The sequence below is a fragment of the Gossypium raimondii genome, chromosome 9 (assembly GCF_025698545.1).
Source record: "Gossypium raimondii isolate GPD5lz chromosome 9, ASM2569854v1, whole genome shotgun sequence".
NCBI classification, from domain to species: Eukaryota; Viridiplantae; Streptophyta; class Magnoliopsida; order Malvales; family Malvaceae; genus Gossypium; species Gossypium raimondii.
The window spans coordinates 28,380,769-28,452,857 of NC_068573.1; the positions used below are offsets into that span (position 1 = coordinate 28,380,769).

At 31.5% G+C, this 72,089-nt stretch overlaps 3 protein-coding genes across 5 annotated transcripts; 1 reads left to right on the forward strand and 2 right to left on the reverse strand.

Annotated features, from left to right (window-relative positions):
• Positions 1-5,835: 5,835 nt before the first annotated feature.
• Positions 5,836-7,282, reverse strand: LOC105798835 (uncharacterized). Its single transcript, XM_012629038.2, has one exon. The coding sequence runs from the start codon at positions 7,042-7,044 to the stop codon at positions 6,460-6,462; it is 585 nt and encodes a 194-aa protein (XP_012484492.1). The 5' UTR covers positions 7,045-7,282; the 3' UTR covers positions 5,836-6,459.
• A 21,036-nt stretch (positions 7,283-28,318) lies between these two features.
• On the forward strand, positions 28,319-34,864 carry LOC105798836 (receptor-like cytosolic serine/threonine-protein kinase RBK2; the record flags this gene model as incomplete). The annotated part of the gene is made up of 7 exons (XM_012629039.2): positions 28,319-29,012; positions 30,089-30,340; positions 32,647-32,801; positions 33,495-33,574; positions 33,680-33,815; positions 34,096-34,245; positions 34,506-34,864. Coding segments are annotated over 7 exons (1,653 nt in total), but the record flags the coding sequence as incomplete, so codon positions are not given.
• Positions 34,865-56,238: 21,374 nt separating this feature from the next.
• LOC105798838 (uncharacterized) lies at positions 56,239-59,298 on the reverse strand. Of its 3 annotated transcripts, none has more exons than XM_052620676.1 (3): positions 59,186-59,298; positions 56,921-57,124; positions 56,239-56,568 (listed from the first exon to the last, which is right to left on the reverse strand). In XM_052620676.1, exons 1-3 carry the CDS (start codon positions 59,263-59,265, stop codon positions 56,520-56,522), a joined length of 333 nt encoding a protein of 110 aa, XP_052476636.1. In that variant the 5' UTR covers positions 59,266-59,298; the 3' UTR covers positions 56,239-56,519. The 3 variants fall into 3 exon arrangements, with proteins under 3 accessions (XP_052476636.1, XP_052476637.1, XP_012484496.1); XM_052620677.1 differs by lacking the exon at positions 59,186-59,298 and adding an exon at positions 57,237-57,292; XM_012629042.2 differs by lacking the exon at positions 59,186-59,298 and having other exon boundaries at positions 56,921-57,195.
• Positions 59,299-72,089: the final 12,791 nt, after the last annotated feature.

Here is a 72,089-nt window from a genome sequence, read left to right on the forward strand (position 1 = left end):
TTTTTGAAGTTCTTGGTTGAGAAATGTGGTATTTCTTAAAGAATCTCAACCTTAGTCTCCTGATTGGTGCCTCTGTTTGCCAGCTATGAAGGTTTTGGTCATTTTGGGTTTTCTTTTTTCGTGGGGTTTGAAAGATGTTTCTTGATGATTTTGTGTCTAGTTTTCCTGAGTTTTGTTTTTTTTTCTACCTGATTTTGTTGTTGCTGATTTTGTTTTTAGACAGTTGTTTTGCTTTGGTTTCGTTTGTTTTGGACTTCCAGCCCATGTTTTAATCAAAACGGATCGTTTATTTCAAAAAATTTTACACATTTACTAATGTTATATGATAAAATAATATCTTATTATATGCTCCTTAAGAACTAATTAATATTGCATTAGATTGTAAAAGCTCTTGAAGAGCTAATTTTGCACCTTCTTATTATGCAAAATTTTGTAAAACATAATATTACTTTTAAGATAAGAAGATATATGTTCAAGGTAATCTTTGTGTGTTTTACATTAAAACCATGGATAGAAATGATATGAGATACTCGTGTTTTTGTATGATAAATATTCCCCGAAGGAATACATTACACGTATATGATTGACAATGAGATAGTGAAAAGAAGTTCGTAGTGTTGGTATGACCAGTTAGATCATCCTGAGTCAATGATGATGCAAAATAATTTGATGAAAATTTATATGATTTTATTGAAGAATTATAAGTTGTATTTTAATAATTGTCATCAATACTAATTATTTTGACAACATATTGACCTAACACCAGCTAAAGTTAGAAGCCGGTTGCATTTTTGGATGATAACCAAATAATATATAAGCTCATGTATCACAAGTGTGCAACTTGAAGTTTGCGGCATTATTTCTTGAAATAATTTGATTGTGACAATCTCTATAGTATGCAATTTGTGTTAACAACGCTGGTGCACTATATCCAAACCTTGATTTCCGCAGTTTTAGCTGGGATAATATTAAGTTGTCTATGCTTATATATTTTATACTAAATGGTTGGCAAAATTATGCCTACATTTAATTACTTAACCATTAATATAAGAATAGTTTTACAATAAGCATTTAATTTTATTTGCATTAAGGCTAACATGTAAGAAATATTTTATCTTATGAGAATTGACTTCCATTTATAAACTAATAGATTTCATTTAAGAATATTTGGGTGTGCAATATCTATTTTATGTTCCACCAAAATGCACTAAAATTGATCATTAAGTTGAAGGAGAATTTTGAAATTCAGAATTTTCATTAGATGTGAAAAAGTTGAAGGAGATATATTTATAATTTTGAAAAATATTGTCATGTTACAAATTTTCTTAGTATTAAAGGGAGACAAATTGATTAAATAATTTTGTCATCATTTTTTTGTGTGTGATCCTCACTAATATTATGTGTACAAAGTTTGAATGATAAAATTATTTGTCAGACATGTTTAGTGATGATATTTAGAGATTGCATAAACTAGTTGATACATATATCAGCTAAAATACTCCAAACAATTATATGTCCTAGAAGGACAATGTGATAAAAATAAGTCTTGGGCATGCTAGAAGCATGACAAGCTAGTCGATTCCATAAAATGAACAAGTTCTTAAAAGAAAGGAGAAAGAAATGAAGATGATCATAAGTTAAAGGAGGCATGTACTCATGAAGAGACCCAAGACATAACTTTTGATAAAACCCAAGAAGAGGTTTAGGTACTGAAATTATGAATATAATAAGATATCCCAATCAGTTATGTCATAACTAAATATGATGGAGCTGACAAAAGGAAATTGTTGTCGACAATGATAGTATACGTAGAATACTTCAATATTATGGAAAAGTAGGAATCTTGAATGAAAATATATTTGAAAGCATTGAGATGAGAATAAGTCATCAAAATAAATAAATGCTTCTATTATAACTTATGAAATGCATCTCGGACAAGAAGCCCAAACACCCGGAAGGTGTAAAGCCAAGGGGAGTACATAATAGAATAATAGCGAAAAAAAATACAAGTCATAATATATAGAATTAACTTGTAACAAGAACATTCACAAGACACTTAGTTTTGGTTATGAAAAATGATTAATTTGTGGTGAATGCAAAAACCAAATAAAGTTATTTATTTACGTCTAGTGAATTTGTATTTAACTTATATAAATGATTTGATAATATTGAATGTCGAAGCATAAAACTCGAGTTTCATGAGAAAATCATTGGAGTTCCTAAAGAATTTCCAAGAGAAATATTTATTCGATAAATAAAATTTATAATGAAAATATATCTAAAAATGAAATTTTGTTTGAAATGAAGATCAAGTGTTCAATATGGACAAATTGTTACACAATGATATTATATATTCAAAATTACTCAAGCTAATTTTTCATGTAGATTGGATATATTGAAAAGGAATACAAACGGTCAAACAATAATGTTATAAAACGATGGTCTTGAAGTACCATTTCTTTATGTGTTCAATGCACTCATTGTATTGATAATAGTGAATGATACAATAGATCATGCTTTATAAAATTGTTAGTGACATCTAAAGCATGAGAATGCAATTGAATTTTATTGCTATATTGATACGCATCAACAAAATTTGTTGTATATGTTGATAATTTACTATTGATAAAAAATATTGATGTTTAAATAAGGGGAGCAAAATATGCGCTGTTGTAACACCCCTTCACTCGATGCGATGAATAATCGAGAATTCAATTAGGCACTCTCTACCCTACATTTGAGAAGTTAATTTTCAGCATTGGATTGCATCATTTCAAAAATCTTAAGTGATGCTTACATGAGGTGGAGTAAAATAGCATTACATTTTTCTTTTAAAGTTGTGACATTGTGTATCGAAGAATTATGTACTCTTTTTTTTTTGTAATATGTTAAACTTTGCATTTAAATTGTTGATTTAGAAACCAACAATTTAGCAAATTATATTGAATCCTTCACTAGGTTTTTGTTATAATAAAGTTTTTAATGAGGCATATCATTTATACAATAAGCATTTAAGGGTGAGTGTTAAAATGTTATCAAGTGAAATGTTCATTATAATCAACCTTTCACTTTTCTTTTCCTTGTAATCTCTTTTCTATTTATGTATTAGAAAATGAGGAATCTAATCTTCTTATATATAGAGCGAGAGGAGTATACTACTTGTAATGATTATAGAAAAAATTGTAATAAAATTATCTATTATTCTTGCGTTCTTTACATTAATATTATTTTATAACATTTTTAAAAATTAATTTTAAAAAATCAAATCGACATCTATCCATGGACAATTTGTTGCACACCACAAAATTATAATATAAATTTATTTTTAGTCATTTTATAAGATTTTATTTATATTTTAACCTTTAAACTATACCCATTTTATCATATTGGTAATACCTATCAACTTTGCTTCTATTAACATTTTTAATTCAAAAAATGAAGATTGATCTGGTAATTGTTCATCCTCAACTACTTCTTCAACACCAAAAAATTGAAACCCATTAATTCCATTAAATAACTAAATGTTTTAAATAAAAAAATCAAAAAAAAATTATGGGTTCATCTTCTGCTTCTTCATCATAACATAACCATCATAAACTCATTACTTCATCCCTCATCACCATTATCACTAACAGCAACCCCCTCCCCCGCTTTTTTTTCGAACGAACAGCAAATCCCTTACCACCCCTTCAAGTTCAACATCTACAGCAAACCCAAGCAAAACCAACACTAACCCATATAATTCCAAACCCAGGCAAAAACAACATTTAAAATGGGTTTAGTTTCAGATTCTTTTAAGGCAGTTTGGAGTTTGGTTGGACGATCCAAAAAGTGGAATGGATATTTTAGGGTGGACGACCAATATACTGAAAATGGGGGTTGATCCCATGGTGGAAGAGGGAGATCGGAGAAAGTTAGCTTGCAAATTTTATTTTAGATCTAGGAAAATCAGGCTTGATTTTGATGAAACCGAGTTCAGATTCAGAAAGAACATGAAAAAAGGTGCTCGGAAATAAGTTTTGGGCTTCGTTGGTCACCGATGACGGTGGCTGCCATGGCAGTAGGCGCGGCGGCCCGGTACCGGACCTGACAATCTGGGTTCTAGTTTTAGAGAGAATAGAAGAAATGAATAAAAAATATTTTTTTATTTGTTCCTTAAAAGTTTATTTATCAAAAACTCAAAAACGTGTGTCTGAATCTGATTGGGTTTTAAACTTTTTAAACGCCATTTGGCATTTGGAACCAATATGAGATAAAAAAAGTTGTAAGTATCAATGTGGAAAAATAGACATAATTTGGGGTTAAAACGTAAATAGAACTTTTATAATGATTCCAAAGAACCGACTTTTTAAAGTTACTTTTCCTTTTCTCTACTTTTCACATATAAATAAAAATAAATTTAAATTATTATGTCTCACAAGAATAAAATTTTAATTATTATGTCAATAATTGATCTTAAAATATTTTAATCATGTTATTTTTATATGCTTTGTGTGTTAAAGACAAAACCCTTCATCCAAAGTTATTCTCCTTTAAATATATATTATCAATATTTTAATGAAATCAATTAATGGAGATATTTATAAATATATATATATATATATCAATATTCATTGTGGTGATATTTAAGAATGAAGGACAAAATCAAAAATATTATAAAAGAGGTAGGATTAAAATTTAAGGACTATACTATTGATGTATAAAAGAGGAAGGAGGTGGAAGATTGTCGTTCACATAATAGTAAATGTTAAAAGGAAAAAGGTGTATTAAGGTAAAGAGATGGAGAAGAGGAAGAACCTCTTAAACCTCAAGTCGAGTGCGTATAGATGAGGGTGACTTCTCTTTAGCCTTAAACTTTGACATATGACCTGCATCTATCATATCATAGTTGGCCATTAATGAGCATATCAGTCTTCTAGATAAGTAAAGATATGATTGATATTGATTAAATAAGATCTCATGTGTGATCTATGCAGAAAAAAAAAACTTTAACACTTATTATTGACAAGGTAGATTTAAAGAACTCCATGGACTGTGAATGTATATGCCTACAAGGTCCATATTTGGCTGGCAAAGTTATGATGGACGAAGGGTGAGTTTGGATGGGCGGTGCGTTTACTTGCGGTTAGTGTAAAAATAGCAGTGGCGGTGAGATTAGATACTGTAGCGATACTGTAGCGTGAGGCAAAAAGTGAACTAAACGCACCGCACAGCACACAATCGCCCATCCAAACCCACCCGAAGTCATGATTAGGTTAAGTGAGGGTGGACAAAGCTTGATCTTATGAGCCTCTAATTGAGAAAAGATTATAAAATGGCCTACGCTGAGAAGTTACCTTCTTGTTTGTTGAGTAAGGAAATGCAATGCGAGATGCACATTTGAAGATGAGGAAGTGTGTTTCGTGCACGTAAGAGGCTGTACAGACACTTTTAATATAAATTTAAGGGAAGTGTGACGTTCACTCATAACTTGTCAGACATGAGTTAACATAGTATTTAAAAACTTGGGAGACTTGGAAGACCTTGTTGTTAGGAGCTTTGAAGTTCTAAGGAGTGATTCCAATAAATCCTTATTATTTATTAAGGAATGCCCAAAGTAATTGTGTGAGATAATAATCAAATCAATTTTAAACAAAAGAAATTAATTGAAATACTTTATGATTATCTTGACAATCATTCTATCAAATGTAATTAAAAACATACCCACAACAAATTTAATGAAAATGGTTTTTCTTTTCTGAAAAAACCCCTAAACTTTTAAGCATTTTTTCCAACCAACAAAATATAATTGCAGAAATAAAACTTAAAATCTAAAGATCTACTAACAAAGGGAAATTTCAAGAATACCCTTTACTTTGCAAACTATAACAAAAGAGGCATCTGATAAAATTAATCTGCTCAATTTGCTCCCTAGTTTTTATCTTCTTCTTTTTTTACTTTACAACAAGGGACAAGATTGCAAATCTCTTACAAACTTTCTTTTTTCACAACAGAGCAGAAAACATTTCATAGCTCGACATTTAAAAACTCAACCCCACACCTAATTCTCCCCCTAATATTATATATCATCCCCGTTAATTGTCCCTTCTTTTCATAATCATCCCCATAAATTAAAGCACCGCATTTTAGTTTCTTTTTAATTTTCACAACAGAGTAGAAAACATTTCCAAGCCCCCATACCTAATATTCCCCTAATATTTTTATATCAACCCCCTGATTTGCCTTCCATCCCCATAATTAAAACGCAGCTTTTTAGCTCCGTACTACCCATAACAACATCAACATGGAATATTTCCCTAATCGCCCCTAATGTTATCTCGATTTTCAAATCCGCCCTCCGTTTTTGAAAAAATATTACGGAGGTAATCGGATCTTGAAACTACCGGAGAGTTCTAAATAGAGACGAAACGATCTTATTCTGGATCCAAATATATCTACTCGGATGAACATATTCAGATCTCAGATGTCAAGTCGGAGTATACGCCTGAGATCCCTAGTGGCCGAATCATCGATCGGAACATGCTTCTTCTTCGAGAAAGAAGGCAAAGGAAGAGAACTCGGTTCCGGAGAGACAGCGAAAGCCGATCCAGCGTACACGTCGGATTTTCCGGTCACCGGAGACTTGATATCCACAAATCTGATCTGTTTCGAAACCATTTCTGGATCTGGACCTAACCTATCCGTACCCGTGGCGACCAACCCGTCTTCCTTTCCACCGCCGTTGTTGCTCTTGATCTTCGAATCCAACGACTCTCCGCGCCTCAAAATCGTAACCTTCTCCATCTTGAAATTGTTCGCCACCGTATTCAAGTCATCGACGGAGCCAGATCTCTTCGAAACCCGCTGCTCCGACCCGACTCGCTTCCTCTGGACCGGTTTCCTGGTAAATCTAACGTTCCCGTTGCTGTTATTGCTATTACTATTATTATAATTATAGGTAGGATTAAAGCTACCATTTCCATATCTCCGACGAGAACAAGCCGTCGAAGAAACACGGATCTGTTCAATCAAACAATCCTGAGGCCGTAAAATTTCAGTCCCCATGATAATTTATCCCAAAAAAAGAACTCGAGAAAAATAAATAGAAAAGAAAACTGAGAATTAGATGAAAAAAATTTAAGAAAAACGGGATTCGAGCAATTTCAAGACCTCATAAGGGGAAAATCAAAGGAGGAAAAAAGGAAGGTTTCTAGAGTTTTTTTCCTTCAAATTATAATAATCCCTTCCTTTTTTTTTATATATTTTATAACTCTGTTGTGATATAATCTGTCCACACGAAAGAGATAAGGGAAGAGGGAATATATATAGAAGGGGAAAAAGGATAGGAAAGGAAAGGACGACGAAAAAGATGGAGACGGGTACGGGTCGGATATCGGGTTTAATTTCGGGCTGGGCTAATTTGGTCTTTGGAGTTTGCGTTGACGAGCGCGTCATGTGGGTCCTCTGTAGGACCGGGCAGCTCGGGGAGGTGGGACCCATCACTAAAAAACGAGGAATGTGTGATGACGGCAATCGTTTGTTTTGTTTGGTTGTCGTTAGCCGATGTTCGGACGGAATAACGGAGGTTTGATGTCGGAACGGTTAGTTGTCGGGGTGTGAGGTTCTATTTTTTTTTAAAAAGGAGATTTATTAATTACTATTAGTGAGTGGGGCCCACATCGAATAAGGACTTTGCTTTATTTATTTATTATTATTTAAATAATGACATTGTCTCTTTATTTTTGTGTTGAACATGGAAACAAGTTAAATATGGGTGTTGATTTTAATTGTAATTTTGTTTGATTGGGTGTGGTTATAATTATGTAAATATATTTATTGGTAAAAGTATGTTTATATTAGGAGTTGGATTATATTTTAATTTTTGTATACTAGATTAAAGAGTAAATTGATAATTTTTGTAAAAATTTATCCATTTCTATTATTAAAATTATTGTGATTAATGAATAACTAAATAATTACATGTGGTGTGTCACACGTAACTGATTTTGACGTACATGAATCAATTTTTAATAGTAGAAATACGTGAAATTTTTAATAGAAATACTAGTTTACTTTTTGATCTAACTCATCTTTTAAGTAGAGGAAGCAAAATGCAATCCAACTCTTAGTACAAGGGTCTCTATGCTACTTTGATATTGTATTATTTTTAAATAGGAAGAATGATTTTTAAAGATTTCTTTTAATTCTTAAAATATATGTGCACTAATGTTATCTTTCTATTTTAATCATTGGTTTCTACTTTTAATCATATTAAACCAAAAAAGTAAAAGTAAAATCAATTATACAAAGTGACATGGAATAAAAGGTTACAAATTTCTCAAATTAAAAAAAATAAGGAAAGAAAAAAAAATTAAAGTGAGTTTGGTTGAAGAATGAAGAAAAGATGTAAATTATTATTCCCTAAAATTGTAAATGACTTGTTGTATAATAAAGTGACCTAAATTTCCTTCTTCTCAAATGCCACAACTATAATCTTCCTACTTGTTTTTCTTAAAAAGAAGTTATCCACAATTAATTAAGTTTATTTTTAATAATAACTTTCCTAATCACATCTCAAATGAAAACTTGTTTACAACCTTATCTTCTTATCCTAATTAAATTTTCTAAATTTCGACCAATTTTATTTCAAATATTTTAGTTAATTAGATTTTACAATATATATATATATATATATTAAGAAAATAGGAAATTCTTGTTAACAAAATTATTCTCTACAAAAAAAGGAAATTATTATTCATGGTTGTGTTTAGTTGTAATGTCTAGGAAGCCTTAAAATGTAAACAATTGACAATTTGTACACCAAAATAAAATATATTTGACAAATTCTATGCCTCAAATAGTCAAATATTTATAAATAATGAGACTCCATATGTTAAACATATTTTATTTTATTTTTAAACTTAAAATTTGGGGTGAATCTTCCTGAGTAAAACCGAATTATTGAGTATATTTATTTCCAGTACTTTTGATTAATATAATAAATAAATATATATATATATATATATATATATATATATATATATATATATATATATAAATGGGTGGACATTGATTGGGTAGAGAGGGCCCATGTAAGTCCCAATAATGTTCCACTAAAAGAAAGGAAGAAAATGACATATATAAAAGAAAAGAAGAAACTTGGAAAAGCATTTAAAGAATTGTTAAGACTTGAGAGTTTTCGGTTTTGATAAATGAAGGTGTAAGAAAGTAATAATGCATTATTTTCGACACACCATGGTGAAATTCTTTTAATGTAATAGCTATATTTATTACAAAATTTTTATTATTCGAAACTTTATTGTGTCTTAAGTTAAAATATTATACTATATAAATTTTATCCATTTTATATAAAAATAAAAGAAAAAATGCATTTATAATTTATTTATTTTGTATATAAAACTATTCAAATATTTTTTAAAAATTCTTTAATTGAATTATATTCCATTAATTCATAATACTAATTCAATTAAAAGCTAAATAAAGAAGATAAGAATAAAAAATAAAATGATTAAAGCATTAAAGAAAAAGTATGTGCGCATCATGGGGAACTTTATAAAGGTTTGTGCCCTTCAGAAAACTAAATATGTGGTCACCATTTGAATATTTTTGCCTTTATTAGTCAGTCAATGAGAGTTGACTTTTTCGAATATTGTAATATGAAAATAAAGAAAAATGTTAAATTTTGAAATTTAAATTTACCTAATGACATTCAATATTTTTTTTATAGATTGTATGAACTAATTAAATTAAACTTGAGTTATGATATAGTAGTAATCATAATCTGATCCGTTTTGTGACCCAGAATCCGATCCGCTCTGTAATTTGGAATTTAATCCCCAAATAGCCTTTTTTGTATGCACTTTTAAGGACCCTCTTTAAAGGGGTCGGCTCTCTTAAGATTCTCCACTTTTGCTTCTATCTCCTGTAAACATCTATATTAGGAGGAAGATGGACTGGCCAACGGAGCTACCAACTAAATCATGTATCAACAATGATGCGGTGAGTGTGGATCAAACACAACTCCACAATCTCTCTCTCATTCTTTTTCATGAAAAATTAAGCAACAAACACATAAAAGAGATTTAGGGAGTTGTCCAAAGCTCTCTGCCTTTTTTCTTTATAAGTTGTTTCCTTCCATTTTCTTGCAAATCTTCTTCTTTCAACTTCTGCTACCACTTATATTTTTGTTCCCCAAAGATTCGATTATCAATTTGGAATAATTTTTTGGGTTTTGGGATTTGAGATCAGCCGCTTTTTTATTAAATTTCTACCTACATTTTTTGTCAAATGATTTAGAGATTTGTGCTTCTTTTCCATGATATTATGATTTAGAAATCTATCAAATTTTCTTCCATTCTATTATTTCTATCGACTTCTTTGATTAAAGATATAAAATCAATACATTTTGGGTGGAACTCTTTCTATTTGATTTTAGGTTTCTTCTAGTTACCCATTTCTGTTCCAAAAAATTGTCTTTCTTTGCATGTAAAGTTTTTTTTGGTTTTTTGCAAGTAAATTAGTCTTAGAATGACAAAACGCGTCAGAATAGTTGGATGTATGGTTCTACAAGTTGTATTAATAATGGAATTATTAATAGTAACAGTGTTGGTTTTGTTTTTGAAGTCCGGATACAACTTATGTAACTTTCTGACTTGGGTCACACGGCCAAGCCACACGCCCGTGTGCTAGGCCGTGTGAACTTAATAAATTGTATTAAATAGGTGTAAGGGTCACACGGCCATGCCACACGCTTGTGTGCCAGGCCATGTGATCAATTTTGAGCATTCTATTTTGAAATTTTTAATATGCAAGGGACACACAGCCAAACTACACGCCCATGCGGCTGAGACACACGCTCGTGTCTTTGCCTGTGTGAGCAAAAATAGGCCATTACCAAGGCCACTTTTCTCACCCAAATTGTCCTTCACCTACATTAACCCTTTAACACATTCACATGGCAATACCAATAATTTAAATCAAGCCAAAACCAAGTTTAATACATATCATAACACCCCATATGTCCAAGTATTCAATCTTACCTAATTGACCCAATTCACATATATGTATATTTTACCAATTATGCTAACTCAAATCAATTAACAATGAGCCTACATGATTTCCATCACTTAACCAATTCAAAGACTCATCAAACACATTAAGACCATATATAACACATCAAAATATGTCCATCACAAGCCATTCTAATAGCTAGTTACAACCAAACATTACATTGCCATTATTAGTCTTATCTAGCCTATACATGCCATTATAACCAAAATTAGTTTGCTATATATATACAGAAAAGTCTGGAGGATAGTGTGATGTGGCTCCGACTTACTTTCATCCTTTACGAGCTTTCGAGTACTATAAAATAGAAGGAATAAAACAAAGTAAGCATTTAATGCTTAGTAAGTTCGTATAATGGAAATTTAACTTACCATACATTTGTATTTAAGGTAAGTATACATAATACAATTATAGCAATTTGGCTAATAACCTAAACACATAGTCTCATCAAACATGTTAGTCATGTGTTTCACATGAATACCAAGAACTATATATGAGCTCATCAAATATCAAATTCCATGTATGTCGTGCATATACAGATATTGTTTCAATTCAATCTCTCATTTTCTCATGTTTGGATTTTGCCCGTTGAATTATTTAAAATATCGATGGATACACAGGTAGTACACACGAAGTGTAGAAATATGAAATCCGTCAATTCATATTCGAGAATGCTCATATGAGCACATAAACGGGAATCTCTTTCGAGCCATATAACGGGAAGCTCATATGAGCCATGTAGCGGGAAGCTCCGAAAAGCCATTAACAAGAAGCTCATACGAGCCAATATTGGGAAGGTTCAAGCCAGCTAATATCAGGAAGCTTCAGAGAGCCATTAATTAGGAAGCTCATGAAAGAGCCTTTATTTGGAAAGCTCCGAAGAGCCATATAACGGGATACTCATAAGAGATGCGGTGTGTCCACAACACATGTAGGATCACAACCAGTCGGGATGCTCCGAATAGCTATAACGGAAAGCTCGCAAGAACCATATAACGGGAAACTCGTGAGAGCCAAATATCAGGGTGCTCATGAGAGCTAATAACGTGACGCTCTTTCAAGCTGTGGTGTATCTGCAACACATGCAGGACCACTACCAATTCGGGAACCCTGTATCCATCGAATCTCATTTATCCAAATGAGACTTAATATTTATCGAGCATTGTCGGATATGTGATCAATTTCATATATATGATATTTATACAATTCACATATACAACATTCAATTCAAACATATAAATATACATAATTTAGTTACACGAACTTAACTTGACAATGTTCGTGTTTGTAAAATCTACTAATTCGACACTTTTTTTCCTCAATTTAACTCCGTATTTGGTCTATCCGGATCTAATTGAACCAAATAAGTTTTGTCTTTCTTCAATTCTCCATGGCTAGGGTTTCCATCTTTTTGATTTAGGAAAGATGATAATATGATGATATTTTATGTTATTTTATTATTTTATCATCTTTTTATCTTTTACTTTCCAATTTAGTCATTTTCTTTATTTATTTTCCATTAATGAATCATCATACTTATCTACTAACTCCTCTTAATGGTCTATTTACCATATAAGGACATCAAATTTTGAATTCCATAGCTATTTGATACATATACCTATTAGAACTCAACTTTTGCATTTTATGCAATTTGGTCCTTTCCATCTAATTAGACATGTAATCGGTAAAATTTTCTTAACGAAATTTTCATAAGACATTCCTAACATAATGCAGACCATGCAATAATATTAAAATAATTTTTCTTCCTGACTTGGATTTGTGGTCTCAAAATCACTGTTCCGGTTTCACTAAAAACAGGCTGTTACACTTTTCTACATGCTTCTTGATCAAATCTCCAAGTTGAAAGATTCCCTTCCCCCCCTCCCCTTTCAACTCTCTTTCTAGGTAAAAATAGTTGTCCTTCGCTAGTGTCAACGATATTACTAGGATTTTTCTTACATGAACCATTATTATATTTCAATGACCTCGTACAATTGTTTTTCATATCACAACAAAATTCCTTTTCACAATAATTACATTTAGCCTTACTTGCACCCTCACTATTAATAATCTTAGTGAAGTGAGACTAAACTTCTGACCTGTGAGGAGTGTCTTCTCTTTTCCCAGTAGTCTCCTTTGTTTGTCTTGAAGCTTCAACTTCTGAATTTTCAGAATCTATTGAAGTAGGAGGTGTAACACTACCCTCAATAGATGTTGGTTCGGTGAACATTCTGCAAGAAAAAAATTATATAATAAATTAAAATACATTTATAATATTTAACATATTTTGATGTTGAGTTTTAGAGAAATAAAATATTGTTTGTCTTTTGATGTTAAGTTCAGCATATACTATTACATATTTTGTTTGGTTTATTTTCCATGATTTAATTTGGCTTGTTTATGCATAAAATCATACATAAATAAATTTTAATTGGATTAACACTATTTATAGATGAGTGTGAAATTTATGTGGGCGAGGAAAAAATCCTTAAAATCACATTCTCTTACGAGATTTGGTACATTCAATTTCTTTTCTTCAAGCTTATGAAAAAATAAAATCTTAGTTATTATTATTGAAAGAAAGTATGTTCTTTCCTTGCCTCTTGGACTAACAAGCATCTATTATATATAAAAAGAAAAAGAATAACGCATAAAATAAAATAGAAAAAAGTGACATTTCAAATTTAGTATGATTATGGGATATGACAGTATAGATTATAATATACTTGTGAGTAAAAATAATTATGTAATAAATTTAATATGATTTTCATTGAAATAGTAAATTAAGGAGTGAATGTTATGGTGTTTTTTGTTCAAATCTCCTCAAGATTTCATAAATCATAAATTATAAAACCAAAACAAAAGAAATAATAATGTTAAGTTGTTAACCCACAAAACAGACAAGAGCACAAATCCTAATCCAAAATAAACCAAAATAAAAAAATAAACCAACCCAAAAACAAAACAAAATTCATAAAGTAGAAACAAATAAACTAAGAACAAAAAACATGAAACACCAAAAGCACTCCTCTAGTCAGCAAATTAGCTGGCACCCACTCCTTAGAAAATATCCCACCCTCGAAACTAGTCGATACCAATTCCAAAAACCAACAGCCTTTCATAAACCATCCCATTTACTATTTTTTCTTCTCCCCAAACCCTATCTTTATAACACTACTAACTCGTATTCGTCGTCAAAATAGAGTTTCAGAGCATTATCAAGTAAACGTAACCTAAATCATTCATTTCAAAACATTTCAATAATAATAACATAATCCGTCATTGAACATGCACAATGTCCCTTATTCAAGCCTTTGAGGCCTTAGAATCACTTTAGAAATGATTCAGGACTAAATTGGGAACATTTGAAAAATTTAGGAAAAAGTTAAAAAAATTTCAACTATAGGGGTCACTGTAATGGCCCAAATTTGAGGTTATCGGAACAGTGGTTTTGGGACCACAAATCCGATGAGAAAAATTTTATTTTTCTTATATTTTTTATGGTCTACAATTTCACAAAATGATTTCGTGAAAATTTCGTTCGAAAATTTCGACGTTTGGGCACTCAATTTAGTCAAAAGGACTAAATTGTAAAAAGTGCAAAAGTTGAGTTCTACATGTTAGAGGTGTCCAATTGTTATGAAACTTTAAATTGGAGGTCCTTATATGGTAATTATACCATTGGTAACTTGGTAGACAAAAATGGACATGAGATAAGTGAAATAGAAAATTTTTAAGTTAGGGGCAATTTGGTAATCTAGTAATTAAAATGAATTAAAAGGGAAAAAGATGGCAAAAATCATCATCTTCTTCATTAGGACGAAATCAGCAAGGGGGGAAGCCATAGTTAGGGTTTTCAAGCTTCCAAGCTCCATAGTAAGTGATCCCAAGTCCGTTTTAATTTTTTTACGTTTTTGGAGTCCGGTAGCTTAATTTAGCTTATTCTAGCAATAATTTAACCTAGGGTTTATATTTGGAAAAATACCCATAGGTGAGAAGTGTTTATTTTGATGTTTTATGATAGAATATGAAGCTAGAAATTATGTTAAACAACTTTTGCTAAGCGATTTTAAGTGAAAACGAGTAAAACGACATAATCGGTAAAAATACCTAATGTTCATAAGTACATGTTAGAGTGGGAATTTGATGTTGCCATAGAAGGGAAAAATGTTCAGAATGTTATAAAACATAAGAATAAGAGATGAAGTTTAATTTCCGAGCCTTGGGGCAAAAATGTAATTATGTAAAAGTTTAGGGGCAAAATTGTAATTTTGAAAAAGTTAGAGTCGAGGGCTGTTTTGATGAATGTGATTATTAAATAAGTTAAATTTACTATTTTAGATCAAGAAGTACGAAACTCGAGATTAGACAAAGGGAAGAATAAAGTTGAAGACTAAGTTGGTGAATAATATATGGAATTAAAGCTTGTTGAGTCTATTTTCATGGAAAAATAACGGTGTAGCGAAAGGAATTTTATATTTTAAGATATATGAATTTTCGTGAGACAGTGTCAGAACAGTTTTTGGTGTCCCCTGTTTTGAGTTTAGAAAATCATTAAAAATTGTACAAAAATTGTTATGAGTTATAGTTTATATGTATAGATTTCTCATTGAGTGTATTTTCTGTAGAAACAAGTAAGAACTTCATATGAAAATCCTACAGTGAGAAAACTTATTTTTAGTGACTAGAGGTCAGGGCAGTCAGCTGGTGAAACAGGGGAGATTTTAACTAATAAACTGTACTAATTGGCTGAACCAAAAATTCTAAAAATTTTATGGTGAGTAGATATATGAGTCTAGTTTCAGGGAAAATTTACGGAATTAAATTTCGAGTTTTGTAGCTCAAGTTATAATTAATTTAGTAACTGCTGCGCGATTGGACAGATTTGCTGCGAATAATGAAATAAATTTTCAAACCTAGTTTTTATGCTCCGAATTGGTAAGATAAGCTAAGTAATGCCTCGTGCTCGACTCCGGAAACGGTCTCGGGTAAGGGGTGTTACAGTCACACACCCGTGTGGCTAGGCCGTGTAACTCTCTGACTTGGGTCACACGCCCATGTGTGTTGCTTGTGTGTGACACACGCCCGTGTGGCCAGGCCGTGTGTACCCAAAAGTACCTTAAAACTCAAGTTTACCATTTCCTACTTACTTGGGCACTAAGCAACTCAATTACCAATCGTTTAACCTATACAAAAACACGATTAAACATGCCCAAAATACACCAAATTCATCACCTATTATGCCTAACCAATGTACCCTTATTAGTACCACATGCTATATCATCAAAACATATCATCCATGCATCATTCGGATCAAAGTTTTAAACATGCCAAAATCAATCAATTTGGCCTAGCTTATATCTACCTAAAACATCAAACTTAAATTCACAAACACCTAACAAGTCTTGGTTCAAATCAACATGGCAAATTATGGCTCCAAACACAAACATAAGTTTATATATATACCAAACCAACATTTTATTTAAACTCAATTACATCACTTATACCAAATTCATTAAAAACCAAACACACACTAGGTACATGCCATTACAAAAGATAAATATCACCACATTTGAGATCGGGATTGTTGTTGGATGCTGAGTCGGCGATCAAAAGAGAAGTACCTAATTTGCGCACGAAAAACAAAACCGTACGCTAAGTAAAACTCAGTGATATTTCTATAATCTGAACAATTAAAGACATAATGATACAAGAATGCATAATTTGAATTATACGAATATATTGTCTAAGCTCACAACTATCATATACCATCATTTCAAATTCAAGCATATTACCATATCATTTCATACTATACTCAAATTTCACATGCTATCATATTTGATTTGTTTAACAAATATCTCAATTCACATCACTTGCTATATAAATAGCTTTTCACATGTCAATCCACATTTGTTTATACAAAGGCATGATCCATTCCATATTCAATTCATGAGTACATAGCTCATGTATTTCATTTAATCACAACATATCTCATTTTAATTCACTATCAAAGTGCCAAAATACTCACCTCAACCACTTACCATATGCGTTAAATCAAAATACAACAATTAACAACTAGGTTTGGATTATAGAAATATAAACTGTGGATTTCGAGCTATTCAATCTCGATTTTATCCTTTCCTTTTTTAGTCGAGGATTCCGGTACGACTTTAACTACGGAATTAAAACAATTAAAATACATCAATACAACACACATCAATTTCACATTGAATATTTCAAATTTTACTCAATGTTTGCTTAAATTCCAATTTAGTCCCAAAATCGAGACTAATTTTTATTCTTCACATTTAATCGTATATTTTTATACTAATTTTGCTTTAAGCTAAATTTAGCTCCATATTTTCAATTAAACTCCTAAATTTCAAATTTTTCACAATTTAGTCCCTATTACTCAAAATTTACAATTTGTTCTACAATTTAATCCATTTTCATTTCTAGCTTAAAAATCTATCAATTTAATCCCTAATACTAAAACTATTCAACATTAACAACATTTAAAATCTTAATCAATGCTAAAATTGCAACATGAGTTGGGTAGTACTAAAAACCGAGATTCCAAAAATATAAAAATTACAAGAAAATAGACTAAATTGAATAACCAATTTTAAATTTGAACCCTAAGATCCCTATAGCCGTGCGTTCTCCTTTGCTTTCTCTCTCTTTCTTTTTCTTTCTTTTCTTTGATAAGTTTTTGCATGCGTCCACTTTATTTTTAATTCTTTTGTTTTATTATACTTCATTTATTATAATTTATTTTATTAATATTATAACATATATATATATATATATATATATACATTTCTTATTATGTACTATAACATATAATATATAATAAGTAAACATATATATAATATAAAAATCATCATTAATGCCGTCCACTTAAAGAAACAAAGGTATAATTGCTTCTTTAGTCCATTTTAATTAATTTTTAATCTATAATTCAACTTTTACTCTATACTTGATTTAGTCCTTATACTATAATAATTCTTAATTCATGTAATTTCACTTATCGAAATCTAATTAACTACACAACTAAATTCATAAACATTTTTATTAAAATATTTACGAGTCTGATTTATGAGAACAGAGTCTCGGGAATACACTTTCCGACACCCCTGACTATCGGGTCATTACAATCTCATCTTTTACTGTCAATCCGGCTCCCTCCTTCTCGGTCCCCATAATCCATAATCAACAACCACTAACACACTTCCACTCAGGTAACTCTTCCTTTCATTTTTTAAGCAATTAGTGGCTAATTTATGTGCTAAGATATTAGCAGATCTGGGTATGTGTTTGAACTGGATACTAAAAAAAGATTTTACAATTTATAATTTGATAATTAAATTGAAACTGTAACACCAATTCGATATAACATAACAAAAAACATATGTAAAACAAATATTTTTATTGGGTCAAAATAACAGAGTAACCCAGGAGATTTGTTCTTCTTAAGCAGGCCCGTTAATAATATCCACATGTAGCCTGTGTGAGTGTGTTCTAATTTCACCTATTATCATTCATAATGCCACTTAATTAGACTTGGAAATCGTGTTTGAATCAATTTTTCTATCGTGTTTTAATTTCACCCATTTTCACCCCAAATTACTATCTATTCCATCTTTCTCATCCCCTACATTCAGGCACCACTTAAGAAGCAAATTCCTTGCCCAATTTCATATTCCGACAATGGTCGCTAAAGCAGTATGGATGAGCAAGACGGACACTACTAAGAAGCAAAGACCTACAAACTTGATAACAACTACAAACATGAAAGGAAAAGCCTACCTCAACTCGTCGGTGATGGTGACTTGGTAGACGCCGGACGGTGTGACTAGTGGACGTTGGACGGTTCACGAAGGTGACTGGCAGTAGTAGTAGAGAGATTTTGGGAGATTTCAAATTAGGGATTTTGAAATTTGAGGGTTAAGGTCTTAGGGATTTCTTATTCCTGTAGCGATTTTTAGGTTTAGACTTTTAGTTTTAGGATTTTTATTTTTATTTATTAAATTATTTTTAGTTTTTAGGATTGGGTTGGGTTGAGTACTTGGGTTTATATATATTGGATTGAGTTTATATTGGGTTTATATTGGATTAGGCCTGGGTGCGTAGTGGGTTAATATTTATATATTATAATTTTATTTATTAATTTTTTTGGTTAAACCGAAAAAATTCAATTAACCGACCGGTTTCGAACTGAATTAACTGTTAACTGAAAACCCAAAAATTTATTAACTGACCCCCGACCAAATTAATTTGGTGAACCGATCGATTAACTGAATTCGGTCGGTTAACCAAATTTTTTCTATTTTACCGGATTTTTTGCACCCCCTAGTATGTGGCGTAGCCTTAAAGACACTTTAACCCCTTACAACTTTAACATATACATAGTAGGCGCATCATGCTCAACCAACATTTCGTGGCCTACTTTTCGCTTGCCGTACTCTTTCTTCAATTGGAGAATACTATGAGAATAAATCCTGAGATACTTCCACGAGCGGATACTCTATACGCCAAACATTAGTTCTTCTGTAGCTCATAAATTGGCGGACTAACTACCAAAGTGCGCCAAAATAGATAACCTTCACATCAATATGCCCTTCTTTCGGATCCACCACTTTTGGGCTGTGATAATAGCGTAAGTTTTTCATATTGAAATCTCGCGTAAATAAAACTAGATGGCGAAATTTGAATTTTCCTTTTGTGTTTCAATAGAAGCCTCACATCAATCCGTACTCTGATTCTTAAACAGTGCTTGAAACTCGTGGAGATCTGCTTCGGATCATATTCCTAAAGAACCCTATAAAGTTTTTCCAAATTGTTTTGCCACAATTTCAGAGAAAAACCCTAGAGAGAGAGAGATCATGTATTTGGACCCAAAACACGAATAGATTAGTGGAACTTGCGTAGGATCTTCATTGTTTCCAAGTCGATAAAATACCAGCAAGTGATTGTTGAATGTCCATGGCGCACCCTTTACTACCTTGTCAATATCCACCTTATTGTAAACCTAAGCAAATACCTTTTTCTCCCAGATCTGAGATCTGAACCCACCCAAAGGATGTCAAAGATTGACTATGGTGCTCCACATCGCCGAAAAATGAACTACACTTGCTGTTAGAAAACAACCCACTAAACACAAATCAAACAATTTTGGTTGCTCATCAAATCCATCCTGAAATTGTCAAGCCTCTTCCTCTCCTTCGTTGATACTAATCCCTGCAAATCATTCTCCATTTGATCAAAACCCTAGAAATTTATTGCCAATCAATTCGGTTTAGTGCTTCTGACGAATAGAATCAACAGTAAAAATAATGGAAGAAACCCAATAAGAATAAAAAACAAAAAACGTGCCACATAAAGGGCAAACTAACATGTGCCAATTCGGCAGACCATGCTTATTTTGAATTTTAAATATTTCAAATTTTATAATCTTTTAAAAGACATGTACTTTTTTGCAATTTTTTTAAATTATTAAAAACATTTATAAAATTTATATTTTTTTCTTTTTCAATTTTAAGTTAAAATTTTAATCTTCAATTTCTAGACTTTATATTTTTTAGTTAATTTTTTATATTTTTGAATTTTTGATTCATTGTTTTGAATTTTTTGAATTTATAATTTTTTGAAAAAATGAAATTTAATACAAATTTCTAGAATACATATTTTGTGTGTACATATATAAAATAATATAAATAATATTATAATTAAATTTAAATAATAATTATTTAGTTTTAATTGGGTAAAAATTTCACTCCATCCTCATGAATTTAGAGTTTCACAATTTAGGATTAAAGCATGAAGGTTTAAAATTTAGAACAAGACGTTGTGTATTAATTTTATATTTAAAAAATCAGTATAAAGAGATTTTAATCTGACAAAATAAAAAATTCGAAATATTAACATTGGAATTCAAATCCCAAATTTTAAATAAATATACCTATAAATTTTGTAAATTATTGGAGGTTATTTTATTTATTTTGAGTGGATGTATTTATACACAGAGGTGAGTGCTTTATTTTAATAATAGTAAAATTTTTACAATCAAGCTTTTTTTTTTTTTAAGTTTTTTATAAAGATATTGTGTAAATGTTTGTATTTAGTATATTAACAGTGTACTTTTTTTTATTCAGCAAGTAGTTTTAAAAATTGTCATGTTTTTTTAAATATTTTACTATGCCCTATAAGACACTTGTCAACCCTTAATCCTGCTTTGTGAAGTCTGAAAACTTTATTGGTAATGTATTAAATATTGTTTCATTGTATAAAATATTAAAAGACCTAAATGGTTTATAAATAATATTTGTTGATTATTTAAAATTGATTTTTAATTTTCTCATAATTAAAATAATATACAATCAAAATTTTAATATTTAGTAAAAATAATTTAATAATATATAAAAATAAATTATTAACATAAAAGTATATAGTATATTAAAGATTGTTAAGATAAAAAAATATCAACAGTGTATAAGACTTAATTCATGGAAGTTCAGTATGTGCATCTAAATTGTTATACTAATTAGTTGGAAGGCACATTCTTTTGTTACCATCTATCTACCTTCCACTTTTTCTTAATGAGTGTATCAAAAGTTAGCACATGTTGTACCCATGTTTGGACACCTTTGCACCATCAAAAGCGTATTGTTACTGTCACATTAATTTTAATCCCATTATTGTCTCCAAATCCTCTTATTATATAAATACCCTCTTTTTTAAGATTAAGAACAAAATGCACCATATATGGTGTGAACCACTATTATAATCTACCTTAAATATTTTGTATAATTTAATTTTTATAATAATTAAAATTATTTGTAAAAATTTGGATGAAAAATATGACTCAACTCAAAATTGGAGTTAACTTCTTGATGCTCTCAACTTTGGCATGATCCACCTCCCAACCTTTAGTAGACACCTTGTGACAAAGAAAAATACCCTTTTGGATCACGAAGTGACAATTCTCCTAATTGAGCACTACATTGGACTCTTGCAATGCATCTCTGAAAGGTGATAGGAGCATTACACCACTCAAAATACGTCTTCTCTTGATCTTTCATATCTATGTTTAAAAAGTTACCATAAAAGTTGTATTCTCCTCTAATTGTATTCTGAATATTTATCCAAGAAATAGTAAAACTCTTTCTTGGCAAACAATCCAAAACCTGGTCGATAAATGAAAACGAACAACGATATTTCTGTGTTCTTTTTTATTTTTCAGTAATTCATATAGACTTTTTAACTTGTTTCTATTCAAGTAGGTGTAAGCTCATTATTTTCATTTAGTATTTCCGTCATGTCACATTTCTTAGTAACACATTGAACTAGGCTGACCCATGGATTATGTCTAACACTGGTGCTCAATAATAGGTTTATGGTTGTTTTGCAACCTAACCTTGTGCATACAAAGGTTGGACTAATCCTTCAAATATCGACAATAGACCACCCAAATGCCTTCTTGAAGAGGTCCCAAAGGTAATCCCATGAGTACGGGTTTCACATACTTCAAAATTTAGTCCAAGGACTTTATGAATTTCTTAAACTCTTTATATTCTATATCAACTTTAGACATAGTATACTTCACATATTTTTTTTGTTGTTGTTTGATAAAATTTTTTAAACTTATTTTCTAAAAATTAATTTTAGTAAAACAAATACAACATAAATATTTTTATGACTGGAAAACTATTATTTATTATTAATTTAGAAAACTAAATTTAAATAACATTAGTTTGAAAAGCTTTTTTGATAAAAAATATTATTTCTTCTAAAAAACTTGATCGTGGATATAGCTCTTTTAATAACAATAGAGTTACAATTAGAGGTGATTATAGCTGGGTCGGGACAAAACAAAAATTTATGCCTGTTTGTTAGGCTTGGGCCTGGCCCAATTCAAAAAATGGATCTAAAAATTTGTCCAAGCCCGAGTCATATAAAAAATGTTAAAACTCAGACCCGACCCGGTCCGCTCATACTAATTTTTTACATAATTTTTAAATATATATAATACATCAAAATACTAAAAAAATTAAAATAAATATTTCTGAAAAAATTAAAAATAAATTTTTAAAAAATATGTATACTTAAATAATACATACTAAGATAGATGCAACTTAACAAGAAGATATCTCTGAAACAATAACAAAATTTACAATAAAACAAGTGTTATACAATATCCAAACAATAACAACAAAATAGTAGTAACATAATAGTGAAATGATATCAAAATAGGGAGAAAACAACAAGAAAATATCATTAAAATAACAAAAAAAATAATAGACTTTTTTTGTCATTTAGTGAATTCGGTCCGGGCGGGCTTGGGCCAAAAATGTCTTACTCGAGGCCTGAACCATTTTTAAAACAGACCTTATTTTTTTGTTCAAGCCCATTTTTAGGCCTATATTTTTTATCTAAATTCTCTAATTTCCCGGACAGACCTTCGGATCGGGTAGGGTGGCCCGAGCCATGTAAAAAAAAATGGTAGTTTGTTCCAGGTGTGGAAGACCCAAAAATAAGGAAGAGGCAATGCTGTATTTTCTTGTAATATAAATTCAAAATGTCTTCAACATTCCTTAATATAATAGGATAAAAAATATTATAAATTTTTTTATAAAATTATTTCTTCTAACAAAAGGGACGAATTAAGAAAGAAGAAGTGAGAAAGAAGCCTACTTTTAGGCACAAAAAATGGGGGAAATTCATGAATAAAAACAACATTAATATTAGTGAAAGAAAAAAACTTGAGATTAATGCCAATTGTTCATCTTTTTAATTCATTTTCTTCATTAAATTTCTAGGTTTTTTTAATCAGCTCTGAAAATTGCCAATGGGCGATTCAACCGAACCTTCACCTTCACCTTCACTTTCACCTGCTCCTTCAAGGTAATAACTCTGAAATTCTTTTTGAAGTTTTTTGAGTTCCTTATAAGATTTAAATTATAATCACGTAATGGAATCAAAATCATAAAATAATGATCCCATTTTAAATCCTGAGTTCAGTTTATTGTGTTTTGATTTAATCATCACAATCTCTTTTACGAAATTTACTTACATTAGTTTGAAATTAATTAATTTTATTTATTTTTATAAAATTGAAATCTATGAAAATTTCAAATTCATCCGATAACCATCTGAAAATTGGGGAACTTTGAAATCTTCTTGATTTATATGAAATTAATTAATTTACATATTTTATAATTTTATGCACGCTTAATAATTTTTTAAAAATTTGATTATCCTATATATACATACATATATCTTGTTGATAGAAAAATAAATAATAGACACTTTGATTCATTTAAAATGATAATTCGGAATAGGATGAGATTATTAGAAATGAACCTGAACTTTCATGTTACAGTATAAATATACTCGCCACTAGACCAAATATATCTAATACATTTCCTACTCGATATTCATTTTCAAATTCGAGTCAAATAATATAACTCGAACCGATAAATTCATGTCATAATTCAACACATTGATATGCTGTTTTTGTATTTTTGGCCATCATATTTCATGTTTATGCATACCAAGTGTCTGTGTTTATTCTTCACTTGTAGTGTTGAACCGTCAACTGACAACAAAAATTCAAATAAGAAAGGCAACGAAAAGAAAATATGGGAGCCGTTTCGTCTCATAATGAAGAAACACCGATCTGGTTTTGCCGACTTCATTTCATCTCTTGGTAATTTAATCATCCATTCCTATTTTTCTCTACACTTTTAAACATTTCAAGTCTAACTTATTTTAATTATAGATAGGGCGAATTCAAAAATCCCCTTTAGTAGATATCGGAATTTAATTATAAATTTTTTATATATTAAAATATAAATTTATTATGTATGAATTTATAATTTCATCATTTTTAAAGAGGTTAAACATTTTTTTTTAATTTTAGGGGTTAAAAGTGCAACTTTACTATATATTGATTCATAAATTTTTTATTTATAAAACATTAGATTGAAAATTTTTAATTATTACCCTAGATGGGCTGCCTATCCCCTCAAATTCGTCTCGAGAGATATGATCAAAATAGTAAAATTGATATAATTTATATAGTCGAATTTCAGTATGAGTTTAAGGGTGTAGCTAGGGGGTTGGCAGGGGCCTCGACCCCCCTAAAATGAAAATTTTTTTATTTAGACTTTTTTAAAATTTTTAAAATTTTAAATTAGTAAATGTAAAATTACACGTTGACGCTCCCTAAAATTGTTAAAAATTTGATTTAATATTTTAAAAATTATAAAGATATAGACTGTTAAAATGGTGAATTATATTTTTAGTATTATAAAAATTACAATATAATTTGAAGCCTAAATTATTATTTTTTACTTTACCCCTGTACGAGAGTTAGCTTCTTTATTTGAATGATCTCTCAAGAGTCATTTCTATGTACATATTCTAATTTTTTCTTTTGGATTAATAATCCATTTCCTTTGCTACTTTATAGTCGAATTTAAATTACACGTTGAAGATTTATAGCACGTAAATATTATATGCGAGTATTTTCTACATTTTTTGAGTTTAAGTTGCCAACTTTATTTAGATATATTCAGATGTTTCTAAGTAGTAGAAATATTATGGAAACCTTATTCTTAGGATTCAAAATGGATTTTGTTCATTCTACTAAAAGAATAGGTAAATTAATCTTTATATGTTATATCAAAAACTAAACTAGTCAATTTGTTAAAATTTCATCCATTTTCTTGTTAAAATTGTTCCATATCATAAAATAAAATACAATAGTATGCCACGTGTAAGCTGTTTGATTATTCTTTCAGCCACATAAGTTTTTAACAATAGAATTAAATGAAAATTTTAACATAAATGATTGATTTATTTTTAATCTAACCTACAATAACAAGTTTGTCAATTTTTTAGTAAAAAGAATATAATGTAATCTAACACTTAGTACAAAGGCCTTTATAGTACTTTTACCGTCTTTGAATATATTTCAATTTTTAGCTTGTTGTGATGGAATATATATTATTTGTGATTACTTGTTTTTACGACAAGTATAAAGAATAGAGGTAAAAAGTACTATGGAGGCTTTTGTGCTAGTGTTAAGGGGCTAGAACTTTAGTCTGACAAATCATGTGGCCTTAAGCGATTTTTTGGGTTTAAATCCGCCTAAAGTCAGCCTTACTCTCAAAAAATGAGAATTCTTGTAGAAATTCTTTAAGACATCGAAGCAAAGAGAAAGCAAACTCAAAAGAGAAAGAAGCCACGAACGAACTAAAAAGCCATAGAAAATAGCATACAACAAGTGTTTGAGTAAATGCTATCAAAATTATTCTATTACTTTGAAGGTTTACAATTGAGTGATTACAAATGACAGGGAATGTCACTATTTATAGTTGAGCTCCCCTAGATCAAATGATATAGATCGAATTATATCAATGACTAAGATTAGTGTCTATCTACAAGATGAGGGTCCTAAAAGATTTAAACTTTATACATCCTTATCCCTTAGGTTTACAATAATTACCATGTTAACTCTAGTTTTACTCGAGTGTTTCACTGGCTACCAAGGTTTCAAGTAGATGAGTTTCTCCATATGTTCCATGAATCAAGCTAGCTTAAGTGGATTAAATGAGCCCCACTTCATCAATTGACTTCAGTAGGACGTTTTGTGTGCATTCGTCATGGACTTTGATTCGCAACTAGTGACATGCTCCCCCATCCATTCTTACGACACCCTCGTCATGTCCTCGAAATGGCACAGGTTGGCTCGTTTAGGAATTGACACGATACCTCAGTTGATTCCTATCTAGTCTCTTTGTTGTGTAATTCCACCCCTTGAAACATTTGCCTCGACTTATGTCTTTGCCATTGCCTAACTCGAACTGTATTTTTCTCTTGTACATCTCGATCGTAAGAGGCCATTGCTCTTACTTACTTCCATTGTGACTCGCATCAATTGGGATCCCTTTGATCCTCACAAATAGACTTCGACATACCCACATTGAACACCAGGTTAACCTTAAGTATTGTCGCTAACTGTGGTTTGTAAGCCCATTGGCTTACCTATTTTAGAACTTTGAAAGGGCTCTTGTGTCTTTTCCAAGCCAATGGTAAGTTATAATGTAAAACATTAAATAAGTGTTTGAGATGTACCTCACTTGTCACATTTCTCGTTTTGACTACCCAGTTTGCATCACCACTTTTCCCACAAAGCCCGATGCACAACCCACCTCTCTCATAGGTGGTAGCCCCATTGATAACTCAATAGGCTTCATATCGGTTTGTGACACCTCTAGAATTTCCAATGGGGAGCCCTTGGCACTCTGATCTACCAAGTCGATGTTCTTACCACATGGAACATCTTTGGCTAGCTGGATTGATGACAATACTTTGGTTCCACCCTTCATGTCCCGACTTACCGGCACAACACATTGTTGTTGTCAAATATCCAAGACACAAATACATTAGCAAAATGAGCCAACAGAACATTAATTCGGTCAAGGAAATTCAAGCCAAGTACAAAGTCTAGTTTAATGCCTATCTACAAGATGAGAGTTCTAAGATATTTAAACTCTATACATCCTTATCATTTAATATTTACTATAATTATCCTAGTAACTCTAGTTTTACCAAAGTGTTTCACTAGGCCACCAAGACTTCAAATAGATGGGCTTCTCCATATGTTTCATTAATCGGGTCAATTCAAGTGGATTAAATGAGTCTCATTTGATCAGTTGACCTCCATGAGACGTTCCATGTGCATTTGTCAGGGGTTTTGATCCGCGGCCTGTGACACTAGGAGTTAGATTGTTTGCCCCCTCTACTCAAAAAATGGAAAATGGGCAAACTAGTCCTTGTACATTAGATTAAAGAACAACTTGATCTTTTCTATTAAAATATTCATCTATTTGTACCATTAAAAATTAGCGTGATTGGCGGAGTAATCAACTAATAACATGTGATATGCCATGTGTACCTCATGCTGACGTACATTAACCAATTTTTCCACTAATCAATTTTTAACAAAAAAAAAAATCAATTTATTGTTTGATCTCATTTACAAAATTAATTTTTTTTAGTAAGAAGAAACAACTAAAAAGCGAAATCAAAAAGAAAATTAATTAGAAGAAACAATCAGATCACCCTTATGAATCTCATCATAATTCCCTTTTCTTTAATCCCTTAAAAAAGAATAGCAAAATAACAACAATAACATGGTGTAAGGACCGTTAAATTCCAGACTTCGAAATGCTTTTGCTAACTTATAAATCAATATTGTTTCTTTCTTTTTACAGACTTGGCACAATTGAAAATTGAAGCAGAGAGAATAGATCGGCCATCTCCAATATCGGCTCCCAAGGATTGCACAACAAATGCTGTAGAATCCAAACAACCACCGACCAAACCTTCCACGGAAACCGCTGATTCCAAACCACCGGAGACGACGGAAACCGCTGGTTCCAAACCGCCGGCGACGACAGAAACCGCTGACTCCAAGCAACCGGCGACGAAACCTTCGTCGGAAACCCCGGAATCCAAAAAACCGGCGACGAAACCTTCGACGGAAACCCCGGAATCCAAACCACCGGCGACGAAACCTTCGAAAGAAACCTCGGAATCTAAACAATCAGCGACGAAACCGTCGACGGACACAGCAGAACCGGAGCCAAATTCTGCGAAAACCAGCACTTCGACAGAATCTAAACTTTATAACAATTTTACATCGATTACGCAATGGCGTGGATTCTTCCCGGCTCTGAAAAAAGGTGTTGTAATCCCTACGCATAGTTTGACGCCATTGATACCGAAGTTCACGAGAAGAAAAAGCAAAAGAATCAGAGAAGATACGATTCCGCAATCATCACCGGCTTTGGATACTGAAGCTTTTAATTTTAAATCTTCGTGGAAGAATTTCTCCTTGTCTGAGCTTCAGGAAGCGACTGATAACTACAGCCGTGGTATATTTCTTCTTTCCCTTGCTTCATCATTTATTTATTTTAAGTAATTATAATTTGATTTAATTGTGGGTGATTTTAAAACGAGATTGGTGTTCCAATGGATCAACTATGAATTCCTAGGATTGTCCGATTTAGATAAATAAATTATTAAAATTTTCATAACAAATAAAAAATATTATTGATTCTTTTGATTCTTTCTAATTTAGATCAACTGATTAAATTATCTTCTCAAACTTATATATCAATCTATTCCCACTCCACTTTTGCTTAAATTTCATTTTTCTACTAAGAAATCAGTTATCATACTTTACCAAAAATTAAAACTTGGTTTAATTTTCTCACTAAATTGTTAATTTGGAAAGTAAAGATCAACAATTTATATAAAAATAATTACCAAAATTCAGTAATTAAAATATATATTTATATATAAAACAAATTAATAAAAATCTAAGTAAAAATAATTAACAAAAATTTAGTAATTAAATTCAAATACTAACTAACAACTATATTAACTTTTTAATTTTTATAAAATCGACAAATAAAAAGAAAAGGTATAATTTTCTATTTTCACAAACTAAAGAAATAAAGATTAAAATTGTACTGATTTGAAACTTAGGATCAGTTTAGCATTAAAAAACAAAAAAGCACTTTTGGGTCAAAAAAAAAGTATTTTTAAAAGTGCTTTTGAGATAAATATTTTCTGTACCTAAAATGGTAGCTTCTTTATATATAAAACATATTTTGAATTTGAAACTTAATACAATTGATTGATGTAGAAATCCTTGATAGATAACAACAATGGAGATTCGAGTCTTTACTTATATCTGGAAAAAGAACACATATTTTGAATATTATATTTCGTTCAGTTGGTTTATGTAATTATTTTTAAAGAAGACATTTTTAAGAGATTATTTTTCTTTATAAATTGCTTCCTCTAATATTTATTTTTGTACTTCAAAGAAAACATAAAAAAAAAAGTGTTTTGAATTCAAATTTTTATTTTATAATATTTAATCGAAATTTAATAAAAAATATACTTCGACATTTTCTTATAATATTGTATTTTTGTTGAGAAGAGCATTTGATAGGACAAGGAGGGTATGCAGAAGTTTACAAAGGGAAACTAAAAAGTGGAAAATTTGTGGCCATTAAAAAGCTAACAAGAGGCTCACCCGAAGAGATGACAATGGATTTCTTATCAGAGCTTGGAATTATAGTTCATGTCGATCACCCTAATATTGCTAAAATGATTGGTTATGGCGTTGAAGGAGGGATGCACCTTGTTCTTCAATTGTCTCCTCATGGAAGCTTGGCTTCTATACTTTATGGTTCGTTTCTCCATACCTATTTTTTTGCTTTGATTTTTTCCAAGTTCTTAATGGATCAGATTGGGTTGAGAAAGATCCGAATTTGGTTTTATCTTTGTCGAGTTGAGCCCAAACTTGAACTATGACTTAGAATAACTTCGACTTTAGTTTTTTTCATAAGTTCTTAATAGGGTAAACTATAAAAATAATCACTTTTATTTATCTCATATTACATTTTAGTTTCTTATGTTTGAAATATTACGTTTTAGTCACTTACGTTAGTATTTTGTTATGAAGTGATCATTTTGTTATTAAGCTCCGTTATCTCCTTAATAACAATCGTACGTGACAGTTTAAATGAGTTTTAAATACCAATTTGAATATCTAACTGGGGTGATAATAGGTTTTTAATTTTTATTTTTATGAAAACAGAATACAAAATTATACCCTAAAACCCAATCTTCTCCTTATTAAAAAGAAGCAATAGCCAATTCATGAGATTACTGAAATGTTTTCTTTTGCTTCTTTGACTTCTTCCTAACATGACGGAATATGCCAACCCTGTTTTAAAAATTATAAATAAGCTCTTGACTAAAGAATTTTTTATTAAAAATCAAAGACGGTAGCATCTGGTAACTGGAAGATGAATAAACCCCCAAAATCTTAGTTTTTTTTATAGAGAAATCAAAGGGATGTAACTCACAGAATGATGAGTGCCAAAAAGAGTTAAGCGGAGATGGGGAGGCAGAAAGAGGAGAGGGAGAATAGCTCTGGCCATAGGTGACGTGTGTTTGGCATGTGAGGAAAAGGTGGTTGGGTTGAAGGTAATGGTGCCGGAGGTGATGGTGATGGTGTTGTAAGTGGCATTTTTGGATATGGACTTTCTGTTGAAGAAAGAAAAAATTGAATCTCGAAAGATTTGGGAAAAGAAAGTAAATAGAGTTTCAGAGATAAAACACTAAAGTTTGGATCTTTTGATGTTCTTTTTGTGAAGATAATATAAAAAAGGAAGATATAGCAGGACAGATGGATGCAAAATTAAGGTTTTTAATTTAGGGTTGTCCTTAAATAGTATGTTGTTTTAGAGTAAAACTAATTATTCAGTGAAAGAGACAAACATATACCTGGACCCTCCATTCAATCCATCCTTTGTTTTTCCATATTGAATAAAAATTCTATCCATTGATGAAATACTCAATTTAATTTCTATTATTTTGATTTACAAAGATGGCAATATTTTTTAGTAAAAATGAAAAGGAAACTAAAAGAAAAGGGAGATGAAAGGTTTTTCTTTTTCAATTTAATGTGTAATTAATTTAAAATTTCAATTAATTAAAAATCTATTCTCATCCCAATTGGATTGTCACGTAAGACTACTATTAAGGAGATAACAGAGTGACCATTTCGTAACAAAATATTAATAAAAGTGACTGTTTTTATAGTGTACCCTTCTTAATATGGTTTAATTGGGATATTGGTGCTTGTAATTATGCACATTCAACTTGAAAAGAATCAATTTCGGCTTGAGCTCTTTTATTAAGCTTGTTTACTTGGTAAAAATTGAGCAAAATTCTCATGCTCAATTGTAGGCTTGATTATTTTAAATATATGTTGTACCTTTAATTATTATTGAAAAATCTCAAGTCAAACTCAATTTTAAGCATAAACAATGAAGTCTAAAATTTAGATTAAATTATATTTAAAGTTATTATATTATAAGTAAGTTTACGTTTTAGTCACTTAATTTTAAAAAGTTACGAAACTGTTATTGAACTATTCAAAAGTTTTAATTTAAGTCACTGGGCTATTAAAATTTATGTTGTATAGCCTTCTTTGTTTGCACCGCCTGCACCAATCGAAAGCTTTCATTTCGCTTCTCTTCTACAGTTCAAAATTTTCATGAAATAATTTTGGATGTTACAAATCTGCAAATCAAAAGCCAAACAACTTTCTCCTCCGATCTTCGGCACTAACTGTTAGCTTGATTTAGACCTAAGGTATGTTCTACTCATTGATGGATACTAATCCATACCGATTGTTGAATCGTAACTTGAAACTTACTATCTTGACTTTTTAAAAAAAAATTAATAGGCCAGTAATTTAAATGAAAACTTTCAAACAGTTCAATAGCCATTCTGTATTTTTTTGAAATTGAGTGACCAAAACATAAATTTACTAATAATTTAATGGGTTTGTGAGTAGTTTATCCTAAAACTTAATATGAACATTGAGGTTACTCTTTTCTACGTAGATGAACTCGGAAAACTCTTTATTGTAGATCAAAGGTTGAATTGAAGTGAATGTTGTTAGTATGTATGCATATCCAGGGCCAAAGGAAAAACTAGATTGGCGCACCAGATTCAAGATTGCTGTAGGAACAGCCAAAGGGCTTAGCTATCTACATGAAGGTTGCCAAAGGAGAATTATCCATAAAGATATCAAGGCTGCTAACATTTTGCTTACAGAAGACTTTGATGCTCAGGTACATCTTCTATTCTTAATTCTTCTTCAAAGAGATTGCATCTTGTCCCATCTATTAAAAGAATAGGTAAATTAATCTCTACACGTTAGATCAAATACCAAATTGGTTCTTCTGTTAAAAGTTTATCTATTATTTTTGTTAAAAATTGATCTCTGTATGTTAATATGAGATATACATAAACTGGTCCCTATATGTCAACATGAGGTACACGTGGCACGCCACGTGTTATTGTTTGGTTATTTCATTATTCATGTCAATCTTTAACTGTACGAATAGATAATTTTTTTAACAGAAAAGACCAATTTATTTTTTGATCTATGTATAGAGGCTAATTTACCCATTTTTTGAATAGAGGGACAAAATGCAATTTGACTGCTTCTACAATAACCTCTATAATACTTTTACCATCTTCAAATACATTTTTATCACGATACTTTATTGTTATTAAATATATAATTTAATTAATTTGAACCGGGTGTTTAGTTTGTTCTTTTATTGAATTTGGTTTGATTTCAATTCGGATATTAATTATTTATATTCAGTTTGGTTTAATTTTTAGCTTAAAAGTTAAAATTTATAATTACCAATTTTTATTATTATTTAATTTTATAATATGAAAATAAATATTTTAATTTTGAATTAAAACAATAAAAAAATAAATATTTTATTTATAGATTTTCGATGTAATTTCAGATTTCAGATTTCGGACTTGCAAAATGGTTACCTGATCAATGGACTCATCATACGGTCTCTAAAGTAGAAGGCACATTTGGGTTTGTAATTTAAAACCATTTCATATAATCTTTTCTCTGATCCGAAACCTTTGACATTCATTTTTATTAAGCAGAGGTTTTTGAATAGACTTATTTTCATGACAGTTATCTTCCACCGGAATTTTTCATGTACGGCATAGTGAATGAAAAAACCGACGTCTTTGCTTATGGAGTATTGTTGTTGGAGCTCATCACTGGGCGACAAGCCATCGATAGTTCCCAACAAAGCCTTATTATGTGGGTACGTTTGCTCTTCTCTACAAATAAATATCGGAATTTAAATGACACGCTTTGGGTAGTGTTACTTTTATATCGTAACCGCAAAAGTAATCAACAAATATTCATTATCCAAATTCATATTACTTGAAAATAATTGGAAGTCAATTAGCATAATAATACTCAATATGTTGCATATAATAAATGAATTAAAATATTATAGAAAGTAGAAAATATCTGATCCTCATATATCCCTAAATATTATGTGGGTAGAACTGAAAGTAGTTGTTCATAAACATTTGCAGGCAAAACCTTTGATAAAAGAAAATAAGATAAAAGAATTAGTTGATCCAAGTCTAGGGGATGGCTACGAGCTGGACCAGTTGAACGTAGTTCTCGCAATCTCTTCTATTTGCATACATCAGTCCGCAGTGAACCGACCCGATATGAGTCAGGCATGTTCTTTTATTTTCTTACTCTAAACACCTCGAGCTCATTGTCTTTGAGCTAACCCAACCTGGATTTACGTATTTTTTTTTGGGTCCAAAACCCAATCTAACACTAAAATTTATTTTAAAATAATTATTTTATATGATATATTGTCAGTAGATAGAGAAGATGTTAAATGGTCACATTTATTTTATAAATAAAATTTTTTATTATATTTTATAATATACTTTTGTAAAGTCTAAAATTGGGTTAAAAAAAATGACAGGTTGTGTCGATTCTGAATGGTGATAGAAACAGCTTGGAGGGGCTGAAAGAGGGTGAACACTCGGTACTAAAAAGAACTTACTCAGAGGAGATGGATGATGCTGAAGAATATAATTCAACTAAATATTTGAGTGATATCAACCGTCAGCTTGAGATTCTTCTAGATTGTTCTAAAGATACTCTTTAATTTTTGTTTTCTTTTTTAGATTTTCTGTCTTTTTATATTTTTGAAATTTTGGTTTTTCCTCAAATGAATTTGTTTTAGGATAAATATTAAATTTACTTATAAATTTTGATTCAATGTGTAATGTAATACATGTACTTTAGTTTAGTGCAATTATAGATGAAACTTTGATTTTATTTCAATTATGTAAATAAAATATTGATTTTGATAACTATACAAATAAAAATAAATATTTTCTTTTTACTTTTACATGGATAAATAGATAATAAAATTAAAAAAATCAAATTTTCATCAATATAATTACATAAAATCATATACAATCTATATCAAACTCTTTTTTTTCATAAAAATTATCTATTTTGTAAAACTTGGATTTATAATTAAGGTCTAGAATTTTATAAATTGATTATGCATTATAAAATTTCAAATCAATCAATATTCAAATATCTACTATCATGATTAAAAGTATTTTCTTAAATATATAGTTAATATCATGAGTGAATAACAACTTTACAGATAATCTCTCTTTAGTGCCTTATATTTCACATTGTGGGGATGAGTTGATAGATAAAAAATCTTTAAGTGCCTTGTATTTCACGTTTTGAAAACCTATATGAAGTGTTTCAACTAGCTCTTTTCACTGGGTAGAGACGAAGTGCCCCCATGTGATGCTAGTGAAGCGAGTGAGGGGCCTCCTTGGTGTGTTGGCAAAGGGTCTCCTAGTGTATGGGTGCGAGGCCCCTTTTGGAGTGACGAAAAGGTCCTTTAATGTGTGGGTGAAGAGCTTCTTGGTGTGTAGGTGAGGGCCCCTCTTGGTTTGCTAGCGAAGGCCCTGTTGACCCCTTCATATAGTTTCCAAGGAGTTCTTCACTTAATGTATTTGAGGGAAACATCTTTATTGCCCCCCAAAGTTGGAAGCTCTTATAGATACCAAATATTGCAAAAACTTCAAGAGACCCAAAATGGAGAAAAATAAAAGAACCTGAAGGGATTGAGCCATGAATTCTTACTCGGGAAAGAAACATAACCTTTTGCTTATTTCCCACATATGACGCCAATTGTTATATTAATATTATTATCATAAACATTATGGTTATCAATAGGATCAATTATAACAAGTCACACACTCATATTCCGGAAATACAGAAACAAATAAATTTCGCGGTTGAACTACCGAAATAGAATGGGGCTAAAAAAATCTGAGAACTAAAAGTTTCACTTTTTGTATTGAAAAGCGAGGCTTCGTGATTCTTGTGAATCTAATTCATTGAAATTCCATCCAATAAAACGGAAGAATTATAAATCTCCAAAATAATAGATAAGAATATCGCAAATAAAGCCATTGCGACACCCATCAAAGGAGTTGTTCCCCATCCAGGGGCTACCTTACCATATTCTAAATTCAATGGTTTCAAAAAATCCCCTACAACATTTCATCTTGGACCAGATCTAGAACTACCCTCAACGGTTTATGTAGCCATAAATCTTATTTTGTATTCAGTGAGATCTGTTGACTTAATATTATTATCATAAACATTATGGTGTAATATTTGAGAATTTAACTATATTTTTAAAAGCTCATCAATATCAATCTATAAGATATGTAAAAGCACGAGTTCAAGAAAAAATTATGAAATGACAAAAATATCTCTTATTGCTCATTATATTATTAAATTAACATTAAAAATAATTTTAATATATATTTTTTTGGTGAAAAGATAAAAAAATCCAAAAAAAATTACATTAACATAAAACTAACTTCCCAAATGGGAAGCCTTAAATACTTGTAGTCCTTCTCTCCTTTCTTGTACTAATTTAGTGATTCCATCTGCTTCCTTGTTATCTTCCCTAGGAATATGTTGAATGATCCAATGTTCTATTTTGGATAAAAGTTGGTGAATCCTTTTAACCAATACTGAATCTGAACCATTTGGAACTTGATCTTGAATTGCGTTGATTGCCTCCATGTTATTGGTCTGAATTAGAGCGTTATCATAATTCCATTCTAAAAGAAGCTCTAAACCATCTTTGATGCCCCATAACTCAGCCTCAATAACAGAACAAAATCCTAAATACCTGTTAAAACCAACGATCCACCTTTCACTTTGATCTCGCAATACTCCTCCAGCTGCAGCAAAACCTCTATCCACTTTGACCACACCATATGTCTTTAAGTAGATCCAATTCCCGCAAAGGGAAGAAGGTGAAATTTTAGGTTGCAAATCAACCTTTGTTACCTTATTACTACATGAAACTTACTGTTTGGCCCAACTGTAAGAAACTTTAACAATTTCACTTGCATTCTATGGAATATCTTGAAACGTGAGAAGATTACAAATTTTCTAAGTACGTCACGTAATGAGTCCAAAGAGGCATTACCAATCAACATTTCCTACATATAACTGTTGAGAATTCTGTAAATTTGTCTTTAGCCATTCCAGAAGTCCATCTAAATAAAACCAAGATAGCTTATCTACTAGAATTATGTGTTCCCATATATCTCTAGCTGTCAGACAATCCCTTAAAATGTGTAACACATCTTCAAATTAATGACAAAAAAATATCTTAAAAAATATAATAGTTATACTTGGTCTGCCTTGTAGCACGAGTTAGGGTTTTTCTTATCTACCTTTTCGCATGAAAATCAAATCTTTAGGGTTTTTGGGTTCTGCTGCCGCTTGAAGGGGAGTTGATTACTAGGAGACGAAGGTTCGCCATGGCTAATGTTGATTTGGTGGATACTGAGTTAGCCAGTCTCAATATCATAGACGAATAGGAAGATCTCGTGGTGGTTTTGGAAGAAAATAATGCCGATGAGCAGTTATATGACCTTTGTTTGGTAAGGAGAGTCCTTATGGATAGCGCTGTGAATTTCCCATCCTTAAAAATTACTCTGGCCGATTTATGGCATCCGTAGAGAGGGGTATCAATCACAGAGATGGAGAATAAAAGGATCTTATTTCAATTTTATAGTGAGATTAATTTGAAGCTAGTTCTGGATGGGTTGCCGTGGTTTTTTAACCGACATCTCATTATTTTTCATAGATTAGTAGGGGGTGAAGAACCAAATTCGATTACTCTTTGGCACACGGTCTTTTGGGTCCAGGTTCACAATTTACCAATTGGTGTTATATCAGAGGGAACAACATGCCAGCTTGGGGACTTTGTTGGAAAATTTATGGAGTATGACACATCGTTGGTGACAAGATGGGGTAGTAAATTCATGCAAATTAGGGTTCTAATTGATGTTAATCTACCGCTTAAAAGGAAGAAACGAATTAGCATTGGTCAGAATAAATTCATATATACCTTATTTCAGTATGAAAGATTGCCACTTTTTTACTTTATTTGTGGCCGACTTGGTCATGGAGAGAGTTATTGTGAAGTCAGATTAACACTAGGGAGTCAGCAAGTGAAGTTTGGGTGGGATTTGTCGCTGAGAGCCACGCCAAGAGGGGGAGGTCAAGTCGTGAGCAAATGGCTAAGAGAGGAGCCAAAAACGGATAGATGGAATGATATAGAGATAGATGGGGAAAGAAGGGTAAGAAGATTCAGTGTGGAGGTTACAAATAAAATTGAGTTCCGTGAAGAAGTAGATTCCTTGGGTCGTTTTACACAAAAGATCCGGAATATAAACACAAGGGATCATGTTAGTCCCAGGCATTTGGAGGGAAGGGAGATTGAAGAGGAGTTGGAAGACATACCAGTGGAATTTGTGGATGGAAAAAAGAGGCAAAGGTTTAATTTAGAAAGGAAACCCCTGGTTGATCTTAGGGGTCTATCAGAGGGAGATATAGAGAACAATATATCAGCGGCCACTCAAAAGGTGGCTGACTGGGCGTAATGAAAATTCTAAGTTGGAACGTTTGTGGTTTGAGGCAACCACGAACAGTTTGACGTCTCAAAAACAAATTGAGACATATCCGGCCCTAAATTTTGTTTCTTATGGAAACAAAGGTTACAAGTAAATGGGTGGAATCAATAAGAAGGCAATTTGGTTTTATGAATGGTATCGATGTTGCGGCAATAGGTACGAGAGGATGGTTATCATTATGGTAGAAGGAGGGATTGAATTTAACTTTGAAAAGTTTTTCAAAATCTCATATTGATGTAGAGGTGGAGAATGAAAATGGCATGGTTACATAGAGATTTACAGGATTTTACGGAGCGCCAAAGGAGAATGAAAGAAAATAGTCTTAGGAACTATTAAAATTATTGAAACACGAGAATAGCAAGCCATGGTTGATTACCAGAGATTTTAATGAAATTCTTTTCTCTTTCGAGAAAAAAAGGGGGGAGAATTCGAGAGGAAAGACAGATAGCAGCATTCAGGGAGGTACTTGAATATTGCGAGTTATATGATTTGGGGTTTTCTGGCCAGTGGTATACTTGTGAGAGAGGTCGTCTAGTTGACAACAATATTAGGGAAAGGTTGGATAGAGGAGTAGCAAATACAGAGTGCTGGGATCTTTTTCCAAGGTATAAGGTGAATCGCTTACAACACAGTTTTTCAGATCATTGTTCGGTTGTTGTGGATACACTTGGGGATGGAGGGATGCAAGGAGGGGTAAAACAGTGGCATTTTTGTTTTAATGCAAACTGGATTCTGAACGATGAACTTGAGGAGCAGTTAAAACGGGAATGGAATTTTAATAGTCTGGATGTGCTAGAGAAGCTGAAGAAAGTGGGGTCGAATTTGAGTATTTGGGCAAAAAAGGAGAAAACAGAAAAGATCGACGAACAGAAGTATTAAATGGCAGATTATTGGAACTAGGTGGTAGCAAAATCAGTGATGCAATTTTGGAAGAAATTACAGAGATTAAATTAGAATTGAACTTCGAAGTAGATAAAGAGGAGCTTTTCTGGGAACAAAGGGCAAGAGTGGACTGGCTTCGTATGAGAGACTGGAATACAGCATTTTTTCACAAGAGTGTGACACACCGCAGAAGGAAAAACATGATTAAAGGGCTGGAAAATGAAGCTGGGAACTTGATTACTGATGAGGATGAAATCTCTAATTTGGCTATAGATTACTTCAAATAATTGTTCTCATCTAAACAAGTAAGTAATTGTGAAAGTTTGTTTGAGTCTTTTTTACCTTGCATCACGGATGAACACAACGATATTTTAATGGAGGACTTTAAAGAAGAAGAAGTTGTTAGGGCGATAAAATCCATAGCACCCTTAAGGCATCAGAGCAGGATAGATTTCTGACAGTTTTCTATAAAAAAATACTGGCATATTGTTGGAGAGGGAGTTTCTAAATATTGCTTGGATATTCTTAATGGTCAAAGAAACGTAAAGAAGATAAACAATACGAGCATCGTCCTTATTCCTAAAGAAAAATCACCAAAGTCAATGAACAAGTTTCGTCTCATTAGTCTTTGTAATGTGATTTACAAAATTGTTTCAAAAGTCCTTGTTCATCGTTTTCGATAGGTACTTGATTTATGTATTGAAGATACACAAGGGGCATTTGTACCGGAAAGGCAAATCACAGAAAACATCTTTGTGGCATATGAAGTCTTGCATCTTTTAAAAAAAGAAGAGGAACATCGAAAAAAAGTTTCGCTTTAAAATTGGATATGAGAAAAGCATGTGACAGGATTGAATGGAGTTTTTTAGAAAAAATGATGCGCAGTATGGGCTTTTGTGAGGACTGGATTTTACTTATTATGAGATGTATTATTAGTGTAGCATATACAGTGGTGATCAATGGGAAGAATGAAGAAGAATTCATGCCTCAACGAGGGCTAAGACAAGGTGATCCATTAAGTCCGTATTTGTTTCTCATTTGCGCGGAAGGATTCTCAAGGCTAATTGTGCTTGCAAAAAGGGAATGAAGGCTTTTTAGGATAAATGTGGGAAGAGGAAATGTCTCGGTGTCGCATCTATTTTTTGCAGATGATAGTAGACTGTTTAGAGAGGCTTCAACTGAAGGGGCAAATAGTATGAAACGTGTGATCCAAGACTATGAAAAGGTTTCGGGGCAATTGGTCAATTTTGATAAGTCTCTTATCTATTTCAGCGGCAATGTTGATTTGGTTACACAGGCTCAAGTGGGAAGAATTTTGGGAGTAAGAATTTCTAATAATCCAGAGAAATATTTGGGGTTGCCAACTATGGTGGGTCATAAAAAAAGCACTCTTTTTGTGGCTATTAAAGAGCAATGTGTGAAGTTATTGAGTAATTGGAATATGAGATTATTATCGGCTGGAGGTCAGGAGGTATTTTTAAAATCTATTTTACAGGCAATCCCGGTCTATACAATGCAATGTTTTAAGTTACCAATTTCATTTTGTCTAGAACTCGAGAATTTAATGAGTAAATTTTGGTGGCGGAATTCAAAAACAAATAAAAGTATTCACTGGTGCAAATGGAGAGAACTGTGCATCCCCAAAGCGAAATGAGCGTTAGGTTTTAAAGATCTGTCAAAGTTCAATTTGGCCATGTTAGCGAAGCAGGGGTGGAAAATTAGAATGCAACCCAGTTGTTTGTTTGTGCGTGTAATGAAAGCTAAGTATTTTTCTAAAAAGGATTTTATGAGTGCAGGGTTAGGTTCTTACCCTTCGTATACCTGACGCAGTATTTGGGGAGCCAGACATCTTCTTGTGGAAGGGAAGGGATGGCGAATTGGTAATGGGGAATCAGTCAATATTTGGAATGATAGGTGGCTTCTTGGACCTGACAATGGAAGAATAAAATGTCAAAATATAGATATCAGGTATTCTCAAGTTTCAGATTTAATTAACAAGGAAACTAATACCTAGAAGCAATAAATAATTCACACGTTATTCGGAGAGGAGCAATTGAAGAACATTATCTCAATCCTTTTGGTGAGTAGTAGTCTACAGGATGCACCTGTGTGGTGAGGTGACAATACTCGGATATACATAGCAAAAAGTGGTTACAGATGGCTTATTACAGAAGGGGTACAAAAATAAATAATGAAATCCCTATTACTTTCTTTACAAGACTTTGAAAGCTCAAGATTCTAAGTAAAATACACATTCTTATATGGAGAATTGCTAATGACTATCTACCTACTTTACATAATCTAAAAGTCCCTAATTTGGTTGTCAACACTTTATGCCCGATGTGCCAAACTAAGGAGGAATCGGTGGACCATCTCTTTAGAGTTTGCACCTTCACACAGCAGGTTTTGCGGGGTTTGGGAGTGACAGTTCCAACATGTAACAGAGAGTCCAGTGGGAAAAATTGGTTAGCAATAGAATTTGAAAACAGAGCATAGAAGCATTTAAAATCAGATCTATCGCATATTAGGCAATTTGGTATAATCGCAACAAACTCTATCATGATGGTGTATAAGAGCAAGTAACTGAACTTGTGGGATTTATTAAGGCCTACTATACAGAAACAACTATTATAGGGGAGAGATTAAAGAATACATGTGATGTTAGACACTCAGTTTGGGAACCACCAGACAATGACACCATAAAAATCAATTTTTTCGTTTCCTTTAATCAAATAACAATATGTTCTATCTCAGGAATCATAGCACGAAACAAGGAAGGTCTAATAATGGCAGCTTGTACCTACCCATGGGAAAACATTTCAGATCCAGTAATGGCCAAGGCAAGGGCGTGTTTGTAAGCCATTATTATGGCTGAAGATATGAGGTTCCAAGACATATGCATAAAAGGGGATGTGCTAACCATAATACGTAAATTGAACTTTGCAGAAGAAGATAGATTGTGTATTAGTAACTTGATTAAAGAAATTAATGCGAGAGGTTACAACTTCAGAAGTTCAAGTTTCAAGCACGTACCAAGGAAGGCCAACAAAGCTGCTCATGCGATGGCGAAGGAAGTAGGGCGTTACTAGCATCCTCGATTCTGGATAGAAGAGGTGCCGCATACAGTGAAGATCCTGAAAAATCAAGAGAGGAGAAACGACACTCATTGCGGTTAAATCAAGAGGTAGAGCTCGGGCTCTGTGGTGTTTGTTTGTCCGAAGAACTCGCGATGTTGAAAGAGACTGTGGCCCTTTAAGGGTTGATTTTGGAAGAAATAGGTCTCTTGAATGGATGATACAAGGGTTTTACTTTCAATAAAAAGAAGAAGGGAGAAGAAGGGTTACAAAGGCTATGTCTATTCATTTTACTTTTGTCATTTCAGTTTACCATTAAAGCACTTAGGCACAGTTTTTATTTCAGTTTTACTTTTACATTTTCAAGGCACCATTTTGGTAGCCAGTTATTATTTGACAGCTTTAATTTCCTGCTTCTTAGGACTGTAATTGTTGTTAATGCTTCTTCTATTAATAAATAGTATCAGTTGCTTTCTTCAAAAAAAAATTTATGACAAAAAAACCTCACATGAATTATTGTGACTCAAACACATTTTCATTCTTTCCACATTAGTAATAAGTCATTACTGAAAGGCAAGCCAAATGAAGTATCTAATCCTCTAGAGACCCTGAAATTTCCATAAAAGTTTCCATATCGCCTATTTTGAGTTCCATGACTTTTTCCAAATCTTTCCATATGTACTCTTGAGTGTGAAGGTTCCTATTGTTGTACCACCCTATATGAATCTGTTTGATCCAGTTGTTGGACATGGTAGGGGAATCCCTGCAATCTTACAAATGATCCCGTTTGGAAGCCAAAATCAGAAAGAATTAATATCCCAATATCTTTCCTCAGTGACCATATCCTTAAGAAAGCAATCCAACTCCAAACTGGAGTGAAATGAAATATGATTGCAAAGAGGACCAACAGTGGGAATCCACGGGTCCCTCCATCATTTAATATTGTTCCCATCTCCCATCGACCAAATTAAAATTTCCCGAATTAGCGGTCATACTTTTGATAAACCTTTTCAAAGAAAAGAGTCACTTCTTTCATCCAAAGTCTCAGTCAATCTATTCTTTATTCCATATCTTATCTGAAGAACATGAACCCAAAGAGCATTAGAATTTGAGACAATATTAAATCTGAGTTTCATCATGAAGGCCGTATTATGATCCCTTAATTGCCTTAAGCCTAAACCACCATTGGCCCGAGATTGACACACGAGCTCCCAATTGACTAGTGCCATTTTCTTTCCATTACTAGAAGATCCCCAAAAGAACTGTCATTTATACTAGTAAATTTTTTGAACAAATTGGTTTAAATAAAACTCTATTGTTCACATTAATATCATTCGTATTTATCCTCAATGATTTTTTCACGCAAAGCAAAATGTAAGTAAATATTGGCTCACTGATTGCCTTATGTTTAATTAATACTAAGTTGCATTACGTGGTAAGATCGTAATGCAAGAAGACAACTTATATTAGTATGTAACCTAAAAATTTTATAGTCTGATGAATCAAAATTGAAAAAATTGATTAAAGGGCTATTATGTCATCTATCAAGTCCGAATAGAGAGGTACTCTGTCTTGGGTATTGGAGTAGTTGACTCCCAGAAGATAGAGACATAGATGTGATTCTCAAGATTGGCAATAACATCGAATGGGACACAAGTTGAATTAATTCTAGATCTATTTATGAATTAATTCACTTGTGACGATCATAGTGTGACTTACCTCAATATTGAGTAAGTGACTGACTATGTGTGCATGACTCGTATACTTTGATGTAGTAAAAACTTGAGTTCAAATAACTTAATAATCAAAAATTGGTATGATGGGTATATGACTTATGCATGACATAGCTTCATTTACAATAGTGAAAGTCCTAGCCCAAAGAAGGGCTAAATGATATCCTCTCATTGGCACCACATGATAGATGGAAACGTAACGTGACCATTGGGAATTTATCTAGAAAAAATGATTTAATTACTATTTGTTAGTAATTGACTTTTTTTTCATGCAAGAAGATATAATGGCTACTATGAGATAAATAGGATCATATTAGGTGAACGAATTTAACCTAAAGAGATCAAAGATATCCTATAAGGATAACAAACTTACGACAAGGTCATTGGACAATCATTTTTTAAGATGCTTTAATGGAATGATTCAATTGTTAAATAAATTGTAATTAACAAACGAAGAGTCAAACTTAATTAAAAATAATTTGAGTCCTAATTATATATGTACAACCGGTGCTATGCTAACTTGACATAACTTAAAACGAATTGCATCTAGAACCGATAATTTGGAATAAATGAAACGAAGATTAAGAGAAATAAATAACATCTATCACTATCCACAGTGAATGTGTTTTCTCGCTAAGTATAAAAGATGACTTAAAATTGAATTAATTTCTTTGAATTATTATTTAATTGGTTGTAATTAAATAATTGAAGTTCAAAGTAAAAATTAAATTAATTAACCACCATAGTTTTATTGAGTGGGGTAATTAAATATATTTCCTCGTAAATTTTATATATGTTAAAGTTGCTATGGTTTTAATGGAATTCTAATCGGTTTGAGAAACTAATTTAATAGGATAAATTAATTAATATTTTAAAAAAATAGAAAACAATTACTATATTGGTCAAATTAAGTGTAGGTTAAAAATCTAGATAACATATATAATTGTTTCCAGTACATGAGACGGGTCTAACAAGCCCATCCCATATGAAAGGAGAGGCTGCTAGAAAAAAAAAGGTTTGGAAAACGTAGCGAAAGATAAATTTAGGAAAAAATCAGAGTTTTAATTTTTTTTTCAAAACAAGATCTTGGTTGTGATATCTAAAATAATAAACACTTAATCAAAATTGTACCTTTTCAATTCGTCTAGGATGAGTGCTTCGATCGAGTAGTCTTCTCTGCTATCCTCAAGCTCACGTCTGCCAAGCATGGGCTCGCTTCAAATCAAAAAAATTTTCACAAAAATTACCAGTGGAGTAATTTTGCTATTTCTCTAAATTTTTATGTCAAGTTGTAAATCAAAAAAATCTCTCTAGAAATTTTCTAGAATAATCACTTCAGATAATTTTCTCTCTACAACTTTATCTTGAATTCAAGTGTGTGTAAATAATGACCCAATGCTCCCTTTATATAAAGAGAGTTTAGAGAGTTCAATTATAATTAACTTTAATATTAAATTTAATCTAATATTTATCTTCATAAATATTAGATTAAATTCAATATTAAATCTTATTAAAATAATAGAATATTTATCTACAAGATAAACATTAAATTAAATTTAATATTAAGATAATCACTTTAATATTAAATTAATAAAATACTATTGAAATAAGTATTAAATTAAATTTAATATTAAACTTTTAAAATAATATTATTTTTGGAATAATTAATTTGAAATCAAATTCTCTGGTAGAGTCCCAATAGGAGTGTAACCCTTCCACTGCTCAACCACCAATGGCCAACCATCACCAGCCACTGGGACACCATCGTCCCAACCACCGGCACCGCCGTGTCTGGTGATGCAGATGCGACACCCTTATGGCACCCAAGCCGGTTCGACTGTTATCGGTTCGGTCTGGGTCAATGACGACCCGATCAATCGAGTCAGCCATCGATTGTATCATGAGCTCGATTTCACATACCGAGCCCGGTTCGACCAATTTTTGGGTCTTGGTCTCAGTTTTGGGTACCTAAACCCAATTTACGATTTCAGATCCAATTTTTAAGTTCAATTACCCATTAGACCAATTGTCTAACTTGAAAAGTAACTTTCAAAAATATCATATTAATTTTAATTGATTTGATTAATTTAATTTTACTTAATCAAAACTAATTTTTCAAAAAATTCACTTAGATTTTTTAAATTAATTTTTTAAGAAAATTCTTTAATAAAATTCTCTAGTTGAACAATTCTCATGACCACCTAATTTAATTCCACATCGAATAAATCAACTCAATTAGATTATCCCCAAAGTCGTAGAATTTACTTTTGGTTCAAATGCAGTCTAATCGAGCTTTGGTTGAGCTAGCAGGAGGGACCAATCGGACATATACAATTAGACTCTAGTGATTGCAATTATGTCTAGAAATGTCATTCCGATAATTCACAATTACTTAATCATGGAGTCAGTCCACAAGAAGTACCATGATTGAAAACTCTTTATTGTATACTCTTTATGAAAGCAATTCATCCAACTGCTTTGTCCAATGACATCGTCATGTGTGTGTTACCCTCATATGATATCCTTGATTCATTTGAGTTAAATCCGTTCACTCAATACAATCATATTTTATCTCATTGTCACCATTGTGTCTTCTTAATGATTAATATGATCACTGCCAACAAATGGTTGTGATAAATTGTTCATTCAAGAACAAGCAACCCATACCCACTTTCCATATTTATCAATTCATACAATACCAATGAGAGGATATAATTAACTCTTTAATTGAGCTATGAATTCCACTGTTGCTAGTAAAGCCATGCCATACACAAGTCATGTACCCAACATACCGGCTATGGGCTCGATCATTTTTAGAGTATAAGCCTTCACTTATATCAAAGCACTTGAGTTGCATACGCATGGTCGGTGACTAACTCAAGATTTAGGTAAATCACCATAACGTCACAAGTGAATTAATTCACTAACGGATTCAGAATTAATTCATCTTAGGCCCAATCCAATGTATCATTCTACCAATAAATACATCTATGTCTCTACTCATGGAGTCAACTACTCTGATAGCCAAGACTAGTCATCTCCCCAATTACAATTGTAGACGACATAATAATCCTTCTCATTATTTGAATCAAATACTCACTTTAATTTTTTTTACGGGATTACAGACTCATTTAGATTATCTACTGAAGTAAGTTGTCTTTCTCGCAATGTAAATTTTTTTTACAATGCCACTTATCTTCAGTTTGAACTTTAGACAATCAATGAGCTAATATTTGCTTGTCACAATTTTGCTATGCATGCAAAATATAAAAAACATAAATACAAAAGACATAATAGTGAAATGTGAAATTAACTTTATTTATTTATTAATCGTTCAAATAAATAGAAAATAATTACATGTTTGCTACAATATGGGCACATTTCTCAACAAAGACAAACCCTAGTGTTCAACAAGGTGAGCTGCCACACTTAGGGTTCCTAAATAAGAAAATTGTATTTCCTATTAAAATATTATTTTTTTAAATTACCCTTTGTTCAAATAAATCTCTTGTATTGATTTTTTATAACTAAGGGATGACCTAATTAACAAAAAATAAAATGCCATTACTCTGTTAGAACATAGTGGTAATTTTATTTATAATAATAAATCTATTTTTTAAAAAGCTTAAAGTTTTTTGGTTTCTCATTGAGAGAAAATTTACTTTCCCACTAAAATTTAATTAATGTTTTCATTTTGTACGTTTGGTTTGTGTTGATTGAGCCTACGCTCAAAACAATCTACGGTTCGAGGATATAAAAGAAGTTCGTTTGGTAGAAAGCCATAAAATAACTTATATCGTCTCACAAAAAGCAAAGTAATAATTTGGTTTAGGGTTTACTACTATAAATAGCACAATTTAAGAAAAAAAATTTAAACGTCCATTGTGCAAACGTTCACTATTTTCTTAATCAATTTTTCCAACAAAGAGTTGCTCTGATAAAGGGTTATTCATGTTGCAGCCATATTACCGTACTTACAAATTATGCAACACACACCTAATAATTATCTTTCCTATTTCTATGAACATACATGAGCTTACATGCTTAAACGAAGAGGAGCTTTACAAATAACATCTCTTTAAGTGCCTCAGATTCCACATCCTGGGATGGGTTGATAGATAACATATCTTTAAGTGCCTCATGTTCCATATCCTAAAAACTTATAGTAAGTGTTTCGACTAGCTCTTTCCACTAGGTGCAAGTGAGGTGGCTTCTAGGGGTGCGACGAGGTGTCCTTTGTGTTGGGATCTAATGCCCATAGTGTTGTGATATCATCAAGTGTACTTGTAATTTTTCAAACAGAATGATTTAATAAAATCCTATTATTCTCATTAATATTTTTTGTATAATATCCTCAACAGTTTTTGCACACAAAGTAAAATGTAAGCAAATTAGCTCATTGATTATCTAACATTTAATTAATATTAAGTTGTATTATGTAGTTAGATCGTAATGCGAGAAGGTAACTTATATTAGTAGATAATCTAAATGGTCCATAGCTTAATCAAAACTGAGTAATTCAATTAAAAGACTATTATGTAGTCTATCAATTCAAGTAGGGAGATCACTTGTCTTGGGTATTGAAGTGGATGACTCCCAAAAGATAGAGACAAAGATGTGATTGTCTAGACTGATAGTACATCAGACAGGACCCAGGTAGAATAAATCCTAGGTATGTTTATGAATTTATTCTATTGTGATGTTCATAGTGTGACTTACCTCAATTCTTAGAAAGTGATGATTATGTATGCATAACTCGTATATTTTGATGTATTGAAAGTTTGAGTTCAATTGGTAATAGAGCTAAATGCTGGTATATGATAGATGGAAAAGTAATGTGGCCACAAGTTATTTTTCTAGGACGAATGATTTAATTACTATTTGTCAGTAATTAGTTTTTTTCATTAAGGAAGATGTAATGATTACGATGAGATAAAATAGGATCATATTGGGTAAATGGATTTAACTCAAACAAATTAAAGATATCCTATAAGGGTAACACATATATGACAAAGTCATTGGACGAACACTTGATAAGTAGCTTTCATAATGGTATATAACAAAGAGAGCTCAGTCATGGTGGTACTTCAGTGAAATGATTTCATGACTAAATAAATTAAAACTTAATTACAAATTATTTAAGCCCTAATTATATATGTCTAATCAGTCTCTATGTTACCTTGGTACGACTCTGTACGGTTTGCAATAGAATCAACATGAATGAATGGAAACGACAAATTAGAGAAATAGATCGCATGTATCATTATCCGTAGTGAATGCGCTTTCTCGTCTATGTAAGAGATGACTTAAATATAAAATTAATTTATTTAAATTATTATTTAATTATTTTCAATTAAATAACTGAAGTTCGAAGTAAAAATTTAATTAGTCATCATGATCTTGGTGAACAAGTTAAGAAAATTAATTTTCTCATAGATTCTATTACAATTAAGTTATCATGACTTTAACATAATTATAATTGGATTGAGAAAATAATTTAATTAGGAAATTAACTAAATTTATTCTAAATAAATAAATAAATAATATTTTTAAAATAGAAAAATAATTATTAGGTTGATAAAATTATGAGTTGATTTAAAGATCAGATGACACAGATAATCAATACCTGATACGTGAGACAGGCTTAAAGACCCATCTACACAGCAAAATGCGACAACCCTAATGTTCATAGGGTGTACCTGTCGCCACTATGTATCCTTAAATGGGATTGTTTGTATTTTATATTAAAATAATATTATTTATTCACCCTCGTTCAATTGAGACTCTTGTATTCTTCTCTATAGATAGAGAGTATTAGTTAGGTCAAATAGATACCTCCTAAGAGTTAATACTCTATCAAAATCTAATGTGATTTATTTTTTCAAATAAATACTATATTTTGCGAGAGTTCATCTTTCGGTTTCTAACTTTTGAGAAAATTAATATTCCACTAAATATTAATTAAAGTTTTCATTTTCTGGAATTTATTCGTAAAATTAAAACCCACACTTTAAGTAAACCAGAGTTAGAGATTAGCAGAGAAGCCAGTTTGGTTAAAGCCACTAAACGTTTAGAACTATCTAACTCAAAGCACAAGTATTATTTTTTGTTAGGGTTTATTGCTATAAATAACACAACCACTTAGTTTTAAAAAAATTTTAATTTTTCACTATGCAATAAAACTATTTCTAAACCGAATACAATTCAAACTGGATCCACCCATCCTCTCTCAATATTGTATGATATAAGAAAAATCATATATCTAATCATAACATTGATTACAACATCTCTAATGTTAGACTAATAACATTTGAATTTGAGAAAAAAAAAACACTAATAATATTTGACATGCTACTATATATTTGCAAAAAATTAACTAAAAACATATATAAAAATAAATAACTTTTGGAAAAAAGCCCTGATCTTAAGTATATTGGTTCGATACTTATTATGTGAAATTATACGAGTGAGTCTTTGAGTACCCATCATGTTCTACTTTCATGTGCGGGTTTTAGTCTAATTTTCTAGTTATAATTCAGATTGTTCCAATTATTAATCCATTTGTGATATAACAATTTGATTCTACATTTTACTTACTCGAAAAATCCATTTATGTTGTAATAGTTTAATACTTATAAGTAACAGCCCGCTTTTAGTGAAATCGAAACAGTGGTTTCGGAACCACAAATCTGAGTCCGGAAGAAAAATTATTTTAATATTATTTTATAATCTACCGTATGATAGGAATATCGTATAAAAATTTCATTAAGAAAATTTTACCGATTACATGTTTAATTGATAAAAGGACCAAATTGCATGAAATGCAAAAGTTGAATTCTAGTAGCTACAAGTATCAAATAGCTATGGAATTCAAAATTAGAGGTCCTTATATGGAAAATAGACAATTAAGAGGAGTTAGTAGATAAGTATGATGAGTCATCCATGGAAAATTAAATAAAGAAAAGGACTAAATTGGAAAGATGAAATAATATTAGATGATATTTTAATTAAATAACAAATATAATCATTTTATATCATCTTTCCCAAATTAAATACATGGAAACCCTAGCTAAGAGAAGAGAACTCAAGAAAGTTTATTTGGCTTAATTGGGTAAGCATTCTTGTCTCGTTTTTAGTAATTTTTATGTTTTCGAGATCGTAAAAGCTTAATTTAACTATCTCGGGGATTAATTTGTAAAATTATCAAATTATTAGGGTTTTTCCATAGATGAATATGCATGAATTATGAAATTTATGGTAGAAAATGAAAGGTTGTTGATAGATAAACAACTTTTGTAAAGTGAATTTTGATGAAATTGTGATTTAGGGACTAAATTGTAAAATTGTAAAATTCATGAAAAAATTTTGAATTTTATGAAATACAGGGGCTGCTATTGTGATATGTATAAATCAGCTAGGCTTGGAATAAGGATTAAACATCACAAATTTTATTTTTCGAGCCTAGGGACGAAATCAAAATTAATTAAAAAATTATAGGGGCAAAATAATAATTTTGACCAAGATGTAAATTGGATTGAATTGAATATGAACTGTATTAAATTGATGTTAAATTTATTTGTATAGATCCGGATAACTCAAATACGAAGTTAGATCGTGGAAAAGAAAAAGTGTCGGATTAGTAGATTACAATTCATGAACATTTGTCAATGTAGGTTCGTGTAACTAAATTGTATATTTATATGTTTGAATTGAATGTTGTGTATGTGAATTGTGTTATTGTTATTGATATGAAATTGATTACACATCTGACAAAGCCTGATAAACGTTAAGTTCCGTTTGAATAGATGAAATTCGATGGACACAGGGTTCCCGAATTAGTTCTGGTCCTGCAAATGTTGTGGACACACCACAGCTCGAAAGAGTGTCCCGTTATTAGCCTTCTCGAGTTTCCCGTTATGTGGTTCTTGCGAGCTTCCCGTTAATAGCTCTTCGAAGCATCCCTATCGGTTGTGATCTTGTATGTGTTGTTGACCCACTGCAACTCTTATGAGCGTCTTGATATATGGCTCTTCATGAGCTTCCCAATTAAAGGCTGTTTGTGAGCTTCCTGATTTATGGCTCTCCAGAGCTTCCCGATATAACTCGCTTGAACTTCTCGATATATGATCTGGAGTTTCCCAATTAATGGTTCTTTGGAGCTACCTGTTATTGGCTCACATGAGCTTCCTAATTAAGGCTCTTATGAGCTTCTCGTTATATAGCCAGGATAAGCTTCCAATTACATGGCTCACATGAGTTTCCATTTATAAGGCTCAAGAGAGGGCTTCCCGATTATGTGCTCTAATGAGCACTCCTAAATATGAATTGACGGATTACAATTTGTACACTTCAAGTGTACTACCTGTGTATCCATCGATATTTCTAATAAATTCAACGGGAAAAGTTCAGACATGGGATAATCTGAATTTGAGATAAATTATTTTGGAAATGTATATGTTATATGAATATATGATGTGGAAAACATATGTACATGAAAATTGTTATATGATGAGCTCATCCTTATTTCTTGATGTTCACATGAAGTACATGACTAACATGTTTCTTGAGGTTATATGTGTTTAGGCAAATTGCCAAATTTTTTTGGATGAATTTTGCATGCTTACTTTAAATGTAAATGATTGGTAAGTTAATTTCCCGTTATACGAACTTACTAAGCATAATATGCTTACTCTGTTTTATTTTTCCTCTGTTTTATAGTAATTCGGAGGCTCGTTGGGTTAAAAACTTGGCGGAGATATCATCACACTATCCATCAACTAATCTCGGTATATTTAGTAAATTAACTTTGGTTATAATGGCATGTATAGGTTATCTTGGCCAATGTTGGCATATAAATGTTTTGGTTGTAATTAACTATTAGAATGACTTGTAATGGTCATGTTTTGATATATATGGTATTATCATGTTTGAAGTATGAATTTGATTATGCATATATGCATTTGGTATCTAGGTAAGTATAAGTTTTGGAATGACATAATAATAAATTGTCTATTGGGGTGCCTAAAAGCACATTGGTTGTATGTGTAATATGTCAAGTTTAAGACATGATTTTGGTTAGTTTTAAGTTCTTTGATATGGTTTGTGAATGTATTTAAGTGTTATTGTAGGTGGAAGACAAGTTTGGGTGAGAAATATGGCTAGTAAATGGCCTTACTTTGCCTACACAAGCAGAGACACGGGTGTGTGTCTTAGTTGTGTGTGACACACGGCCTAGCACATGGGCGTGTCCCCTACATCATTAAAATTCAAAACAAAATGCTCAATATTTTTCATACGGCCTGGCACATGGGCGTATGGCTTGGCTGTGTGACCCCTGCACCTACACACGGCCTAACACACGGGCATGTGACCCAAGTCAGAGAGTTACACGGGTACAAACACGGGCTGGGATACAGCCATGTAGCCCATTTCGAATGCCCACACGGCCTGACCACACAGGCGTGTGTCCCCTGCACCCAGGAAAAATTTTAAAATTTCGCGAAAAAGTTTTCTGAGTACTCGATTTAGTCCCGACTTGTTTCTAATGCATATTTTGAGCCTCGAGGGCTCATATAAGGGACTTTATGAATAATATATGACATGAATGTTAAATGTTATGAAATATCTGTATTTGATTTGTAAATTTCGGTAATGCTCTGTAACCCTATTTCAACGACGGATACGGTTAGGGGTGTTACATTATAATTATTTGAACATATATTTATATTGTAATACTTTTTTAAAAAAGAAAATAACTTGATTCGTGAAGTTCAACTGAAATTCATAACAAATTTTCCATATTCATTAAACACAATAAATCTCATTCTAAGATTTGATTACATCATCTCTAATATTAATCTATAAAATATTTGCATTTCAATTTGAGTTAATTCAACCAAACATATTTAAATTACGACTCTCGGTTCTCAAATTTTAAAATATTTTAATTATATTCTTAAATTATCGATATTATATTAATAAGGTCTTTTCGTTATTAAAATTATTAATTTAATCATTAAATAAGATGTCACGATTTAAAATGAAAATTAAAAAAAGTATTGTAAAAATAATGATTTAGAGATTTTAAAGCTTTTACAAAATTATTATTCACATTCTCTTTTCTTTGATTTTATTTTATTTTTCATTTTAAATTTTAAAATTATGCAACAACATTTTACTTTTCTTTTAAAATTTTTGTTTTAAATTATGTTATATAAGATTTTATGTGTCATTCTAAATTAATGATTTCCAAAGTTGTTTGAACATGATTGAATCAAGAACTAACTGAGGTATTGATCTGGAGAAGAGCATTGAATCGTTTGACCCAAAAACCAGAACAAACTGGTTAAATTAGGCAAAAAAAAAAAACTTGCTGGACCGATCAAATCGAATTTTTAATATTTTTATTTTTTATAAATGTTTTAATAATTTATATAATCGAACCAAATGAACCGATCTGACCAGCGAACCAATGACCTGATTGGTTCGACCACCAATTCGGTTCTGAAAACCTTGATAATTTCAATAATGGAAGGACCTGATGAATATAACATCAATAGTTTATGGATGTATTAGAATGCTTTGAAGGTTGAGGACCAATTTAAAATGAGAGTCATAGCTTGGGGATGTCTAGTGCAATTATCTCTTTGAATTTTAACAAAAAAAACTAATAAATTATTGGATAAACTATAAAAATAGCCACTCAACTATGAGCATGATTCTGTTTTAGTCACACAGGTTTAAAATTTTCTATATTAATCACTAACATTATTGTAATTTAATATTTTAATCACCTATCCGTTAAATCACTAATAAAACCGTTTTATTGGCATAATAACAAATTTAGCCCTTCAATGTTTACAAATTCTATCAATTTAGTTTTAATTCTAAAACTTCAAAAATTTAATCAACTTTACAAATTCTATCAATTTAATTTTGATTCTTAAAAATTAAAACTTTAAAAATAAAAATTATTTAAAACTTCATTTTGTTTAAAAAATACATAAATTTTATAAAATAAATACAAAATTATAAATAAATGAATACCCATTTTTTTCTAACTTGAAATTTATTTATTAAAATTTTTTTATAAATAAAATAAATTTTAGAAATCACAAACAAAACTTGAACTAAATTCAAACATTTCCTTCTTCTTTTTTTAGTTTTATTTTATAAATAATAATTTATTTATTATATGTTTGATATTGTTCCGTAATCTTCACCAAATTTGTCAAGCATTGAGGACCGCTTTCGCCCACAACTAACGACACCAATAATTCTTACTCCGAATTCTTCAATTTTCATACCCTCTATCATCGTAACTTCTTATTAGGAGTATGTTGTTGGAGTATTGGCACCTACTAAATATCTAAGACTTCATCTTCTCTTGTCTATCCCCAATTTTGCTCACCCTAAGGTTGCATCTAGCCCAACCTAAACATGATTCATGAGTTTTTCCCTTAAATTGTTTTATTTATGTATTATTATTTTAATAAATAAATTTCATGTTAGAAAAATTAAAAAATAAGTATTAATTTATTTATTAATATTTTTATAGGTTTATATGTATTTTTATAAAAGCTTATGTATTTTTATCGAAAAATAAACTTTTAAATCTTTTTAAATTTTAAGAATCAAGACTAAATTAGTAAAATGTGTACAGTTGAGGTTAGATTTCTAAAATTTCTAAAATTAAAACCAAACTGATAGAATCTATAAATATTGGAGGGCTAAATTTATTATAATATCAATAAAAAGATTTAACTGGTGATTTAACGGATGAGTGACCGAAATAATAAATTTCTATAACATTAGCAACTAAAATAGAAATTTTAAACCTAATGACCAGACCCTAAACACTAATAATTGAGTGAAAATTTTTATAGCTTACCCTAAACTATTATATATTTAAAAAAAACTAAAACATATATAAAAGCAAAATAACTTAATTCGTGAAGTTTTAACTGAAATTCAGAACAAAATTTCCATATTCAAATCCCATATGCATTAACTGCAGTAAAACTATAATAATTCAACATCAAAACTCTCACATTTTCCTCTAAAAAAACCCATTTCCAATCTAAAACATCATCAAAAAAATTCTAATAAGAAGAGCTAAATCAAACTAAACTTATTAAAATTATGAGATAAAACTCCATTAATTAACATAAGAATCAAAAGGGGGGACTCCCATCACAAAACCCTAAATTTCAATCTCCTTGAAGCTTGCTTACCACGATTTTCATGGATTCCTGAGTCTGATTCGTCATTAAACCACCCCACTGATCTCTGAGCCTCCAGCATTATCTGTGAAATACCTGCAAAAATAAAAACAAATTAACAATCTCAGTGCATTAATTTATTATTTAAAGAACTATTAATATTTTGAAAAAACAAATTGTTTTTTACACAGATCATAATTTAATGGGAAAAAAAGCATAAAATCAGAAACCAATGAAATAATTAGAGGAAGAAGGGGATTACAGAACTGGGGTTTTTTTTATTATCAGTAATCAAATGTATAGATTAAATCATCATTTCAAACAAAATTAAGAATTTAAAAAAATGGGTTTGTTTTTTTCACAGATCATATTAAGAAAAAGTATAAAATCAGAAACGAATGAAAGAATTAGAGAAAGAAGGGATTCTAATTGCTAGTTTTAATTTTGCCTTCTTGAACGGTTTGTTTGTTGTGGCGGATGTCGTGGACGGTGGCGGAGATCTTCCAGTAAAGCGGACGGCCGACGTAGAAGAGAGCCAAGAGGAGGAGAACCGCCAGTACTATACGAAACGCCAGCTTTGATGTTGACGATGCCATTGATTTTATCGGTTCTTTTTGCTTTGATTTGGTGGAGAATTTGAAGATTTGTTCTTCTGAAAGTTACAAAAAAAAAGAAAGGAGAAATTAAGTGACTGAAAAACTCAACAAAATTAAACACAAAAAGTAAGTAATAAAACTAAAAACAATGAGCGAGAGATAATCCACCGATGCAGGAGATTATGCCACGTTAGCTCTGAAATATCCCCGTGATATGAAATGCTTGTAATAAAATTCAAGTACACCGGATGGTAATTTTATGCCCTTTTTGGGCTAATAGTTGATTTTAACTTTAATGTTTAATTTAATTTTAATTTTTTATCTTAATTAATTATTAAATCTTAATTTTAATATTCAATTTGGTATTTGAGATTTTTTTCTCTCAATTAAGCATCTATATATTTTTTTACTGGAGTATATGTTAAATATTTTTTATTCCACATGATTGGTTTGTGTACTAAATTAAACATTAAAGGCAAATGTAGTTATCAAATTAGGACAAATAAAAACTTAAGCACTAGCTTGAGTCACGAGCAGTAGACCAAAGCCTATAACGAATGCACACGGAATTGCCCATAAAGGTCAAATGATTAAATAGGGCTTATTTAACCTACTTAAACTGACCTAATTCGTGGAATATATGGAGAAATTCATCTACTTAAAACTTTGGTGGTCCAGTGTAAACACTCCACCAACTTGTATTTTATCAGGGTAAATATTGTACTCCTAAAGGATAAGATTGTATAGTGTTTAAATTTCTTAATACCCTCATCTTATAGATAGACTTTAATGTAACAACTTAATTTCATGTGGTGTCCAAAAATGTGATTTTGGAATCTCATTTTCGTAAATCAAGTCCATAAGGATGAGATATAAAGATTAACGAAGTTCATATAAAAATATATTAAAGATCGGTTAAGTAATTTAATTGAGAAATTATTTAATTAAAACTCAAGGACTAAATTATAAAAGTCCAATCCTTATTGAGTTTTAATTTAGAAAATGTTTGAAAACCTAGATAGTAAATATTGAAAAGACTAAAATAATTATTTATCCAATTATAAACATGAAATAGTGGATGATGATGATGACTTCCACTAAATCTTATAATTGAATAAATAAGTAAACATTAATCAATGAACTAATCATAAGTTAATCAAATTATAAATAGCCAAATTAGTGGATGGAAAGATGACATTGTCATATCCTACTTTAGCTTAATAAACATTATTGGTATGAATTTTCTATACAAATATAATGGACTCTCTATGCGAAAATTCTCTTTGTCAAGAAGCTAGTGTGGATAACTCCTCTATGGAGGATATAACTTCTAAAAAGGTTCATTTTAGAGATAAATCTGATAAGGTGGGCAAGGATATGCTCGTTGATTCGACTGCTGAACTAGTTCTCTCTTGGAAAGCCAAATTATTGGGACAATCATCCAAAGCAAATAGAAGTGGTCTAGAAGAAGGTGAAGATTTCGATCTAGTGGAATGGGATATCCAGAAAACTATAGTTAATGGTATTCCTTCCATAGTTTTTTCAAAAAGGATCCACCAATTCCTCATCAAGGATATGGAAAATATAGTGGTTTTAAAACTCCTTGGCTAAAACATCGGGTACTCTGTGCTACACAATAAGATTTTGCAACATTTGGAAGTCATAATCTTTGTTTCAACTAATGGATATCGAAAATGGGTACTTCCTTGCTAAATTCCAGAGTAAATTTGATTGTGAAAAGGTTCTCACTTAAAGTCCTGGTATTTTTTTTCGGTCAATTCTTGACGGTTCAACCGTGGACGATGTCTTTCAACCCATCACAATCATTCCCCAGCGTGGTTATGTCTTGGATTAGACTTCCAGGATTGTTAGGCTACATGTATAAATGTAAGATCCTCGTGGAAATAGGGGGAGTAATAGGAAGGGTGGCCAAGCTAGATATGAATACTGATAACAAGGTTAGAGGGCGTTTTGCCCGTATGGTTGTGTATGTCAATTTAGACAGACCTTTGGTTTCTCAAATTCTTATCAATGGCAGAATTCAACGAGTGGAATATGAATTTTTACCAATGGTTTGTTTCCACTGTGGATGTTATTGACATGTTAAGGAAGCCTACCTGCATAAGAGTACTAATCCTAGCACTGGAAAGGAAGCGTCGACATTTGGTTCTTCATCGGTTAGCAAGAATATGGCCATTGACAGAACGAGGGAGAAGAGCGAACCATTTGGGCCATAGATGTTGGTTTGAGAATAAATCTCAATACAAAACGAGGGAATCCCCACACCTGGGCACAGAAAATCAGGAAAAAATATTGAAGGATCTCGATTTAGGGCTTTAATTGATACGGACACAAATGAGAAAACTAATTCAGCTACCATAAAAGTAAGAAATCCGAGTAATAGAGGGAAAGAAATTGTGCCTGGAAATTCCCAAGAAGGAAGATCTTTGCAACGTAAATTTGATCAAATTGCTAGGGGCCTCAGGTTGTCACCTTACATGTTTTGGGATTCAAACTTCAGCAGATTAGTCCCAGATTAAAAGCCTACTTAATGGAAAAATTAACAGGCCCGAATCATCCACTAATAAAGTGGCTTATCTAGACCGAATTTACTTTGGGTCAACTAAGTTAACATTGGGTCAACTAAGTCTGCTAAAAAGGGTTTTGGGCCTTTGGTTACTTTTTCAGGCCCAGAGATTGGGCAGGCTAGTGGGATTCTCGGGCCTAAGGATCACACCTTGGTAGATCGAGCTGAGGGGGTTTGTTTGGGGGAACAAGAAATATCACTCAATGGGGAAACAGGAACCTGGCCGCACAGAGGGGTTCTGTTGATTCTAACCATTTTCTTGCTAATGGATGCGACGAACCTAACTCAGCAGCAGATTCACTGGTCAATATCGTCGTTTCTGTTGCAAACGATGGCCTCGATCCTACCAAACACATGGCTGTTTCTTTTTATAAAAACTAAAAATTAGGCGAACGACAATCTGCTGGTGGAGGTTGCAGCGACGGGGATGAGAAAACACCATACTCACTCCTTTGGACAACCATCGACAGTGAATCTCAAGGGTGGTCGTAATAGGAAAAATCTCAATAAGGTCATCCAAGGGAGGGGTAACCAATTTAAATTCTCAAGAAACTCAACTATCCCTCTAAGAGATTGATACGGAATGAAGGCGGAAGCAGAACAAGGATCAAATTCAAGTTGTTTGACTCCGAAAGAAAATATTTGGATCTGATCTGAAAAGGAGAAATAAATAAATTTAGTAATAAAGAAATCGAAAACAATAAAAAAAAAATTTTGGAACAAAGAACAAATAAGAATAAAAATATATAAATAAATAAATAGACGAAATTTAAAAGTGGACGATGGATTGAATAAATCGATGGCTATGATGGATAGAAGGATAAATGTTCAATTAAACCCTTTGGGATATAGATCCTAACAAACTTAATTAATGGCTCTAATGAACCCTCCAAGAAATAATTATTGGCAAATTGAAGGGTGAAGTATGAATTCTCACGACTCCTTGAAAAAAATCGAGAAGAAAACTACTTCTAAAAATCACAAGAAAAAAATCTTGCTGAAAAAAACAAACTCCTAGAGTTGAAAACTTTATTAATAAAAACAATTGTCTCCTTAATGAACAATGAAGAAACATTTATATAGGTTAGCTAAATAAATCTAAATAAAACTCTCAAGTATACTAGAACTCTTAATTAACCTAAACAATAAGTAGTTTTAAACTAAACTTTCTTATTGACATAAAACTTCTAAATAACTTAAAATACTTAATAATAATTAAAATTTTAGAATAATAAAATGATAAGAGCTGATAAATATAATATTGGACTAATATATAATAAAAACTAAGCCTAAAACCTAAACCAAATATTATTTAAACTCAAATTAAAAGCCCGAAATTCGTAATTCTCATCATAATCCCATCCAGAAATTATGTTTGTGCAGTCTTCACTAAAATAGTCATAACTTGAGCTCCCAAACTTAAAATTGAGTGATTCAAAATGCGTTTCGAAGCGAAGAGATAGATATTCGAACGCCATGATACATCTTAACCAAGAAATGTCTAGATCCCATTACAAAAGTCATCGCAAGTCTAATGATTTCCCAAACTTAAGATTTGGTAGCTTCGATGAATGAAATTTAATAAATTTTACTCCATCCGTACATGTATCAGAGATTTTATGGTTAACTTGGCTGAAGTTATTGGAAAAAAAGGCTATTGGGCTTCTTGAAATTAAAAATTCGACCTTTGAGGCGGAATAATAGATAAGGGAAGTCTCTCCCAGGAAGTAAACTTTATTTTATTTGGTTTTTTTTATTTATAATTTTTTAATCTTTTATGGAACTAAAACTGAAATTTTTTTCGTAGAATTGCCAAGGTTGTGCTAGCAGTAAATTTCTTCAAGTTTTTAAGGAATACAACAAGGAATTTAGTCCATATATTATGTGTTTGTTAGAATCGAGAGTTAACGGTAAAAAAGCAAACTACATTATTGATAAATTGGGTTCTCACTGTGTTGAAGCTATTGGATTTTTAGGAGGCATTTGGATCGGTTGGAAGTAATCTTTCAAGATTGAAATAATCCAAAGTTACCCCTAATTTATTTTCCTTCGTGTTTTTGGTAACATTCCTTCCAAATCTATTTTTATTTCTTTTGTTTGTGGCAGCCCAGATAGAAGGAAACAAAGATAGGTTTGGGACGATTTAAAAACATTCATGTCAAATAAATCCTCTTAATAGGTGGTAATGGGCGACTTCAATGTAATTTTATCCCTTGATGAAAAAAGGAGTAGCCATAACATAGGTAAAATATGTAAAATTTTTGGTGATTTTGTTGAATGATGTGATTTGCAGGATCTAGGATTCATAAGCCCATCCTTTTCCTGGTAAAGAGGTAATACATGTGAAAGATTGGATCAAGCTTTAACAAATGGTACTTGGGTTTCAATTTTCCCGCACTGCTCAGTTTTCCATCTTTCGCGAATCAAATATGATCACAGACTCATCCTTATAACATTGAGATCGAATGTCAGTTCTTTAAGAGGCAGACCCTTTCGCTTTCTAACAGGATGGACGAAACATGCTAACTTCTCCACTTTTAATAAAAGATAAGTGGAGATTTTTTGGTAATATGGTTTATTCCCTTTCTAATTTTACGTCACATGTTAAAGAATGGAATAGGTCTGTTTACAGTTTTATAGGTACTCACAAAAGACAGTTAATGAGATCTCTCTCTATCAATCAGTTGGCTTTAGAATGTTCTCCCTCTAATCCTTTAATTCAACATGGGATGGATAACCACGATAAAATAGAGAACGTTCTCTTTCATGATGAGCTACTTTGGAGGTAAAAGGCTAGATGTGATTGGTTGCATTTAGGTGATTGTAACACAAATTTTTTCCATAGCCACGTGATCCAAAGAAGAAAATTCAATTGTATTACAACCTTGCGTCTTGGTAATGGGGAATGGAGTTCTGATCAGAACATTCTCAGAAATGAGACAGTGGTTTTCTTTGAAAAGCTTTATGGTGAGATACCACAACCCATAAGATATATTTCATCCAACATCTTTCCACGACTCGATCCCTTCTACATTAATTCCTTGGATAAGTTAATTTCGAATGATGAAATCAAGAAGGCTCTATTTGATATGGCCTCGCTTAAAGCCCTAGAAGTGATAGTTTTTATGCACATTTTTCTGGAGCTAGTGGGACACTCTCGGTAGTGTTTTATTATCACTTGGTCCAAGGGTCTTTTGTTGGCAATACCATCAATCTAAAACTGAATAATTCCCTGCTCGTACTCATACCAAAGACAGATAATTCTGAAACTTTCACTCAATTTTGTCCCGTTAGCCTTTGCTCTATTTTATATAAACTGGTAATGAAAGAGATTGCTAATCGCTTTAAATTAATTTTTCCTAACTTCATTTGGCAGGAACAAGTTGGTTTCATCACTGGGAAAAACATTTCTAATAACATCATCATAGCAAAAGAGGTTATACATTCTATGCGAAGGAAACACAATGGTAAAAATTGGATGGCAATTAAGTTGGATATAGAGAAGGCTTATGACCGGTTAAGTTAGGATTTCATTGATGTTTCCTTACAGGCTCTTGGGGTACCTGAGTTTCTTAAGAAAGTGATCATGCCGGTCATCTCTTCCTTTACTATGCAGATTCTCTGGAATGGAATACCTACTCAGAAATTCAAGCCTGTACATGGAATTAGATAGGGATGTCTGTTATCGCCATATCTCTTCATCCTTTGTATGGAATGGTTAGGATACATTATTTGTTCAAATATTGAGGATGGAAAGTGGTTTCCTATTCATCTTTCAAGATCAGGTCATAATTTATCTCATCTTTTCTTCGTGAATGATCTAGTAATCTTTTGTAAGGCTGAGTTAGAGCAAGTAAGATTATTACAGAGTATTTTGAAGCACTTCTGTGATTTTTCCAGGCACAAATTTAGTTCTCAAAAAAGAAAAATTTTCTTTTCCAAATGTATCAAACATTGCTTGGGTGACCAAATCAGCCTTTTGCTTGGTTTTCATGAAGTTCAAAACCTTGGAACCTATTTAGGAGACCCACTTCTTCATGATAGGGTTACCAATAGTACTCTAAAATTTATTGTGGAAAAAGTAAGACGTAAATTACAGAGTTGGACAGTAAAGAAATTATCCACTACTGGCAAAATCACTTTGGCACAGTCAGTCCTTTTATCCATCTCGAATTACTTCATGCAGTCATTGATGATACCGAAAGGTATTTGCATTGAGATTGAACGTCTAGAGCACCAATTTATTTGGGGTTCTTCCTATGGTCATTCAAAACTTTCTTTAGTTGAATGGGACTCCATATGTCAGTCAAAGTCTCGAGGAGATCTTGGTTTCCGACGTATGGCTGATCAAAACACCTCTTTCCTCATGAAGAATGGTTTTAATTTAATTTCCAAGGAAATTGCCTTATGGGTAAGGGTCATTTGATCAAACTGTACCTTAAAGTAGCAACTCTCAAATTCTATAACAAGAGCCAATGTTCACATATTTGGAAATCACTTTCCAAGATATAACCTCTCTTTTGTAAAAAATTAGCTTGGTCAATAGGTAATTGCACTAGTATCCGATATTGGAAGGACTCTTGGATTTCATAAATTTGCCCCTTACTGTCGCACATTCTAGCACATACTAATCTTAATTTGGACTGCACCCTTAAAGATTCTTTCATGCCTGATGGTGCTTAGAATCTTAACCTATTCTGCATCTGGTTGCCAGAATATATAGTGAGCATTCCACCCCCCACCCTGCCTCGAGGGCGCTTGGAATCTTGACCTATTTCACATTTGCTTCCTAGAATACGTGATTAAATGCATAGTGAGCATCCCACCCCCACCTTTCCTCGGGTCCAGATAGAGTTGTTTGGACACGAACAGCTTCAAGTACCTTTTCCGTTCGAAATGCTTTTTGGACTTTGAAGCAGACATCTTGGGACCCAAAAAACAATTGTTGGAAACACATTTTGAAGTATCAAGGACCACAAAGAGTTAAATTTTTTCTTTGGTTAACTTCTAAGCAAAGACTTCTTACCAACTTAGAACTCATCAGGGAATTGCAAATAACAACTCTTGTCTACTTTGTAGGTACGACACAGATGAGATCATCCGCATGTTTCGGGATTGTCCAGCAGTTAAAGAAGTATCGATGCAAGTGCTTCCATCTGACCAAAAATACATGTTTTTCTCTAATCGTTTCATTCTTGGTTTTCTTTTAACCTTTGTTGTCATATGAGATTGCAAGGACGTGGCACTATTTAGCTGAGTCTTTTTGGATTAATCACTTGGAGCATATGTAAAAATTGGAATTTATTCATTTTCTAGAACATCACTTGGACTGCAATTGAGGTTATTAAAGTCTCCTTCAGTTGGGTCAACACTATAAATCAACTCACAAGGACTTTCAAAACAATCATCATACTTTGGGCCCTCGTTCGATCTCTGACAGGTCGTTGATTCATTTATTCATGGACGAGGCTGTGACTACTTCTACTAGAAACACGTCTACTGGTGGAGTGGCTTAAGATCAAGAACGAAACTGGATTTTCGGATTCAACCGACACTAGGGTCAATGCACGCCTTTCGAAGCTAAACTATGGGTATTTTCGATGGGATACTCATCCTACTTAGTAGAGGATACAAACGAGCCATAATTTAATCTGACAATATAGAAGTGAACCTAGCCCTGACTGATAATAGATTGCAAAATTTAAGCATTATAGTGCTTAGAAGGGTACGACGACTTTTGAGAACTGAAAGGCAATGGTGGCTGCGACATATACCTAGAGAAGATAATATAATTGTCAATCACTTGGTAAAGTTGGAAATCAAGCTTACAAATCTTTGATACCATTCCTAATGAAGTCTTGAATATTTTTCAACAGGACAGAACGATGGGCTTTTTTATCTTTTTAACCGAATGTAACATTTTTGTTTCTTTATATATCACAAGAAAAAAAATATAACATTGTCATCTTCTTTCCCATGTCGTAAGCCATTAAAAGAGAAAGAAGAAAGTGTCAAACAAATAACGAAGTATTTGGCCATTAAAATTCCTAAGCTAACCAAGCTATTTTAAAAAAAAATTATAGATTCATGATCATGAGAGTTTGATTTAGCTAGCTTATGTGTTAATTTTTTCAATTAGTTGGTATTTAGCAAGTTACCATTAAAGTTAAATTGATGATTTTGAGCTTGATTTGAAGAATTGATAGATAATAAGCTTAGAAGTTGATAAGGATTAAGTTAGAAATTAAGTTAAGCTTGTTAAATAACTTTCTGACATTAGGGATTAAATTGAACAAATTAAAAACTCTCTAATGAAAGAATGTAAAATCGAATTTTGATCTGATGTTAGATGCAAAAAAATATGAGTACCCTAAATATAGGGACTAAAATGAATAAAATGAAAAATATGTTGGCTATATATTTTAATATGATTGGGATGTAAACTGACATTGTTTTATAATTGAATTATCGAATGTAGCTAAAGACGGTGTTACGTCGTTGAGAGAGAAGGGAAAGATGAGAGTCGTAGACGAGTGACAAAAATTCAGTTTATAGTTTTATGATTCGAGTTCATTATACATATATATATTTGTTGCATGTTAGCTATTGAGGTAAGCTTATACTTGCCATGTGAATTGATTTGTATTTGATGATAATATGTTGAGACTTGAATTAAAATGTGCATAACATAAACGAGCATAACATGAACTTGCTAAATGATTCATGATAGGAAATGATGACGAAACTGATATGAACTATGATATGTGATATTAAACATATATTGACTGATTTGATGATTACCCTATTAACTGTCTCGAACATAATCAAATATAGTTGGCTTATCATAGGATTAGATTGTGTACGGGTTATGCTTTGATAATATACCGATGAGCGCTAGGCGTATATTACCTTGGACATTTTAGTAAGTGTTGGGCACATATTTTACTTTGGATATATTGATAAGCGAAGGGCACAAATTATACTTCGGACGTTCCAATGAGGCATTGGGTGTTAGATTGGTGTGATGGTCGGATGATCCTTGTATCTGTCCTGAGTCCGTGTTTGGTTAATAAGGGTTATAAAACATGAACTTGATTAATGATGGTTGATATGAAATGTCATTTGAAAATGGAATACCTTGTATGCATATGAAATGTGTAACACCCCTAACCCGTATCTATCGCCAGAATAGGGTTATAGAGCATTACCAGAGTTTACTAATTAATTTTCAGACTTTTCTTTTCATCAAGCATTCATATTTATAACCAATCAAAATCAAAACATTAATGAGCTAACGTTAACCAATTTCAATTGTACATGCCATTATAACCAGAATCAAATCATCCAAACTTATCGATAGAACCAATGGATAATGTGATATATCTCCAACAAGCTTCCAACTCAATCGAGCTTCCGATAATCATTTCAATGCATCAAATAATTATACATATTACCAATAATAATTCAATTCCAATAAAAAACACACACACATATATATAATATTCATTACCAAATAGCATTCAATTCAATTAAAATTATAAAGAATATAGTTCATACGAACTTACTCGCTAAATTGTAGAAATACCAAAATTAGGGACATTTTGGAAATTTTCTATTTTCTCAAATTTCCACCCAATCTTGATCTAAATTAATATTTCATTCAATTTACTAATTTAAATAATAAAAATTCATTTCATGCAATTTGGTCACTTTTTGACATTTTACAAATTTACCCTTAAAGTTTTACTTTTATTCAATTTAGTCCGGCCTAAAACGTGCAAATTATCCATGCTAGCTGAATATTCATATATATATATATATATATATATCCTCCTCCTCCTCTCCATTCCACATCCTTAATTTATATAATATGCTTATAAGTAACATTATCTATGTTTTTACTATTTACTTGTAAATTTATTCAAAACTATCTATTTGAGTCATAGCCACTAAATTATTTTTATCTTGAGCTACAGAACTCCAAATTAGGATCTTCTAATCTTCCTTGAAACTAGACTCACATATATTCGTACCATAAACTTTTCAGAATTTTTGGTTTAGCCAATAAGTACATTTTATTATTTAAATTCACCTCTGTTCTGCTGTCTGACAGTTCTGACCCTTCTTCACTAAAACTTAATTATCTCATTGTAAAGATTTTGGATGATATCTCTGTTTGCTTCTATTGAAAATAGACTCTTTAATTATTTTAAACATATAAATTATAACATATAATTATTTTTGTACAATTTTTTATGATTTTTCAAAGTTCGAACAGGGGAACCCGAAATCATTCTAACCTTGTCTCACAAGATCTATTATATCTCATGATTTACAATTCCATTACTTACACTGTTTCTTCTATGAGAAACTAGACTCAGTAAGATTTAATTCCATATTTTTTTCATCCTCTAATTTCATTTCCACAATTTATGGTGATTTTTCAAAATTAACTTGCTGTTGCTGTCCAAAACTATTTTAGTGCAAAATGTTAATTACTAAGTTTATAACTTCCTTATTCCCTTTCTCTATAATATTTCCCATCACTTTCACTTATTTCTCTTCACTAATATATCAAGAACATAAGAATTTATATAAGAAAACTCTACTATAACATCTTTTCCATGCTATTTCAATAATATCAAACTTAAAAAAATATTGAAATCTCAATGTTCTTACCTTGTCCTATTGATTTCAACCTTAACTTGATTTTCACTCTCCTCCAGCTTCAATTTCTTGAATCCAACTTGATATTCTAGCTCCCCATGGTCTCCTTGTTATCTTTCTCTCTTGATGGCTATGGAAATTCTTTTGATTTCTAAGTGAAAATGGTGAAGTTTTTTTGTTGAAGGACCAAATTGTAAAGAAAGCAAAACTTTCTTTCTTCTCTTCTCTTCTAACGTGAATTGCATGGAAAAGATGGTGGGTTGGTTCCTTTTCATCTTTCTTTCCACTTATATATACTAAATAATAAAATAATAAAATATTATTTAAAAATTAAATTAAAATATTAATAAACTAATATTTATTTAATTAATCTAAAATATCTCCAACATCATCATTATCTTCTAGATTTATCTCTCTTCTAAATGACCATTTTGCCCTTCATGATCTTTTAAAATTTCATTCTTGAGTCATTACTTAATTTGGTAAAATTACATTTAGTCCCTCATAATTATTCACCTATTCAATTTGGTCTTAATTCATCCATTTTCCTTAGTTTCTAGATTATTCCAACCTTAAAATATTTGCACTATTGGTCCTTCAACTTTTTCTTATTTGCACTTTAACCTCTCAAATTTTGAGTATTTACCCTTAGGCAACAAAACTTTTGTCACTTTTGCGATTTAATCATTTCTTAAATTAATATGTCATAATTTACTTCTTAATGTTGACATAACTCAAATTACCCTTTTTATCACTTTATTTCCTTATTTTACTATATCGGAATATTATCTTACTTTCTTCTGTAGTAATTTTAGGGTATTACAAAATGTGATAAATCATGTGAACCGATTAAAATAAGTATTGGGGTCGATTTGAATATGAACGAGTCAATAGACTTGATGGAGAATGAGATAGTTAAATGAATACTCAAATTTGACCTTAAATGGAAGTGAATTAGATTTTCTAATTGAAAGCATGTTGTTATATGTTCACATGAATTACCAAATAAGATTGGTCATCAAATTGGCATGCATACATGAATGATGAAATGAATTGGAAATTGAATATGATATGTGGATTAGATGTATATACTTTTGATACATGAGACATGAATGATTGATATTAGACTATGTAATGTTAGTTTTCTTAACATGTTAGTTTTATGTTTTATTGTCTTGAATCATGAATGTACCACTTGGCGTGAACATGGTTATGAGTTGATTCATGATTTAAATGTCTCAATCGTCTAAATAGTTACTAGATTGAAAGTTGGGATATTATGAAGGAAAAATAAACAAAAGATAAATTTGGATATAACTTACGAATTTAAACAGACCAGAAATGAACCAACGCAATAGGACAATGCAACCCAATTTCTATAAAGTTGTTTGAAACTCAAGAAATTTGGAAAATGAGAGAGACCTTGACCCATTATGTATAAGGAGATAGGAACTAGAGGTAGAAGGTTTTGATCGCCACACTTTGGGAAACTGATAAGATTGGTTTGGTGAATGCCATAAGAATGAAATCTTGATAAGTTCGGAAGTTCTTAAAGAAAAAAGAGAATTAACTCAAAATGTATTTTATATAAAAAAAATAGTCTAACCTTTACAAGCTTAAAAACTAAACTATTTATAGGCAACATAAAAGGGTAAACGAATGGCTACAAACCAGCCATTAATGTAGTTCTAGGATGTTCATCTTGAGTAATAAATTCGGCTGAAACATACATCAAAATTAAGGGGTCCTTCATGCATCCTTAGATAGGAAGAAAGAGTTGTTCAAGCTTCCATCTTTAATTCGGCTGAACAATCCATGCCTTGAAGGAAATGTTGGTGGTTGCATTTATGGCATTGGGAATAGAACATGCATCCTTAAGGTTTAAGCAACCACCAAGAGTCACATTCAGCCCTTAGTTGGACAGTGCATTTAAGGTAGCCTTGTGTTGACCGAATGGTCACTTTCCATGCCCAAAAATTGAACAACCTTTACATGTGAACCTTTTCAAACCGAGCAACCTTTTGAAGCTTTAAATAGGTTGAACATTGGACTTCTCCCTAGGAAAAACTAAACAAGCATTAGACACACTTAATGTAATAATAAAGTTGTAGTAGACTTGGACAGAATTTAACACACTTTTAAGACACATTAAACATGCTTAAGGCACATTTAAAAGATGTAAAAAACTATGACATAATTAACACACATATTAAAAATGTAATAACAATGACATAATATTTTAAGACATATTAAAATTCCGTAAGAATAAAACATAAATAAAAAGCTGTGGAATAAAGAATATTATTTAAGATGATCGATTTAAGAGCCCACAAACGCCTCTTGGGATTCTTAGCCTTAGCCCATGTTTTAGGCCCAAATGGCAACTTCAGTTCAGGCCCAATTAAGGGACCTGAGATCACATCACCACTGAGCTTTATCACTCAATGTACGGGTTGTTTATTCTGTGCATAGGTATTAGTAGATTCTGAAGACTTGAGTAGTGATCTAGCATCCAAACTGCAATACTCGACTCAACAATGCTTGTATACTTTCCATATGTTTTCGTTAAATGACATATACCTAAGTTTTGAGTCGGTTTTATGTAGTAAATGGTCATTTTAGAAATTTGAATAGTTAATGTCAATTTGAATTAAGCATATGGTCTGTTAGGTATGTATGTTAATGGTATAATAGCTAAAATAGTTTAAATAATGCATTTGGTAGTTTATTTTAGGTGTTGTGAATTGGTATTTAATGGATCTTGTAAAAATAGTAAATGACGTTGTGACATCAAACCTTCAACATCGCGACAAGAAATCAAGAGAGAGTAGCATAGAAACCATGAACCTGTGATGTTGTGACCACAGATCTGTGATGTTGTGACGTCAACCCGATAATTTTGATGTTTTATATTTTAGCCCTCAATCGACCTCGGGTTATCGAAAGTGCTTTCGTAAGCTCATTTAAACCCCAATTTTGATTATATATCATGTTGTGATTACATATTGAACATAATAGCATGTATAAACTATTGATTGAATGAAATTAAGATCATAAATGCTTCGGCAACGAATGTGGCATCCCTTAGCTCAAACCCGACGATTGGGTCAGGTAAGGGATAATACATTTAATCTTAACCCTTGATATAATTTAAATAGTATCGTTGGAATTGGGGGAGATCAACTGTAAATAAAAGTTTTTCCCTCATTTGGACTAACTCAGTTCTATCTCATTCAAAGTAATCAAATACTTTTAAGAGCATTTACTCAAACACCTTGTGTGCCTTACTTTCTTGTGGCATTTTTTGTTCATTCGTTGCTTCATCGCTTGAGTGTTTGTTTCCGATAAGTTTTAATGCCTTAGAGAATTTCTTTGTAAATTTTCTTCTTCTTTTTTGTAATCACTAAGATCACGCAGTTTGCCAGACTAAAATTTTAATCTCATGACACTTGAACATTGAAAACAAATTCATGTACCAAATGGTATATTAATTTTTTCTACAATTGTATTTGCATCATATTAGTTTATTGTAATTATATTTATATTTAAAATATTTTATTGTATTTTTGTCTTGAAGTTTTTAAATTATTTCATATTTTAATCATATTCACAATGGATAGATTAATAATTAGTTATATAAAAATCTTAACATTTTTTTATTTGTGTGGTTTTATATTTTTGTGTAATTTTGTATTTTAATTATATTTATATAAAAAAATTTGTGTTAAAAAGTTTCATAACTGGTTGATTAAGTCTTAGCTCGACTG

Bases quoted from the DNA above. Each gene is read 5' to 3' on its own strand.
- LOC105798835 (XM_012629038.2), bottom strand. From the start codon at position 7,044: ATGGGGACTGAAATTTTACGGCCTCAGGATTGTTTGATTGAACAGATC.
- LOC105798838 (XM_052620676.1), bottom strand. From the start codon at position 59,265: ATGGCCATATTCTTGCTAACCGATGAAGAACCAAATGTCGACGCTTCC. The intron at 57,125-59,185 runs GTAGGCTTCCTT...TGTAACTTTCAG, and splicing joins GGATTAGTACTCTTATGCAG to AAGAACAAATCTTCAAATTC. The intron at 56,569-56,920 runs GCAAAATTAAAA...TTATTTTTGCAG, and splicing joins CAAACAAACCGTTCAAGAAG to GTATTTCACAGATAATGCTG.